The sequence below is a fragment of the Hippoglossus hippoglossus genome, chromosome 7 (genome assembly GCF_009819705.1).
Source record: "Hippoglossus hippoglossus isolate fHipHip1 chromosome 7, fHipHip1.pri, whole genome shotgun sequence".
Taxonomy (NCBI): Eukaryota; Metazoa; Chordata; class Actinopteri; order Pleuronectiformes; family Pleuronectidae; genus Hippoglossus; species Hippoglossus hippoglossus.
Genome location: NC_047157.1, coordinates 4960436 through 5021383, shown reverse-complemented (window position 1 = coordinate 5021383; position 60948 = coordinate 4960436). Strand labels below are relative to the sequence as shown.

At 42.2% G+C, this 60948-nt stretch overlaps 2 long non-coding RNA genes across 2 annotated transcripts; both read left to right on the top strand.

The window, feature by feature from the left end:
- Positions 1 to 1748: 1748 nt before the first annotated feature.
- On the top strand, positions 1749 to 21990 carry LOC117764680. Its single transcript, XR_004614424.1, has 3 exons — positions 1749 to 1991; positions 7568 to 7646; positions 21881 to 21990. It is a non-coding gene; the product is annotated as an uncharacterized LOC117764680 (long non-coding RNA).
- Positions 21991 to 22031: 41 nt separating this feature from the next.
- LOC117764679 lies at positions 22032 to 27345 on the top strand. The gene is made up of 3 exons (XR_004614423.1): positions 22032 to 22639; positions 22758 to 22929; positions 26999 to 27345. It is a non-coding gene; the product is annotated as an uncharacterized LOC117764679 (long non-coding RNA).
- Positions 27346 to 60948: the final 33603 nt, after the last annotated feature.

Genomic DNA, 60948 nt, shown 5'->3' with positions numbered 1-60948 from the left:
TGGCCCTGGCGACCTGGAGGGTCACCGTGGGAGTTAATGCAGGAGGAAGCACATGGTGACGTGCAAATTGTTGGGGCAATCCAATGAGCATACAGCAGCTGGCTGGCCAGATGAATGATGGGAGCGGCTGGCACTTAAAACTTAGTTTGTTTAAAGCTGCACGAGATTAGGGAGACATCACAACATTTTAGCCAGAAATGTAATTGAAACAATTGCAAAAATGCATCTCATAAAAGCTATGTCTTAGCATAGCACACAGACGTCCGCAAATATTCAGATATTTTTTTGAAATACAGTGTACAAATACTCCATTATACTAGAAGAAGTCCTGCATTCAAGTGCAGTGCCTCTTCTCAACCTGCCTGTTTAAAATGTTCTGTTTTCTTGTCCTGTGTTAATGCTCTGGAGCTAGTTCAGAATTATTCCTTGTCATTAGTGAGAACAGAGCTTTTTATAAACAGTCAATGGTGCAGAGAGAAGTTAGAAAACTTTGTGTTCATCCTATCTGGTTTATCTGCAGTGAAGATTTCATAGCCTTGTTTTTCATAAAATGAAACTGAATTCGCGTGTGTGGTTTTTATATATAAGCTCTTATGCTGTTATTTTTTCATACATTGCATGTCGACTATTTCAAAGGTCTGTATAAATTATTACCACAACAAGCAAGTTTCCCCACCACTGCTGTAGTTTATCAGAGGACGTAGTAAAAGACATGTTCAACGCAGTCCACAGACTGACCACCCCTTCTAACTGATACACAGCGCTGTTTGTCAGTTTATTAAATTTATATCCATATCGAATGTATTGCATGTCCAAATTGCACCAAATTTGAGACTGCACTGCCAAGTCTGAAGCAGATAGGATGAACAGTTCGCGAGATATTCGTTCCACAGACAGACGTTTGTGGAATTAAAAGACAGATTTAATAATATTTATATTATTAGTACTTGAAGCGATTGCTTTATATTATATTTCTGGAACTGTTACTGATGTATTAATATATCATATTTTACTGTTGGCTGTGCTCTAGTGCAACTATTTTAAATACTTAATACTAAGCTGTCACACACTTAAATATATAACAACGTGCGTACTTTATTATTATTATTTTATGTCAAAGATGTCCTTTGTTTTACGTCAGAGCAGTTATTTACTTTTGCTCCTCTCCCACAAATGATCGCCTGCCAAACTCACAGTGCTTCAGAATGTGGACAGTTCAAACAAAAGCTATGCAAAACCACGAGTCCCGTCACAGCACTCTCTGGCCGCCGGGTGAGTTTGAACAACACACACGGATGTGGCACTTTCCTCTCAAGCTGCTCACACGCCATCCTGGCCACTTGTGAGCTGGGAGACCGAATATAAACACTGGCCAATGATGTGAGTGGTACGTGGGATAGGCACGGACTGGAGTCCCAGCCTTTGTTTACATTCTCTGGCCCTGACGTCAGCAGCAAGCAGAGGGCTTGGTGGATCAACACTGGCCATACAGGAGAGTCCTGTTTACTTACCTGGGAGAATTACTGTACAGCTCTACTACATCCTTAGCAAACAAGAGATAAGGGGTGGGTGGTGCAGAGCGAGAGAGAGTTTACACCAAAAAGAGAGAGGGGGGGGGGGGGTAACCTGAGACCCAGGCAGACGTCAGCTGCTGACACAAGAGATTTCCATGTTGGTTAATCACCCCTCACTCCTCTTTGTTCTCACCTCTCACCTGTGTCCTATTTATCTCTGTCATATGCCTTTTTTGTTACACCTGCACACATTTTTCGGCGTCTCCTTTGGATCTTTTATTCTGAGTTAGGGGCGTGGGAGCAGCAGAAGAATCTCATGACAGAGACCCATCTTATGCAATAAATGCTGACAGCTGCGACCCACCCATTAACACACTGGTGTGCATTTAACTTTTACTGCAGGTGAGCTGCTCAGGAATGAATACACTTCAGTCCTGCAGACGAGCCCAGGCACTCCGCTGCTCTGCCTTCTCAAAGGTATAACTCAGTCAGATTCCATACATTTCACTGTGTGCTTCCTTGTGATGTTAGTCATGCATTGTCATGTCAGTAGTTGAAGAAGGAATCCTGTGCAGGCAGGTGGGGACGGTTGCAATAGCTTGAAGCCAATTGAATCAACCTCAGCCTGCTTTCATAACATTAGGCCCCAGAGCTGATCATCTGTCTGGTTGTGAAACTTCAGTCAGGTCAAGCAGAAGAATATCTGAGTGACAGCTTCTGCAACAGCAAAGTGCAGAGTGAAAAGTAAAAGTACGTAACTATTATCAGGAAAAAAGTACCTAAAGTACTCCTCGCGGTTCAGAATGACCCATCGTGGAGTTACGACAAATGCAATCGAACACTTGTGACAAATTGATGATTAGAAGTATTGTTTTAATTGATTAGTTATATTACTCGCTACATTCGTTTCATCACTCCAGCCAGATCTGTCAAAGGTGTCCTCAAGCAAGAGCACAACCTCCGCACCCACATGTCACATCCTCTGTAGTTGATGAGTAGAAACTGAGAACGAGGTGTTATTGTTCAGCAAGCAGCCGATCAACCCAGTGAAGAGTTCACTGATCATCAACAGCTGGCTCACTGTTAGCATTAGCCCTGCTGACAGTTCTTCAGAAGCCCTGTCCTCACGCTCACACACACCCTCCAACACGTCCTGAATGGAGGCTTATACTGTGTGTGTGTGTGTGTGTGTGTGTGTGTGTGTGTGTACTGTTGGGTGGTTTAATTCATTAAACTACTGCAGTGTCTGTTCTAAACCTGCCTGTTTGGAATGGTCTGTTTTCTTGTCCCGTGTTAAAGCTCTGGAGCTACATCAGAATTATTCCTTGTCATTCGTGAGTGTAATGGAAATTTACTTAATAACTTCTTAGTTAATGCTTACAGCAGACATTTCAATCTAGGGTGCAGCTCAACATAAACTTCATGGTGCACCCACTGTCTAGCATGTGAGCCCCTTGTCTATTCATGTCTTGCAGAAGTTTATCCTGAGATCACCTGAATTCTATGGTGACCTTTTTCTCTACTGTGGTTTAACTGTGTTTGTCGTTTGTTCCAAGAACTGAGCTGACTGACACAACACCTTCACCATACATGATACTATTTCCTCTCCAACACATATAGGATGCAGCCTATAAGTCAAACCTTTGCAGACGATACGTTGCGTGTGTTTTTGTGTCATGAGGTAACCCAGACACTTAAATATGACCACAGAAACTTCACCTTTCATCTCACTTGCAACCTCCACCTTGCCTGTGTGATCCTTTCTGCAGGAAGCTTTTACAAATAAACTTACAAAGGCAACTTGTCTCAGAACCTCGTTTGTTGACCAAATTTCCACCACGAGTCCTCCTCAAACTGTTTGTTATTTAGATTTTGTAGTCAATGTTTTTCATTTGCTTCATTACTGTTATCACATGGCTCATACATAAATTTGAATGATTTACTTAACTGGAGATATTTTTTCTTACGTTTTCAATCTACTGTAGAAAGTTAATGAACTGTAAAATGCTGGCTTCTCTATGAGCAAAAACTGGAGCTATTGGACTAGTTAAGTTATTTATTACAATGTTGGCTATTTCCAAGGTCTGTTAAACAACCTTCAGGCCCAAGTTCTCAACTTTTCAAAATAAAAGCTCTTTAATTCATCTTGACATGAAGCATTGCAGCAACAAAGAGAACGTTGTGTTTGAACTTGAAGACAAATTGCCAAAAAGATAGTGATTCTGTGAATGTTGTTGCTATGACAGAGATCAACACCTGCAACTTCTGTGACTGTCTTTGGTCCTGTCCCAATTTCTCTCCCCCTCTAGATATGAAGTCCCCTTCGCTGGTAGTGTCCCTCTTCAAACAGAGCCACAGGGGACTGGGACAGAAAATCTTCCCCTAGGAACCACTCGCTACATCATCAGCAGCCAATCAATATTATTACAGTGACATATCAACTGACATTATTACATTAGCAACCGTTATCAACCAACATTATAATACGATAATAAAATAATATAACCTGACAGCTACAGGACAGATGGGACAGATTGATCTATTGATCAATACAGAGTCGGGAGCATGTTTAAATCGGTAAAACCAATGTAACGTTAGTCCTTCTGCCCCCCAATGAAAACATTATAACATGAACGGGAAAGTTTGCAAAATTTGCTGCTTAAAATGTTACTCTCCCTCAGAGGGACTTCCCTGAATCATTGACACTAAGATATTCCGCTGGGTTTTAAAAAAAATTTTCATGGTTATTTTGTAAGATTTCATACTTACATTTATGGATATTTTACCCTCAGTGGTCACCATGTTGATACACTTCGTCCGTTTGTAAACTATTTAGGAATTTCAGTCTACCCCTTTGTTTTTAGGGGGGTCCTGAATACATTGCGGTTGAAGGGGTGTTTGAAGGGCTAGATCGCCACTACCCCGACGTTACATAAGTTGCTTTCAGACATGCAATGGACTCCGCAGTTCCTCCGTATTTTCTCCGCTCTCTGTTCATTTCCAATATCAAAGACAAAGGTGTAATCAACAGCAACCATTATTTTTTTCCCCTGATACCTTCAACATTTTCAGCTAAATAAGTTACACAGTTTGGTGTTCTCACAAAGAGCTACACACATTCGGTCCCTGATTATTCTTCCCATTTAATATGTGATACAGGAGTATAACACATTGTCCATTTCTCCTCAACCTTGACGAGGGTCTGTTTTTTTCTTGAATCTAGTTCTTCTAAATAACAGTGAAAATCTTCATACACAGACACTGTGCAGGACAGTGTGTCCATTTCACACTGTGAAAGCAATGAAACAGAGACACATACAGTAGCTGGATAAGATTGGCAGGTGGATGGAAGAACATGATCCCTGTTGGCGAGCAGAGTGTTCCGGACAGGAATTTCAGAGTATTACATTTAATGGATACGATGACTTGCAATATTAGTGAGCTGAGATGAGCCAAACTGTTGGCGGGGATGGCCTAGTTAACATTTAGTGCAGTTTCTAGATCTCTGTGCCCAGCAGGGAAGAAAGAAGTCAAATATTTGACTCAAGTGCTGCTGGTTTAGTAACATTTTTACTTTAGCTGAGGCATAAATAGTGGTGCACGAGGTAATCCTGATACGACTTGTAGCTACAAACTAAACCAGGTCAGATAGCTGCACATAAAGAGCTTTGCAAGTGGAAATACTTATTATTTTCCCCTCTACTCTTGGTGGCAAAGCAATAATGTTTGGTTCCAGGTGAGCGTTACACCTGTAAGGTTACAGCTGCCTGTCATTTTCTTTTTGCTGGACCACAACAGTGAGGCTCGTTCTACAAGCATGAATGTCCACGACACATAGTGTAGGAACTTCATCATTGGCCCTTGGTCCTTTAAAAATTAATTGAGGCAAAAAGAGCGTCTTTTACATCATCTGGGGAGTGATTATCATTAGCATCTTAATTAGCATCTTTGTTACTAGATTTACAGACAATACATGTCCGTTTGGAATTGCTGTTTATTTGACCTTCATATTTTCTGGTTACAGCTTTCTTTCTTTCAACCGTTCTTGAGATATGCGTTTCACATACAATCAGACAGTGATCATTTTACATGTAAATATAGGCCAACTCACAGCAACATGACAGACAATATTACGTCCTTTGGGTCTTAAAGAAAGGTGAAAATCAGGTGTTTGTGCTTAAGGGAAAAAATAATTCTGAAATCAATCAGCACAATTCTTTGAGTCATTCAAGAGGTGAAAGTCAGCAGCGCTCCACCTTCAGAGCAGGGTCATCCTGTTGTCTTGCATGGTTTGCTTATAGACAAAAATTGTTTTGTGTGGTGCATGTCAGCGTGAGCAGGTGAAACTCATAACAACGTTTTCAGGAATCCCTCATGAATGAATCATCACCTTCACACAGCCTTTCACATCAGCGATGTCTGCGTCTTCAGTCTTCTCTGAGCATAAGGCTACACACAACAAACACCCAAGTGTTATCTCAGAGCCATATTATTGCAATGCTTGTCAAATTAAAAGAGCTGTCACTGGCAGCCACTGGAAATTCCGCCGTGTTGAAATACTGGTTTTCACATGTGCATGGCTGAGGAGGAACTAAGCCGGGAACGCAGACATTAGCATGTAGAGGACAGTCTCAGGGCTGTAGCTGCACCAGTGGTATAAATAAAAACAAAGGGAAGTCAGTTTTTCCACATGCCTTCACAGACACAATCAAATGTGCAGCATCAGTTTAATTAACAGAAAGCGAAAGCATCAATGAGAACAGTGAGATGTTTGTTTTTACCTATGGTAGTGGAGGGGTGTGACTGTGGGAGCAGGGAGCCTGCTCTTAACTTGGACCGTCACTGAGGCAGCGAGCAGCCACGGCTGGAGCGTCCCTCACTGAACACTGAACCTCTGTAGTGCTGAGCCTCACCTCTGACCTCCCTGTGAACAAGCATCTCTCCTTCAGGGACCAATAGAACATCCACCGCCCCACCAAAAACAAAAGTAAGTGAAATAAATAAATAAATAAGAGGGGCTGTTTCTTCACGGAAATTAAGCATTTCACTGGGGAAATTCCTTTTAGCCTCCTGTGGGTCGGATATCTCTAAATAGGTTGTGGTCCTATTACTGATAGATCCCCTCATGGTAGGATGATTTAATGAGCATGGCTCCCAGGGCAAGAGACTCAATTTTAGATGAGTCTTAAAATTGAAGAGCCTAACGGGCAATTAGCCAATCTGTGACCTTTTTTTACTCCTATTGTACACTACATTTTGAAGATCAGGAAATCATGGTGCCTTAACTGTCAGTCTGCATAGCAAGTGTCTTTTTCTACATCTTCAGATAAACTAAAGCTGTGGTCAGTAACTAGGTCAAACCCAAGGTCCAAATCGACGCCAGATCAGACTGAGACACAGGCATTCTCAACTGAATCACTTCCCATCCGGCAATTAGTCTTCAAAGTAAAAGCACATTGTTTGTTTTATTGCTGCAATGCCAACTATCAAGCTGAATTACAGAACTTTTATTTTGAACAGTTGTGAAAGTTGCTTAACTGAAAAAGCTGAGATGAAATAAATAGACAAATAACATCAGTCAATAAATCATTCACACTTATATATATGATCCACACATGAACAATAATAAAGCAAATTCAGTTTCATTTTATGACTAACATTGGCTAATATCTTCATTGCAGATAAAACAGGTATGAAAAACACAAAGTTTTCTAACTCTGCACCATAGACTGTCTATAAAAAGCTCTGCAGACAAGTAATCATCAGAACACAGGACAGTATATTGTAGAACTGTTTGAGGAGGACCCACTAATGACAAGGAATAATTCTGAAGTAGCTCCACAGCATTAACACAGGACAAGATGTGTCCTGTGTTTCCACAGAGATTCCACAGGTTTAGAACGGGCACTGCACTAGTTATAAAGATATTATATACGTCATTCTGCTTTTGAGGTTGTTGAAGTTGTTTGTGAATTGCAGCCTTCTCTTTCTTAGTACCACTTAGCTATTTTCCCTGTAATTTGTCTCATTCTTTTCTCTCTCTGTCATCTAAGTGGGCGGTCGATGGAGGCCAACGTGCATGGAAGCAGATGAAGGGGCGACCCAGCGTGGAGCCATACAGTGTCATCGAGGGTGAGTTCAACCATGTGAAACTCTGAGAAGCTCCTCTAGTGACAGTGTGGTCACCGCACAGTCAGACCACACACAGACTAACATACACAATGCAGGCAGGCAGGCAGGCAGGCAGGCAGGCAGGCAGGCAGGCAGGCAGGCAGGCAGGCAGGCAGGCAGGCAGGCACACAAGACCCCGTGCATTTGCCTAAAATAAAAAAATAAAATAAAAAATATGTATGTGCACGTGCATAAACACATACACAGTCAGTCGCACCTCTCATCCAACCACTGAGATACAGCCGCAGGGGCGGCAGGACCCGGCAGAGATGGAATGTGACCTATTGTTGCAGCGGCCATTTATTAACAATAGAGGATCACAGACAGTTAGCACCACAATGCCTCCATGCTGATCTGTGCAGAAGCCTCAGTGCTACTGGCTGCCGCTGCGCCCTGCTGAGCTCATTTAACAACTTGGGAATCAGGTCGCTTCTGCAACTCATCAATTCATAAAGCTTTTCCAACAATTACTTTAATGTCAATCATGTAATGAGAGCGCCGCTATATAAACTATATAATTCACATGTATAACATATCATCATATAATACACACAGACAAAACACATAATACGTCCAAAATCAGGAGATAGCTTAATCACATTTTGTCTGCCATAAAGATGAATGCACACACAATAAAATGAAGCACTTTCCTCTGGCTTCAGATCAGTTTAAGCTGCGTTCTAAACTAGATAAATGAAGGATAACATTTTTTTTACTCCCAGATGAAAATTACATCTTTATAATATTATTATTGGGGCGGCTGTGTCTCAGGAGGTAAAGGGAGTTGTTGACCAACCAGAAGGATGGCGGGATGCATTTTACAATGATACAACGGGTAACTGTATGTATGACAAAGGGGCGAAAACAAAGTGGTATGAATGTAGCCTAATCAATAAGAAAGTGTTTTAGTACACAGTGATTTATTAAATATAAAAGAAAAAAGAGATTCTTTAAGAATCTGGAGTTTTGGTTCCATGTGCATCACTTAAGGGAAGAAGTTGAGGTGACACGGGTTAAATATTGCGGAACAGCTGCCTTCCAGTCAACACCCTCGCTGATGGGTCAGTCTCCTCCCAGAAGGCCCAGCATGAGGAACTGACTCTAAATTTGTATGAAGGGAACTGGAAAGATGTTGTCAATGGGGATTTCTTTCAAACTACATTCCACTTGTTCAACAGTCATGTGCAGTGTGCGGTTAAAGGAAGTTTTATCATCAGACGTGAGGTCAGGTCTGCATCAGAACGCACGTGTATAAACAACTGGTATAATTCAACCCCATCGGGCCAAGGTTGGTAATACACACAGATTGGTGTTTCAGCTCTTGAAAAAGTGCAGACAAATAACACAAGCTTGGTGCTGTGAGAACAACGTGTTCATTGGCAAAAAATGTTCCTATCATTTCCACTTTGCCTGGAAGGGTGCAAATATAAAAGGTGGCTCATTATGTGGCACAGAGAGAACTGCTGTGTCCTTTTACCATCCTTAATAAAAGACACAGATACACAATAGAGAAGAACACAATATCCAATGTCTTTGTAAAGAGATGTTGAAACCAGGAAACTGAAGAACCCGCTGAATGAAAATAGTCTTCAGTGGAAAACAGGCCTGGGGGGTTTCGTTTTATTCCAACAAACATAAACAGAGGTGAAGAAGGGGAGGCAGGTGGAGAGAGAGAGAGAGAGAGAGAGAGAGAGAGAGAGAGAGAGAGAGAGCGAGAGAGAGAGAGAGAGAGAGAAGGACAGATGGAGGAACAGAAAGAGAGAAAGAGACAGAGAGGACTTAGGGAAAGCAGGTGCCTCAACAGGTGCTTTAAATTCATGCTTTTACACCCACAGCTACACTGGAGCGTCCACTTAAAGAAGAGGATGTGACTCATTCACAACCACCAGTATGAAAACAGCAACAGCTACACACACACACACACACACACACACACACACACACACACACACACACACACACACACACACACACACACACACACTTGTCTCTCTAGAGTTGTGAGGACACTCATTGGCATAATGCATTCCCTATAGCCCCTCACCCTTCACCTTAACCATCACAACTAAATGTCTAATCCTAAAACCAAGTCTTAACCCTCAAACAGCCCTTTGTGAGGACCAGCCGCAATGTCCTCACAATGATGGTATTGAACCAAAACTGGCCCTCATAACTATAGATAGACATGCACGCATACACACACACACACACGCCTACACTTACACAAATACACACACACCTTTCAGTTTATGAGTCACAGAGCAACGGTGAAAGTAAAACACCAGTTAACCATGTGAAAAGGACTCAAAGTGCATGAGTTACACAAGTGGATAACTTACCTTTTGTTTGTGTGTGTGTGTGTGATGGGTGAGGTGTAGGAGTCAGAGGAGAGAGAGGGTGCGTCACAGTTTTTAGGCAATTTGGATAAGCACTGGGCTTTAAGCCACTTTAAGGACAACACACGCACACACACACACACACACACACACACAGACTTGTGCATGCTGCTCTCAGGACAAACTAGATTCCTCTGCACTATGATGATCTCGAAGTGTTTCATTGAATTTTATTTTTGCATTTCTTGGTTTCTCTGGGCAGAAAGTCTGGGAAAACCTCAGTGACCCTATATTTTCCTTGTGTTTTGGTTGTGTGCTCTTTGTTTCAGGAAATTGATGGGGGCAGCTGAGTCCGGGAAATGTGACTGATGTCCTTAGTTGCTATTTTGTGTATCACACTCTATACTGCACTGCACATTACTGAATTAAAACATTTAATATTATTTAGAGACTATGTGTAGTCTCCTTCTTTAGTCAAGTTACATGGTATTGCAATCCCAATAGTTTGGACATGCTCATACGTGTGTATTTGGAAAGATTGTCTCATTCTAATGTTTTTTTTAAATTGCTGACTGTGAGTCAAACACAAGAAAATAATTTTTTTAATTAATCATTGTTATTAATAATGCATGTTGGAATAACCAGAGCATGCACAAGAATACCTCTGTGTGTGTGGGTTGCACAGTGCGGCAGGGTTTAATTTGCAATGGGGGGCCGCCCATGCCAAACATGTGTGCAGTGGTGATAGCGTGAGAGCGCCTTAGACACAGCTGTCTACTAACTGACATGTTGGACACCTCAGGTGATATTAGCTCTGGTACAACTCAGGGTTTTAATGATTGCAGTAGATGCACAGCAAACTATTACATCCACAGTGTCATATCCCCCCAGTCTGCAGGTTATTTTCCTGCATTCTAACCAGAGGTCCTAGGGTAATCCCTCCCCATTTACTGCCAACCAAATGACGAGGACAAGCCTATTTATATTGTATGAACCCAGTAACCTAAATGAAAGGTTATCAGTGTAATACCATAGTAACTGGCAGCTGCAGTAGAGTTCTGGGGATGACTCCAGAAGCAATAAACGGATAGGCTGTTGGCAGAACACTGGTGTGTGTGTGTGCCACAGATGGCATGCTGACATTACCACAGCCTGCAGTGGTGGAATGTGAACACTTTTACTTGTACTGATGTACCACAGTGGGAGTTCATGATATATACTATATAGCCTCTTTGTATATGCATGTGTAAAACACAAATTCATTTGCATATGATTTTGAAACTTGCCCCTGAAAAAAGAAAAGCATGAGCAATAACTGGAGCACATGAAAATTCAGTATTGTACAGGCAATACAATTAAAGCAACAAATACTGTTACATTACAACAACAGAATGGGAAACTAGCTCCAAGTTATGAACATATTTGTAATAACAACATATTACAGTAAGATCCATAATGCTATAGATAGTATTGAATAATAGTTTTCTTTCATTTAAAGTTTTTTTCCGTTGGACTGAACTGTTCATTCCCCACAGTCTGCAGTTTTTACATCAACTTAAGCACTTAAGCCCCAACTGCAGTGAAACGGAAACAATCTTGCTGCAATTAAATATTTCTCATGCATGACAGCTCATAGGATATATGTTTTGTGGTGTTTTACAGCGTGGGTCTTAGTTTTATAGTTTTAGTCATTATTTCACCTTTCTGTTGGACTCCATTAGTGATGTCACCATGTCCCTATATCATAGCAATAAAGTTGGTGAGTAAAAGGTGATCATAGGAGTAATGGCTAAAAATGAGACCATAGTTGTATATAAAGAGATTTGTCCTTCCTGAACGTTGGTACTCCATGCATCAACCTGTCAAATGTCAAAATGATAAGATGATAAAATGATAAAAATGACAAGGCTAAGCTGCTCATATTTAGCAGGTATAATGCATACCATGAACGCTATCATAATTTTGGCTATTAGCAAGTTCTTAGCATTTACTAATTAGCAGTAAATAGCTGAGGCTGATGGGCATGCCATTAGTTTAGTCAGACTTTAGTCAGAAGACATAGTATTGGGAAAAAATGTACCTGTTTGTGACACCAAAGGAAAAATTCAGAGAATGTTTTTTGTCTGGTAATCATGAATTGGTCTGCAGAGGTTTTCTAGTAGAGATAATATTGTGTGGCTCCAAACTGTCAAGTACATGTTGAGTAACTGTATTTCATAGGCCGTACGAAAGCTAGTGTGTTAGCGGTAGGGTTGGGGAATCACCAATGTCAAGCAGGTTTCATCCTCTGGGAACCACGGACAAAAGTCCATGCTAGAGATGAAATATTTCAGTGTGGGCAAGAAGGCCAACCAACCAACATACTGATATAAATGTTTGCTAATCCCTGAGCCATACCTTTAATATGGCTAAGAAGATATTTAAATATGCATTTTATGACATTTATATTTTCTGGCAAAATAATGATTGATAGAGAAGGGCACTGTTAAGCTGTTGGTTACCTTTAAACTAATCGCTTACAACAATAAAAACATCTGCCTAACATTGTGCAGTTTCCCCTCAAGCTGCCAACAGCTCTGACCGATCAAGACATGAACTTCACAAGACCTGTGAAGGTGTCCAGTGGTATCACCGAGACGTTAGCAGCAGATCCTTCTGTAATTTGTGAGGTGGTGTTTTCAAGAGACTTGTTTTTCCATGGCCCCTGTTAACGTTGTTTAATTTTGTGATTCATAATTGATTGATTTAATTGCTTATTCCCTTTTAAGGGTTGTAAGTAGTTTCTCATCAACCTAGTTGAGGATTAAGAACAGAGGATGTCCCACCATGTACACATTGTGAAGCCCTATGAGGAAAACTGCAATTTGTGAATATGGGCTGTACATATAAAATTAGATTGGATTGTGTAGGTGTGTGTGTGAGAAAATGAAGCATGCAGACAATTGACCCAAGTGCTGAAGGCAGAGTGTACTTAGCTTTTATGTTCAGTAAAGCACCTAAGTGCAGATACAAGCTGTATCATGACACAGTTATTTTAAAACAAGCTGTTCCATCTATTATTGATTTTCAGTGACAATGGTAATGATGGTGGCAGTGCAGACTGTGGTAGAACGTGCATTGTTCAAAGCAACTTAATGAGTGATTGATGTTGGAAAAGACGACACCATTCAGTAGCACTATTAACGACAGTATGTGTCTGAACAGCATGATTGGTAGGTAAAGTCTACTGATCAGTTCAGCTCAGGGTTATTCACATTCAATTTTGTGACTGTAAACTGTGAATGTAACTAATAATGGAGACAGAGAGCATTTTAAACAAACCACGAGGAAGCTCCAGTGAACATGCTGGCAAACACTTCGGCCTCATCAGAGGGTGTTTGCTGTATGTGCTCAGCAAACAGTGTAGAATCTTTCCAGAAAACCACTCACCACTGTCACCACGAACAGCTCCTGGAGGTGATTTTTACATCCAAGCCCTTCATGTGACCGCATCATAATAGTTCCAAGGAAGCCCCAGCCCATTCTTATCTCCCCCTCCCTCTTCCTCAGAAACCAGCTATCCACAGAGGGTGTGTGTTTGTTCCTGTGTGAGGATGTCGACATGCTCCGCTGCATACATGTTTCTGTGTGTATTTAAGAGCCTGCACATGTGTGTATTTGTTGACACAGAGAAGGAGGGGCGGTAATAGATGTGCACATCTTTCTTATTCAGAATATCTCGGCTTCTGTTCTGGAGGCCTGCAGTCGGTTTACTTTTCCTGGAAGACTGTGGCAGCGCCTGTGTAACTGGCGTGTTCCTGCCCCTGGCGTGTTCACCAAATTGAAAGAGATGAGCACCTCTGAGTGCTGGTGCCAATTGTTTTGATTAAGCAATCGCACAGGCAGCATCTATAATGCATAATGCATTTAGATCCAGAATATTAACAACAGCAAGAAAAAAGCTTTTTTCTTTGCTGCAGAACAAAAGAAGCAAAGAGAGGGGTGATTTTGGTTCATGACTTATGAACCATATAATTCCTTTTCTCATTGGAAATAACTGTGAAAAACATCTACAGGAAGTTATTTGTAAGCAAAGACAAATTTCTGCCTACAAAGGTAAACAATAAACTATTTTCTATTTCTATCTCTATTTGTACATGACAGCAGGGCTCATACAGGGATGATCTTGATTTAAGAGTAGAAGAAAAAACATTTACTTTCTTCGTTATTCTTTTTTTAAACCATCTAATAATACCTTCCACGGCCAGTAAACTAAACTCAGCAGTTCAAACCTCCAGTCTAATGGTAAATGCTTTTCCAAGGTAAGCGTCGTCACTCTATGCTCATATATCAGCCCTGTGTAGTGCCAAAGAAAACATGTGTGAATGCCATAATGTAGCATGGGGAGGACACTGAGGAGATTCAGTCAGCCTTTTTACATCAAGCTACTCCCAACCCCTCAGCCCTGGCAAAATGCTAAACAATGATGTCAGTGCATTCCTCAGGCTTCAGAGACATTCTCCAGGCAGCACCAGTGAGCCTAAAAGGATTTCTCACAGAATTAAAGCCAAAATCCACACAAACATCCAAGTTCACGTTTCTTTTTCTTGTTGTTATCTACTGTATGACAAGTGAAAGAAGACTGACAACAGTAAAACCCTTTGAGGCAAAGCAAAGACTAAGGCTACTTCCATATTAATATGTTTTTGTTTGAAAACTAAAACTATCTTTGTTCACACAAGCATTTTACTTCGCATCACTTTTCATCCATGTCCATACCAACATGCCTAAAAATGCATATCACGTGACCATACACGTCTACTGGGCATGAACGTGCTTCCCGGAAGGAGATCATGTGATAGGAGCCTGACGAATCAGCGAAGGCTAGCTTGTGACTGAAAGGACCCAATCAGCATGCAGTGTTGCGTGTCTACGTCGTCGTTTCCATACATCTCTGTTTCTGCCCGTCTAGACTAAAAAGCAGCCCCAGATTATTCAAACTAAAACGGGGCCAGCAGCGTTTCCAAAGGGCTCCATTTCAGTGTGGTGTGGACGCCAGGCGCATCCGTAGCAGTTGACACATTCTCAAATGAAAACATAGTAGTGTGGATGTAGCCAAATATGGTCTGGAATCCAGTGCAGGTTTGAATGAAAGTGAGGGCGAAGAGGATGGAGTCCAGTGTTTTGGCTGATCTGTCACAAACAATAGAACGCAGGCATGTTTTCATTGTGTAGCCTCTTTTGTGTTCCAAAAGGCTATGATCAGTTTAAAGTTGTGTAGTAATACGAGCGTATTCTCTGTGTGATGTTGGGACGTTTCAGCTTCTTCCTCAGGGAAAGTGAAAACAGTTTGCATCATAAGGACCTCTGAGCGTCGAGTGGGGGAGGGTGAGCGTGTTTTGTCAAGTTGTGTCAGGGAACTGTGGTGAATAACATCCTGATTAGGTTGGTGCTATCATGGCGTCACCATGTGTCAGCAATGCATCTAATATTAGGACTCTGTTGGTTGTTGTGTATTTTTAAGGCTTGGTATAAATTAAGCTCACCCTGTGATAGCCTGAGCAGGTGGTAAGTTCCAATTGGGGGTTTGTTTATTTTTCTTTACCTCTGTTTCATTTATGCACCCAACAACTTTGGGTGCTATAGAAGCTAGGGGGGGTTAAGGTTCAGACCATGAACTGGCCTTGGTTTGTATCCAGCAGTAGGACCTTGGTTACTTGTCAGTCTCCATCTCCCGCCACCATTACTTTCTGTCGTCCTTCTGCTCTCAAGATTAAAATCTTCAATCAACATTCTATTCTTTTCCTTTTCAATTCTGTTATAAAAAATAAAAAATATTATTGTAGTAAAATATATTATAAAACTTAGGTTTTGGGGTTTTTCTTGTGACTCTACAGTATGAAGTCATGCATTTTCCGGTGCTGCAACTATTTCACAACAAAAAACCTTGTTAAAACAAATGAATGGATCAAGTCAACAGAAAAGCTGGAGCGCTTTTGATGTTGTATCTTTTACAATGTTCCAGTTTCTTTTAATGAATATGTTTGGTCAGACATTTACACAGAAACAACAGTTATATTGTGGCAATTACAAGAAGGACACATGTCGTCTTTAATGGTCTGTCCGTTCTTTTTCCAAAAGAAAAGATCACAACAAAATGGATACTAAAAATCTCCTGACCACCCTATTGGAAGTCTAATTAACACATACATCAAGTACCTGGTCTGAATACACATTATACTCAGGTAAAAAGCATCAAACCTTTGTATTAAGCAGCAAGGAATAGACTGAATGCTTCATAAAACAGGTCCTCCCTCACAACCCCTCTATAAATAACCTGCCTACAAACTACCACTCTACCAGTATCTAGTCTTAACTGTGAGGGGAAATTCTTAGAAAATGTCATATTTCTAACATTCCTCTCTGAGATTCATCCCTCGAGCAGCTCTTTGTACCAGGGAGCTATATGAACATGGCCCCAAGTGCTTGGCACAGGAAGGACGGTCAGAGGCATTTTGCTACAGGTCACATTCTTTCCAGGAAGATGCAGCATCCCAGAAGCAGCGGGTCTGCTTCATTGCCATGTCTGGTTAATACTGCAGTTCTGCTCTGTCTCACCCTCGCTTCAGGCCTCAGTGACTCCTTACACAGCTGATTCGAACACACACACACACACACACACACACACACACACACACACACACACACACACACACACACACACACACACACACACACAATTACAAGCAGGAGTACAGGGCGGTCTGCCTCTTCCCTTCCACACCAACTCAGTGACCTCCTTTTCACTGTACAGCTCTCTCTTTCTCTCTCGCTCTCTCACACACACACACACACACACACACACACACACACACACACACACACACACACACACACACACACACACACACACACACACCCATGCACACACTCAGTGACCCCTGGCAGCTGATTCCCCTTGTCCCTTCCCAGAATTTAGTGAGGTGATGAAAACAGCTGTTGCGCCGAGCTCAGTCCAGACTCAAGTCTGGAGCAAAATTCCTCCTACCACAGTTGAGATGTTGTGACTCCATGGAAACCCCATTATATCATTTTCCCGTTAATGATGACAGTAGATAAAGACAAGTGATTAAATACATACTGCCGACGCTGAGTGTACTTGTCTTCCTCTTGGAGCAGACAGTAATGTGATCGAAAGCCCCTGCTAAGCAAAAGCTGCTCAGATAAAGACAACTTCCCAGCAAAGGCTCGCTGCTTGTCTCTTCTCAGTCATAGTGAAACTCAAGCTACAAAACCCAAATGATTCACCTCTTACTTTCACATCAACTGTGCTTCCCCCCCGATACATAAGATAACCCAAGCTATGCTATTCACACACAATCTCCCAGACGTGCACTCAAATGCCTTAGACTCATGCAAAAGCAACAAATGGGTCAATGGAAAGCAAACGCATCTAGTTACACTAAAGGCAGGACACATTTCAAACGTCTCCATCGTTCATCTGTGCTGCATTAGGGCTGCAGCTTTGTTTTTTTTTCTCCAGGCCATTTCTTCTGGTGATGGAGATAGAAGAGCATGGAAAAACTGTCTGTGATGAATTCAAGTCTGCAACTTTGCCTTTATAATAACTGAGCCCAAAATATCAGCCAGATTCTCTTTCTTAGGCTAGTAAGTGTGTGTAGCTGTTTTTTTGGACTCCGTGAAATGTCCACAAGATTGGGTCCGGACATGTACCAGAGGTTTCCTTTCACATAGCAGGAGATTGTCCCAGTTAAAACAACAGGAAAAATGTCAGGAGCCTTCAGGTGAGGGGTCGCAGGAGGCACGACATAACTTATAAATTCTGCTGTGGAAAACACATTTTTGTTTATAGCACATTGCCAACAGCGTCAGCCCTTATCATCAAAACCTCTCTAATCTGGTTATCATTTCAAGTTGACATCTTTGTTGGTGTCTTCTACATGTATGGCTACAATTGTTTCATCCTTAAATATTTGTACTATTTTTTTGTTTCGCTTTTTTCTGTTTTGCGTCCGTCGTGTGTTAGAAACTTCATCATCACGACCATTCACTCGCTGTAAAGACATTTTCTGACATTTAACTCGGGGGCTGACAGGAAAAGTTTCAGAAAATGTTAGGTGTAACTGACATTACCGTTCTCACACGCGGCCCCTTCGGAACATTTCAGGAAAAGGTTTGTTTGAAAGCAGCTTGTACATATGAGAGAGAGAGAGTTTCTAAAGCAAAGTAGGCAGCTGGAAGGCTCCTGCAGCTTTATGATAAACTGAAAACACCTGGTTGAAGTTCTGCTGCTCACTATGTACATTCATCTTGTTCTAATGGATCATACTGTGCGTGGATTCAAAGTGCATTTCATGTTATGACTAAACCACTTTCAGCTACACCATCTTATGTTATAACCTAACTAGGCATTCAAATGATGTGATGCATCATCGTTTTTGCCACCTGTCACACAAAGAAAAAGAGAAACAATAGACTGCAACTGCACTTCATCTCTGGTTTGTAGAGGCAAATTCATGGCTGCCGTGTACACTAGTGTGCTCGTAACATTAATGTCATCATCCACCCTTGTCCGCTAGGGTATGCACTAACCTTTATGTAGATGAGCATGTAAAGGCCAACATTTTCAACCTTCTTGATCCTCACCAGTCTGGTTTCAAGGCAGGCCACTCAACTGAGACGGCCCTCCTTGCTGTCTCTGAGCAACTTCACACTGCTAGAGCAGCCTCTCTCTCCTCTGTCCTCATCCTTCTAGACCTCTCTGCTGCATTTCACACTGTGAACCACCAGATCCTCATTTCCTCCCTTCAGGATCTGGGTGTCTCAGGCTCTGCTCTCTCCCTGCTCTCATCCTACCTCAATTCACTCACACGTTCACTCCACTCTGCATCTGCCAATCGGCTCTCTGCTCCCTCACTGCGAGGGACAGCTAGTTGAATGCACTTATTGTAAGTCGCTTTGGATAAAAGGGTCAGCTAAATGAAATGTAATAGTGTAAGATAATCATCTGTTCGTGCTCCAGATATAATGCATTTTGGTGTTCAACACTATCCAGTCCAGTTGGTGGCGTGCTTTTGGTTTGGTTACAAAGACAAGAAGAAATAGAAGGAAGATCTTGGACCCTTGAGTCTGTGCAAGGAGATTCGGCGATAACCCAAATTTGTAGAACCCATCTTTGAAGGAATATAAGGACAAATGGGGGAGAACTCGAAATCGTAGCTTAAGCTTAAATCTTCTTGATTTGAATGGCTGTTGACAAACAACCTTATTGCACATTACCACCACTTACTGGAATGGAGTGGAATGGGATCAGGCACGCATGCGTGAACACCTGACCAACGTGGACCCTCATTTTCATAAGAATTAAACCGTGGGCTTGTACATGTGATCGGAACCTTTAGCAGACATGGATCACTGAAAGTATGATCAACTCTTAAGGATGTGGTTTTACTTGCTGAGAGTCAGAAGAGGAGCCTGATATTAATCTGATAACTAACCACAATCAAACAATCTCCCCATTGCCGTGTCTTCTTACTCTCGTCTGTGTGGATGAACACAGTAGCAGTTACCTTAGATGAACCTTGCTGTGGTTTATTTTCTCAAGCTGTCTAAAGCGACTGAGTGGTTTTCTAACACACTCATCTGCTCACTCACTCTCTGCTTCTCTGCATCTCCTTCTGCTCCTTTGCGCCGTCCCTAAATGACTCTGTCTTTCTCTCTTCTGTCTCCATCTGCTACCACGTAGTATTGTTTATTCCTCTTCCTCTCTTCTTTTGCCATCACCATCTGCTGGCCTTCCTTTTTTTTCTCCTTCATTTTGCTAGCAGTTCTCCCTCATGCTCCCCGCCGTCTCTGCCGTGTCGTGTTCAGGATTTTACCACGATACTTCAGTGCATATGCATTCCTCAGTGATACCAACATCTAAGTGACAAGTATGTAAACACGGATGCTTTCAGAAAGCTACAAGCATATTGGCTTACTTATTGATGGGGCGGGATGCCCAGGCCATGGAGTTTGGATGAAGTTAATAGTAGACGGCTGGAGACATTTTACAGATGCAATGCATTCCAAGACCTGGATAATTGATGAGTACATGATGACTGACTCCACCTCTGAGGATCACACAGATTAACCCCTTTGACTATGAAACCACACGGGAACCAAGCTATCGAAGCAACAATACTATCAAAAACAAATATCGCCCTTCCATTGTAACCAGACACTTATAAAACAGCACTGCTGGCTCTACTATGTTTATTTCTGTAGTTTGCACACAAAAGGTTAAAAGGTGTTAAGTGAAGTCAAAACATGGAGTGTTGAGGTTTTTTATTTTTGTCATAGATGCAGATGGTTGTCTGCACAGACGGTGACCAAAGGACTGTGGCCGGTTGTGAACAACTTGAATGTTTCCTCAGTCGCAAATGAGCTCTGGGCTTTGGGGCCCTGTGATTATGATTCTGTGTGGCTCTGTCTGATCTCTGACACACAGCTTCTCTTACACACACCTACACACACACAATGCTGCACAAATATTACAAAATATGTTTTCTCTATCTTCATCATCAGACTAAAGGCTAAACGTTACGTACAATTGCAGAGTAGACGTGATCTCATAATAATAAGGACGATGCCAAATACGAGAACTGATCTGATGCATCGCCGTTGCCATGGCGCCCAACGCTTCCCTGACGGTTCCTGGAGGAGGAGAGGGTAGTAGTGGGACCAGAGCCAGCATGGCAGCATTACAGCATCAGGAACCACGGCAACAGATTCCCTGAACAGATTTGGATCTCTGTTTAGAGCCAGAGCCATTGAAGTAAAGAGTTTGGCTCAGATCCAAGTAATAGCTGCAAATACCCCAATTTTTCCAGCACTTGGTTTTCATCTCTCTGTTCTCCTGGGAGATTTTCACATTTTAAATGCTCAAAGTTACTACTAAGTTTCCACTTAAAGGATCCTATGGAGAATCTATCTAACATAACAGTTCAACATGAATCATGACGATGACTCCAGGTGTCTGTATTTTAACTGTCAAATATGTAACAAAACACATATTTAAGATTTCATTTTAAAAGATGACAACAAGCTCAGAGAGACAAGACCAGCAGGATGCCACCCTGTAAAACCTAACCATCATCCCTTTCAGTAAAAAGGTCAAATTATTAACCATAATAATCAGAAAATGCTGCTTGCATCCAGTAACCAGAAGGTTTGGTTGTTTGATTCCTCCAGTCTGAATGCCAAAGTGTCCTTGTAGCATAACACTGAACCCTAAATCTCCCCTGATGGCTGTGCCAGCAGTGTACGAATGGTGTGTGATAGGAAATGTGCTGCGTATAGATGTATGACAGTGTGGGTGAATGGGATAATGTGAATTGTAGTGTAAAGCGCTCTGAAAAAGTGGTATAATGTCCATTTACCATATGAAAAATGACAAGAATGTTTGATGCATGACTTGTCTGCCACTGCCATGGTTGAGGCTTGGTTAGGTTGACATGGTTGAAGTTAACAGGAAAGATCACAGTGGTTTAGTCAGTATTGACTGTAGGCAGGAAACAGGGTTAAAGAGTTTCCTCAAACGTCAAAGTCAAACAAGTTCCTTCTTCCTTAGAGGCCTCCCCCACTACAGAAAACTAACTATTTGTAATGCAGGGTGTAGCCATTGTGACAGGTTCAGCCTTTGTTACCACTGTACTTCCCCCACTTTGGGGTCATGTTCTTAAGAACAACATTTTGACGTGGGTGATGTGTGTCAAAATACATTTCCTCACTCAGAAAGTCTGATGTGTGTTTTCCATTATGAACAGGGTAGCAGCCAAAGCTTGGATTACTGCTTTTTATCTCCTCTACATCCTACAGGTCTCCCTACACATGATGCTCCGACTGGATCAATGAGGGAACCTCAGCTGGTCAGCTGTGTGATAGCTGGTCTGGTACCGGTCACATTCATTCAATGCTCCTGTGTGTCTCCTGTGTGAACATGAAAGCACTGATTCCATACAAATGCATGTGACAAATACACAACAACACTTAAAATGGTGACATCTGTCCCAGTATGACTTTTTTAATGGTACTGTATGCAACATACTGGTGTGCTTTTGTAGAGGTCTGTTGAAAAATAAGGCAGAGCCAAAGTCCTAAAGGTTCTTAAAGGTTCAGGTTCTGGGTTGTCATGTTACCACAAGGAAATAGACAATGAAAACGAAATCCTGCTCAGCTATGTAAACATAATGCTTTTTTTCTTATCCAGTTGATCATAACATCTGCTTCATCTACTAACTTTACTCATCCAAACAGGGCTGTCCACAGCTCTGGGCTGAGTGATTAATCATAATTCATACGCTCTGCTGAGAAATGATGCACAGTGGTCATCTACACTGCAGGATTCCCACAAACCCTCCTGACGAGTCAAAGAGTTTCTGGATAAAGAGAGGGGATGTTATGTTAATCAGAGCATTGCTCAGGCCAAGTGTTTAGCAGATGCTGCAAAAAATGATCAGACATAATGAGAGAAAGGCTTACAGAGCCACTTCAGTTCATCTGGGGTCAACATCAAAGTTGTAACTCTACCCATAATCCCACCAGATCTACGCTGAGACTCAGAGCTGGCTTCAAAAGGTAATCACTCCTAATAGCAACAATACTGAATTCTCAGAACTTGATCCTCTTTCCCGCTCACTTGTTCACCTCATTTGTCTTCCTCTTCTCACCCTCCTCAACCCCCACCTGCTTCAAGTCCCCTCTCTCCCTCCTGTTGTTCTTTTCTCTTGTTTTCAGGCTCCTTGCTGAGTGCAGACGCCTCAGTCCAGCTCTGACCTATGATCGATTTGTCTCAGCATTTCAGTCAGTCAGCCAACAAATCTGTTATTCAATCGGTCATGATACAAACACGCAGCCCAGCACAACCAGTAAGTCATCCAACTGTACAATAAGCCATTTATAATGCGGGTAAAAAAGATTTTTTTTAATCTGACTTGCCATGTGATTTTATGTAAACACTCTAGAATAAATGTGAAAAATATAATGTTACATCGTAGGTAAAGAGTAAACCTCGGAAAATGTAGCCCTACTGGGACCAGCCAAGTGAGCCCAGTCCTGGAACAGAAACACAACACGCTGAAGGACAGGCATTGAGTGACTGAAAGGACCTTAAAAACTAAATTTGTTCACCGACAGGAAATTGTTGGCAAGCTACTTTTCAATATTACTGGGTGTTTTACTTTGTCTGTGTGAAGGTTTCTTGTTCAAACTGAGATTCTTATGGTTGTTTCTCATTTTAGAGAATAGTCGGACAGTCGCCAGTAGCCATGTTGCTAGGCTTTTGGTACTTTTAGCAATCAAAGCTGTCTTCAGCTAAATCAACAGTTTTCATGCTCGTTTAAATTTGCATATTAAAAAACTGAGCGGAAATGCAGGGAATTCCCCTCAAAAATATTCAGATTTGAAATATTGCTTACGCTGGATGGCTGAAGTGGGGAATTTGTGTAAAACAAAGTGTATTTTTCAGAAAGCTAATAAATAAATCAGGACATCCATTAAGCATATTATTATATGTTGGCCACAACATCATGGAAAGCATCTGATGTTATTGGACTGGTGAAGAGACTGTAACCTTCCTCACATTAATACACAAAACAAACGAGCGCGGGCTCGTATCAGCATAGGTGTTAGTAGCCAGTGAAAAGGTCAATCAGTCACTCAGTCTGCCATCAGTTAACTATTAATACAGTCAGACCATCAGTCCTCAGAGACATCAGCAGAGCTGCAGCAGTCTGTCCCACCCTGCAGGAGGACATCAGCATGGGCCACCTGACAGCAGGCTACCAGAGACCTGTCACAACACCACAGGCCGATCGGCTGATTCACAGACGCACACTCACACACAGCTGTTTGTTTTGGAGAGATGAGGAGAGGAGCAGAGATTGAGATGTTTTCCACCTCCCCTCAGTGTGTGATTCAGATAGAGGGTTGGAGAGGAAGGGTGAGGTATTGTCTCGTGGTTTTTGGAGAATGAACTCATTCCTCCGCATGAAAATACTTTGAGACAGAGAGGTAGTGGAAGGGGAGTAGAAACAGAGGAGAGATGGATGTAGGTCAGGATGATGTGACACGCAGGGCCAGACATGGTTTTTCAGACAGACTTTGAAAAAACCACCAGCGGTGATGGAAACGATGTGTTGCGACTCGGTCTCTAAGCCACAAAAATCCTGCCTACAAAGCCTCGGCACACAGGGGCCGTCGGTGACTCTGCCTGAGAAATATGCCGGGGCGGGAGTGGCTGTAAACAGCTGTGCCACTTGTTATTCTCCATTTGCTACAGTGTTAAGACACCCTTTCCGTGGCAGCTCACTTTTAATGTTTTTTAAAGAGAGCACTGATTCTTCCCAGCACTTGTAGCGTGTTTTTTTTAAGATGAACCAAAACTGCCATCTGAAATGAGGAGAGCTTGTTCTTGAAACACTTTAGCTCCAATCCTCAGTGTACTCGCACATGTGAAAGGACAGAACACAACACTTAGGACGATGAACAGTCTGTGTTGAACATTTTAAACAGGGTACAGAGGAGGAGAAACCGATGAAATCAGCTACACAAAAAGACTACAGTTGCAAATTTAGCCATTTACTGCAACAACATAAAACTGTTTCTTAGCTGAAATGTGAAATCAGCAGCTATGCAGCCGTTGTGTCCTATGCTGCTCTCGCTTCTTCCTGTTGCCCGTTTAGGCTCTTAGAGGAAGAGGAATGATCGCAGTGGACGCTGTCCAGGACCACATGGCATGTTGGGTGACCTTCCGTGAGATTAAAAAAGCCTAGACGGCAAATTTGAGTCGTTTTTGATCCTGTTTTACTGTGGTGTTGTCAGTGCTGTCTGCACGAAAGCAACTGCTCTCACAACACTGCACTGGTAAACCCAACAGCCAATTTGTATACTTTTGTATACTTCAATGCCTTGATTTAACCTTCATGAATGGCAGCATATTTAGGACATGTTGAAGAAAATTTGGAGATTTTGAGAATACGGTAAATTTCAAGAAAAAAATCTATCTATCTATCTATCTAGTTTATATGGAGGATTCACCACGAATGAGGGGACATATCTAAGTCTTTCCAAACACCCAACAGACGCCGAACTGAAAAAAGGATAGAAATATCTCCGGATGAAAAAGGGGTGTCATAGATGTCAACTTTGGAAGACATTGGGCCTCATTTCCGAACATTGCGTACGCACAACTCTGTGCTTAAACCGTTTGACGCACAAATCTGGGATTCATCAATATGTTAATTTGCTCACTTTAACCCTGATGTCCTGACTGTGCGTGTCACATCTCGTGTTGTGTAGCAGGTTTAAACATGTGTCTCATAAACTTGAATCAAACAAACACAAAGTAAAAGTCAGTCCTGTACGTGTCCTAATAACTTGTGATCAGTAATGGTGTTAATTGTTAAAGTGTAAAGTGAGCGCAGGTCAGAGGAGTGAGGAGGAAGCAGACTCCGACAGAGACACAGGACGACCGGAGCTTTAATGTGCGTCTGATCCTGAAGCAGCGGTGTTCTAATTATTCAGCGGAGTCCACGTCCACGTCGCGATGCATCTAAGAGAAATGTCCACAGCTCTAGTGCTCAGCTCTGTGCAGGACACAGCATTCACCGCCTCAGTTATTGCAGCCCAGGTTTAACTTCTTTTAAACATCGTCACTTCGGAGGACACGCTACAGAGAAGTGTGTGTTTCATGTCTTCCACCTCCGACGCCTTCAATTTCTGCTGTTGTGTGATTCTTGTGTTTTTTACCTTTAGAGGCGTCTCTTATAACTTCAACTGTTCAGCACACCGCTCTCCTCATGACAAACGGATGTCAGAGCGCATTTCCTAAAAACAGCTTTATAGATTCAGTTTAAGTCATTTTGTCCAGAGCCCTTGTATCCACCCATTTGTTTTCTTGCATAGAATAACATGAGAAAACTGAGACCACACTCTATATCTATAGGTAACTACAGCCATAGGCCAGTTAGCTTAGCTTAGCATACAGACTCGGAAACAGGACTAACGTCATTAATTAACATGTTGATTCTGTAACCTAGGGCAACAGAGGGCTGTGTGTGTAGTCATGTTGGTTTGTGACGTGATGGTAAACACGGGTGACTTGATCTGGCTTCGTCACAGAATGTTTGGTTTGTGGGCTGAGAATACTAACGGCTAACAATGTGAATCGTATGCTGACAGTTACATTTTAAACTCAATTTCCAATGATGCACCCTTTGCATTTTGTTATGTGTTATTAAACATGCATTCATTTAAAATCCGGGTTATACTGTTGTCACTTAATATGTTTTTATGCAAACATCTTAATTAGTAAAGTAACTACCAACTATAGCTAAATAGAAAATAACAGTGGAGTAAAAAGTACAATATTTGCTTCTGTGATCTAATGGAGTAGATGTATAAAGTAACATGAAATTGCAACACCCAAGTAAAGTAGTCCCTCAAAGTTGTATACAGTAATTGAGTAAATGTACAAGTTACATTCCATCATTGTTTACCCCACACAAGTACAAATAAACAACAACAATAATAATAAAATGCTAATTTATTGGTCTATATGATTCAATTTCAGTTGTTCTAGTCTCCTAGGCTATGTATAGTCTCCCATCCACCTTCTTAATAATTTCTTTTAACACTGCAGCACTGGACAAGATATGTGCCAGACTAGTTCTCGTCCAGGCGTAGGCAGCTTCTTGAAGTGTCCACTGGTCTGGCAACCTTGTGATGAGTGACGAACACACTCCAGGACGTCACTGCGGCCACCAGGAAATGGTTTGGCTCAATTTAGCTTCAAATGTAAAGTGCAGATATAAAATGCTTATATAGCATTACATATAGCAAAGATATTTGTATAGGATATATATAGGCTTTTCACAACAAGGACCCAATTGAGAATTATTTACATCCCTTGTGTTAACTGTTGGATTTTCACATCAGGATGACCCTCCACCCTTTTACCCACTGGGCCAGCACCTAATAAACTACATGAAAAATAATACCGTCATTAATGAGCTTCTATACAAATGAGACACACATGCTCTCAGGGATGAATAAATGAAAAATGGATTTGATTCATTAGTATGTAACTTGGATTAGGGCTTAAATGCTATTTATACTCACTGACGGGGGCCGAGAGAGGAAACCCCTGGCCCTCATTAGCTGGCTGGTGGTAGTCTGTGTTAATCCAAGGTAATCCTGTCTCCGTCTGGCCCTGACCTTCATCTCACTGCTGAAATAGAAACACATTCGTATATTTGATTCAAACGTCGTCTTATTTCACTTGACAAAAAAATACATGGATGCTTTTGAATAAAAAATAAAAAAAAAGGTATGAATGACTTGCTCTGCTTTGGCTCATTTAGTTTATGCTTTATGGATGTGTGCATATGTTTTTTTAGTAATTTTGGTATTTAATAACTACATGTAAAAAGCTGACTGCAGCTCATAACAGCAGCGGGGATTTGAAAACTGTTACATCACGACTGAGAAATGAATGAGACACAGTGACCTTTAGATAATCCGATAACAATATCAAATCCGTTGTGATCATATTATCATCAATGTAGGAGCCAGATGGATGGGATGAAGACAGTGAAGCTGGGGCCTGCTGTGCGCCTGTGTTCGACACGCTGTGTGGGGTCAGAGGTCACCCTCCAGGGGCGTTGGTGTGGATACTGTTTGGGTGGCCGGATTAGTCAATGCTGCTTTCCAGGAAGTTACACCGTGGAAGTAGTGCATTCTGGTAATTTGCAAAGATAGAAATCACACAAATGTATTCACACACACACACACGTTCAAGCATGCAGACACATAAACACACACACACACCCGTACATCACTCAGCTCAGTGGGGAAAAGATGAAGGTGGGGGTGGGATAAGTGTTACATTTCGATACTCTGCATCCATCATGTGAATCACTTTAACTGGAAATTGTGAAGAAACGCAGTGTGCTTCACTTTGGATTCCTGGATGCACAGTTAGCACACATATCAGGCTGGAGATAAAACTCAGTACATTGATTACTTCCTTTTATCACGTCCATGACAGCTCCCCAGGGTTTCATTTTCCTCTTGGTGGACTCATTTATTTACTCAAACATTTATTCAGTTGGTAAATGCACGGTTCAAATACTATTTTGCTTTTCATTTAATATTAATTGAATGATAAAAATGAAACATATTAACATATAGCATTAATATCAATCGCATGTGACTGCCTCCATCTAAGGCTACATCCATATTAGTACGTTTTTGTTTGAAAATGCATCTCTACTATGGATACGTCTGCTGTCCAAACTACTGTTCAGTTTAAGAGCTGCAAAAATATAGATGTTTGGAAACGCTGCTGGCCCCGTTTTAGTTTGAAAACTCCACGGCTGCGTTTTAGTCTGGACGGACAGAAACAGAGACGTTTGGAAACGATGAAGTAGACAATCACTTGCTATTTGGGTCATTTCAGTCATGACTTAACCTTCACCGATTCGTCAGGCTCATTTCACATGACCCCCTTTTGGAAGAAAACACCCAGCATCAGCCTTGGCGCTCAGTGTAGAACACAACGTGGATAATCGAGCGTTGCTAACCCTGTTATCTTCGCTAACAGCATAAATTAAAATTTGTATCAATAATACAACTGCTTCCAGTTTACACCAGCACGTGCATGCCTATTGTCTGTGAGTGGTCATGTGAGATGGACAGGGATTAAAACGGATACAGAGCCAAAACACGTGTGGCCAGCGATCCATTTTAGATCAAATACCTTGCGTAGTATGGGTGTAGCCTAAGGAAGCATCCCTCCAGTTTGTGTTGTTTCTCTCTCTATCTGAAGATGCACAGACTTTGATCAGTGCTTCAGGGTGTGGTTCATGTCAGCTCTAGGTTGCACCACGTTAACATGCAGTGTCTCAGAGGCCTACGAGGTCGGCAATCCACCGCAAAAAGGGCGGTCTCACTCTTTACATGCATTCCTTATGAAAACATACGTATGTGGAATTAATAAGCCTGATGATTTACTATGCACAGATAATGAGAAGCCGTGGTAGGGAATATGAAGGTGCCGAGACATTTACATTTTTAACAGGTGCGGTAGGCAGTCAGGCTCACCGCACATGCATGTGGAATGACATATGCATGCACACATATACTGTAAGTATAGAGCAATAATACAGATGCATACTGTGAAATCACAAGCGAATGACTCAATGTGTTGGATACACCTCCCCCATCATGGACACATGCTTCGCCTACCATGAACATAAAGGATGTTCAACATGCATTTTCAACATCAAAAGCTGGGCTGCTCCATCATAATTGCTTTCCCTTTATGAGTGGAGTGCACTGTGAATAATGAAATCCCACTGGTAACAGCAGGGACTAGTATATATACAGTATGTGTGTGTGTGTTTGTCTCTTATACATGCACACAAATCTGTACACCTCACTATATATGCCCCCCCCATCCCCACAGTATACTGGCACAAGCCATATTCACAGCATGGTACACTTGCATATTAATGCCCCATTCTGCAACTCCTTCACTCTCATTATGCTTCTCTAGTGTCATTACAATTCCCTTTACACAGCTCATTGCAGAGGGAAATATACTTGAACAATACATTTGTAAAGAAGAAAATATGAAAATAAGTTCTAACTTCGTCATTCATCAGAATTTTGCAGAGGTTCAGAAGAAGTCGGTGAATATGTCTACATCCATACTAATACATTTTCATTTCAATGGAATTTTCCAAATAAAACGATCTCTGTCCACACAAGCGTTTTTGCTCTTTTCAGTTTGAATCCCCATCTATAGTAACACACCTGAAAATGCATATCCCATGACATAAATGTGCTGGACACAGGAATTGTCTCAGATTGCTTGAATAATAGCTTGTTTCCTATACATGTAAACAGTTGTATCGTTGAAAAATATCTGTAGCAGAGTTGATGCGTTTTCAAACGAAAACCTAGTGATGTGGATGTAGCCTTAGTCACAATCATCCCTAAAATTATATCCAATATTTTGTTGTCTTTGACCTACAGATGTGTGTATACGTTTATTTAATCAAATCACACTCTTAAATTCACACTAACACAACATGATAGAAAACACATTTTCTTTAAAGTGACCTATTACATTGAACATATGTTGCAGCCACTTTAAGATAAGATGTACCTTTGTAATATAACATTCTCGCTCCTGCTTCTTGTTAAACTGTCTGCCTTCAGTCTGCTCTTCAGGAAGCGAAACGCAGTTCAGGCGGATTGAGACTGACTTGGCCTGTTGAGGATGTTCCACCTCTTCACCCTGAAAAGTTCTCTCATCATATGTTTCAGGGATTGTTGTCCAACTGAATCATGAAATGTGATCCATCAGACAATAAACAAACTTGTCTGATGTCTGAGACCCCCTGTATACAGTACAGCCTGCTCTTACCAACCCTATAGCTTTAACTTGCTGTGTACTCATACATCAAAGGTGAAATATGTTACTTTTATCATTTTTTTGAGGAGTGGAAAATCAACAATAATAGCTACTGTGTCACTACAGTTTATGTTTAAAAAAATGATTTTGACTGAAATAATGGTATTGTACACCAATGAGTCAATGTCTGTGAAGTGTAGACTAAAAGCCCTGAACCACGGCATCCTGTGTTGAAAAATCAATGCCACAACCCATGTTAGATATTTAACCTTTGAACCCTCATCATGATGCTCCTTCTCTTTGTGTCTCACACACACACACACACACACACACACACACACACACACACACACACACAGAGTAAATTAATGTCAACCCTTGTCGACCGGCCCTGAGTGCATTGTGCTGATGTGCTCTACCTCATCGTAATATCAGGGAGCATGTCAGGTCTGGGGCTTAAGAGACTGAGAATAATCCTCCTTTAACCTTTTGATGGAAATGACAGAGGTAGACAACAGGGTGCAGCAAGGTAGAGAGGAGGAGGGGGGGGGGGACTGAACCAGAGATTGAGGACAAAAGGGCTTTTTCATTCGAAGCTAACTCTTGGAAATTCATGACCACATAAAAAAGATATTTTTAAATGTTAAATGTAAAAAAAAAACTGAGGTTACTCCAATTCTTTGATTTAACTTCAGATCACAAGAATTCTGTGAGGTGATGTTAATAAACCACATACAACAGGTTTAAATACCAAGCCTGCAATGATTGGTTCTTATAGACAGTGGAGATATAAGCGAAGACACAGAGAAGGCTCTTAACTGCTTGGTTTGATTTAGGACACAGACTGGATTTAAATTTAATGCACTGGGTCAGTTTATCCACAATGAGAAGTTCCATTGAAAACAGTTGTTCTTGTCTTCTGTGTCTCTGGAGGAGCTTCTGTAAAGTTTGAGAATCTAACCCTACTGATGTCATCAGGGCCACCTTGACTTTTAACAGAAAACCTGCATTGGAAATTGGCAGCCCACATGGCGAAAATTTGTTGGCCCACATCCGGCTCACATCCTGGATTCATGGTACTTGAGCAGTCCGATCCTGTTTGCCAGATCTGGGCCACAAATAAACCATAGTAATACTGAAAAAGAAGCCAAGCTGGTCCGAACTGGTTTTGTGCTATTTGGGCCTGATTCACCAATTAACACATGAACCACTGCTGGTTCAAATCCAGATTACACCTTGTCGAGAGCACTGCATGTTTGCCAAAAAAGGCCCACATTTGTTTTGGGATAGTTGGGCCACATTTGATTTTTTTGTTTATTTAAAGTGGTCCACCGCAAGAAGGCCAGAAGTGCTGCAGTATTGCGTGAAGTGGCCGTATGCTATCTGGGAGTGAGGAGTTAACACTAGTAGCATTTTTTGCATTATGGGAAATGAACGATCCAGCATTTTAAGATAAACTTTGTCTCAACAGGAACAAAGTAAAAGCAGCAGCTTAGCAGCATCTCGACTTCAGTGCAGTTTGCATCTCCACAAGATGCATTCAGTCACAGTATTAAGAACTGTATGAACCCAGGCACTAACCCCCCAAAAGGCCTTTGAAGAAGTGAGAACTGGCCAAAATGTTCTTACTTCTCACTAAGATAGTGCAAGAGCACACACAAACACACAAAAAACAGACACAACATGACGATTCTTAAAACAGAAATTGTAACCACAGGAGCCGTGGCCGGAGAAACTAAGCTGTAGACTGTGACAAGCTCAAGCTATCATGCTTGCTACAGCTAATGAAAGCTGAACCCTGAGAAACAGCAAACATACCAACATAAATCAGTCACACTGGATATAAATCCCTCACAGGAACACATCGTGAAATGGCTGACCGATGCTGCAGTTATATGAGGACGCTGGCGTTTTAACACCTTTTTAGTTCAGGCTTTTATGAACCGTCCATCTGTTCCAGTGGCATACATATTATATACACGGATTACCATTATTTACATATTATACATATTTGCACGTACTGTATATAAATGTGTGTATCTGCAAACAGAGGCTACTCACACAGTTTGAGGTCAGTTGAGGGCAGAGTATCCTCAGGGCAAGCTTCTTCCCCTGTTTGATGTATCTTACATAAATAATGCACTAAGAAAGGAAGTTGATGCTAAATGATCCAGACTTAATATATATACTTTATGTGCACTAGATAAACTGCCTTTGTATGTTTTTTCAACTGACTGCATGTCTCAGACGTGACAGTATGTGACAGTTCTCTGCAGTCTGAAACAATGCAGACCTCACTCTGGCTCTAATCTTAACAGGAATCACACTAAGAAGCATAAAAAAGAAACATCACCGTTTGCCAGCTTTTACATTTGAGTTCTTCTTCCTTGCAGCTACTGTTAAAGCAGCGCTAAGGGTCTATCGCACCTTGTTGCCTTGATTGAGGAAATAGTTTTCTGGTGACTGGCTCATAAATATTTATTTGTTGTCTCTGAAGTTAGAGACAGAGTTCATGAACAAATAGAATATAAACTGTTATTCATTTAGACTGCAAGTCAGGCTCATTTACAACTAAAGAGATCCAGGTGTTGAATAGACGTCTTTTCGCTGTGGTTGCTACACCATGTTTGTGTTTGTGTATTACTGGATGGATTGCCATGACAGGTTTTCATGGTCCCAAGGAGATTCATTCTGATGACTTTTTTTGTATTTCCTCTAATGCCATTCGGAGGTGGAAGTTTTCTCTTGTCTTGTGGAATATATCGAAATCAAACAGATGGACTGGCATCAACGGTAGAAACATCCATGGTCCACAGAGGATCAATCCTTATACCATTGTTGTTCTGCTGACATTTCTCACGAGGCACAATGACGTTCTATCAGTTATAGGACGTACACCGATTTGAATACAAAGACTTACTCATTTTCACCATTTGATTGGTCAGGGAAAGATCCCTGAACTGAGGTGCTGATAAAGTTTAACACCTTATCAACTGGTCTCCATCTGATTGTTTGGTCCACACCACCGTTTAGTTGACAGCTTCCACGCCCCAAACGAACTAAACGAGCAAACACAGTGAACAGAAAACAACAGGTAAAGGTGTAAAAGTACACTTAAGCTGATGTCAAACATATTGTTTGTCTTTAACTCATGAAGAACGCAGCAGGGTATTCTTTGGTCAGACGGATTTACAACAACAGAACAATCTCAGGTTAGGGGTGGCGCAGCAGGTTAGAGGCAGGACATAATGTAGGATTCCGCTGTGGAGATCATGTCAATTTGTTTCCAGCACATCAACACCGCGGTCGGCCCTTGCAGCAAAACTTCTGTATCTTCTATGTGTAAGGCTTCTCTTTTCATCTATTCATGTCTGTCGGTTTTGCGTCTGTCCATGTTAAAAACATCATAGACGCAACCACTCGCTTGCTGTGGGCTCACTCTGCTATTATTCAGAGTTTTTACTTGGGGGCTCACAGGAAAAAACTTGGGAGAATGTCTGGAACCTTTGACATGGACATTTGCGTTCTCTCCTACAGCCCCTCCGGATAATTTCAGGCGATTATCTAGAGCTCAGTGTATGTCTGAAAGCAGTTTATGGTAGATATAGAGTTCAGCCCAGGCCTCGAATGTGGGGTTGATAAATACATTTGCCAGAGAGACTGGTGGTGTTTACCTTGTTTCATTTCAGTTATGGGTTGGAGTTGGTGTTAGTATTTCAGTCGCTACATTTCACTGAACTTCAGTGAATGAAAGGAAAAAATGAAAAGAGACTTTTGTGAATAAGCTGAAAGTTGAATGAACCTGGAGTTATTCAACACTGTGCTGCTTCCTGAATAACTCTTTTTTTCAGAATCAAGGATGCCTTCCTCACATTGCCTCCGTGATTGTGTGAGATGCTTTTGCTAAGAATATGTGCAGAATCTTTGTGTGTGTGTTTAAAGTCTCAAGGTCTGATGTCACATAGAGTGAAGCAATTCATACTTTGATCAACAGTGCTTTTGAATAAATGTATTTCCAACAGCAGCAGAAGAGGGTTACTGATGTAACTGGCCTCAAGGTTTTTACATTTTCTTTAAGAGCCATTGTAATTATCCATCTTTACAGGTATTGATTCATTTAATTGTTCTAGTATGTTACTTGCAGAAAGCATTCTGTGGAGTGACAAGACTGTGTGCAGGGGTCACAACTAAATCTTTAAGATGGGGGTTGTTTGCAGCTACTGGGATCACAGAGAGCAAGAACAGGGGTTAGCAATCGGTCAGACAGAGAAGGGTCCCATTTTACTAGAAGGGTGATGAACTATCATCTCACTGGTATTCCCATACCCTGCCTGTATATCCAGGATACGGCAGGGATATAAGAAGACTTGTTTTAAATAAGAGAGCTATGACTTTAAAGGCTCATCAGACACAAGAACACTACCCAGGGGCTTATACTCAAAGACAGGATTTCTATTGGACAAATGAACATTTTTGTCCATTGAAAATAAAACTAAAATGATGGTGGCACAAAAGGAAAAGTCACACCAATGTTTTCGGGTTCATGAGTAACCATGAATTTATGAACCAAATTGTGTGGGAATTATTAACTCAATATAACATTCAAGGAATCACTCAATTTATAAGGAATCCATCCTCTGTGGACCAAGAATGCCTGTACTAAATCCATCCATCCATCCATCCATCCATCCATCCATCCATCCATCCATCCATCCATCCCCTGTATTTTACCATCAAGCTGCATTGCCACTATGTCTTAAAACATCAGAAACCTTAAAAATAAAAATATCCACTTCTAGACCTGGAAAATCCATCTGTCGAAGTAGATCTCAGGAGATGAGGGAACACGATCATTCGGTACAAACGAACAGCAACACACACTTTCTATCACACCAGCCTACCCACGAGGTGTTTACACACTACCCACAGGGAGCAACAGAACATCAGAGCAACTGGGGACACCAGGAGGAAGACAAGATGAACCAGTGACATTCATCCGAAACATTTAGATATGGGACCCATTTGGGGATTCAACATTAATGCTGTGTAGATGCAGTGTTAGCAGAACAGGAACCACAGATAAAACACCCCTTATTCTGAACCAGGAGTGTGCAAGCATCCAAGGTGGTTAGCCCTAGTGCTAATTTTATAGTCACACCAGACAAACAGCCTAACACTACATAAGCTACTTTCGATGTGTTACAGGGAAACAGCGCATGGCTTCTATGCAATTAGCTAAATCGATTGTATCAGTGTTGATAATGGGTTTATATTGACATAACTGCCAATAGTGGTGCATCTAGAGCCATCCTGCCTACCATCTGTTGACATGTCAATAGCACTAGTGGGAGATATTGTCAGTGTCACAAAATCCCAATCTGTCCAACTCAGAAGTAAAATCAGTGGGTGATGGAATGGTTTGTCCCACTTGGCTGCTTCTTGCTTTCTCTGTCAGTCAATGGGTCTATGAGTGTTTCTGTTCCTAGACCGTGGTCTTTCAGTTTGAGAGCAGGACTTACTGGTATCATGTTCAGATTTTGTGACGCTCGCACTCAAATATACCCTGCTTTTGCTTTTGCTTGTGCTGTGCTCTTACACTCAGACATTTTTGTTTCTTGGACAGATTCACCGCGCTCCAGCTTCAGCTCTTCTCCTCGTGCACACGCTGCATCTGTGCATTTCTCCTCTGTGCTTTGATTTTGAGGCGTATTGATGACAAAATACATAGTCTTGCCCTTGTGGTGGATGGTTTAGCTATACTCTTTTAATTTAATCTACACCGGCTTCCTGTCAGTCTGCTTGAAAGAAACAATGCCACATTTGTAGACCAGGAGACCAGCAGATCACTGGTCAATATGGAGCAGCAAAAATCAAAGATCTTAATTTAATATTTTTTATAATAACGAAACTCTATTGCTAGCAGCCGCACCCGCAATTCATCACTACACCTGGCATTCTATTAGTTGGGGAATATTCTCTGACAAATCCAAGCGCAGAAAAAAGAATCCAAGAGCAGAGAAATCCGAGAGCAGGTGCAGGCACGTAGAGAAGTGGTGAGATAGAGCACAAGCAGATCAAATCTGTGCAGAAGCAGGGTTTATTTAAATGGGAGTGCAGGGTTTTGAGTGAGAGCATTACAAAAACTGAATGTGAAATCAATAAGTCCTGCTCTCAAAGGGAAAGAGAAGACTTTGAATAAAGATAGAAAAACAAATCATTGAATCAGTCATTCGTAGGGTCCAGAATCTCTCCTCTCCCTCTCCTCTCCTTGTAAAGTGGCTCGAAGCCGAGCGGCTTGCAGCGTTGACTCGACTAGTTTTTATGTTTTCCATGGAGACCGAATCAAAGTGCTGCTACTTAAACGTGAGGAAAATTCATCTTCTAACCCTCTTGCGCAAATCTGACCCGATACCATCTGCAGTCCTCAGAGATCAAAGGTTGATCCTGCATCGATGAATTATACATGGTCAGACATGTGGCGTGTCAGGGGTTATTCATGTATGTAAGCAATGGAGATCCACTGGGTTAGCACAGGCATCCCGAATGCAAAGCTCTGCAGCATTTGCAGTTCAGTATGTTTACGCGGAGATTTCTATCAGATGAGCTTGTTTAACGTCAGACACACTGAAGATTGATAAAACACTGCCTTATGCACAGATTGAATTGAATCTATATGTCATTAATAAACTCAAAGGAAAGTGTTGTATGTCATTCAATAAGAGACAAATACAACACAAGCAGCAAGGTTGAATGTCAAGTGCAACGGTTTTCAGTTTGTACTGAAAAGGAATATTCGTCAACATTCATTTCATTTTTTCTTTTAACCAAAATGTTTTGTTTTTGTTCTTGCCTCAGGAATTTGAAGGTTTTCTTCTTTTCTCTTTTACAGCAGTTGAATATCTTTGGTTGTGTGTGTTGGTATGAAAAAATATACATTTGAAAACATCATTGGTTCTGGAAAACAGTGATGAGCATTTTTTCATTATTGTTTCACATGTTACAGACCATCTATTAGATCTATTGTATGAGGTGCTAATGAAAATAATCATTAGTTGCAATCCTACCTTTGATCCACCCCTGTTTAGCGGCATCTAGTAACAATATCTCATAGATGTAAAGTCCTGACTGATTTATGCTCTGAGTCAGATAGACTATATAGAAATCATCAACTTGAAGATACTTAAATATTTATGTGGAGTAGACTTTTATGCAACACTCAAAAAGCAAGAGGTTGAGAATGAGTCTTTAAATGGATGAACGGCTTCAAAATACGGACAATTCCAAAGTTTTGTATTTGTTTTCTACATATAATCAAATTAAAATCTTGAAGCAAGATTTCTGGATCTAAATAATATATAATGAAAGTCTTCCCTCCAACCATCTTCTCTTCAAAAACCACCAGACGCCAGGAAGAAGAAGCAAGAATAATGATGAGGAACAGGTTAGAAGAAAAAAAAGATGCCACCTGCTTTGTGTAAGGAAATCCATCTGACATCTATGTAAATCCATTTACACACTGCAGGATTAATTGCTTTGAGCAATACATGTGACCGTCACCTGCACAAGAGGAAGACGAGGAAGTGCTGGCACTTTTCCTCAGTGCCTGACTCTCCATGCAGGGCTTTCTCCTACAAAATACTGTGCTTGGGAATGAAAGTATTGACCATGAAGCGTTTTCACCTGAGGCCACTCTGAAAGATTTAAGCGCTGGATGCTGCACATAATGAGAATTGCATGTAGATATTCACACACATATCGACAAACACACTTGGCACAGGCAATTAATCTGCATGGCCCAGAGCGAAGCCTGCGGAAGCCGCCCCAAGTCAAACCTTTGCCCGCTGCACGCTGCTGATGCTGTGACGAGATTAAAGCTTCTCACATGTGCAAAAGGCAAAAAATAAAATGCAGACGCTAATATAGCTCTGTAGCTCAAAGGCTACGCACGCTAGAAGCTATGGAAGCTACGCCAAATGTGTGGGCATGTGTTTTCAAGTAAGTGTTGTGTGTGAGCATATCGGAGTGTGTGTGGGCGAGAGAGGTGGAGGAAAAGAGCGAGAGAGAGCAGTGATAAAGAGAGGTAGAGGCTGAGGGGGGGGATCTGACAGCAGAGTTTAAACAGAGGCTCACACGCTGTGCCTCCGGTGGGCAAGAGGAGTCTCTGTGAGCATGCATGGATGTGTGTGTGTGTGTGTGTGTGTGTGTGTGTGTGTGTGTGTGTGTGTGTGTGTGTGTGTGTGTGTGTGTGTGTGTGTGTGTGTGTGTAAAGCTTGAGTGGTGTTCTTTTTCTGTGTGTCAGCTCCATGGGGGGAAAGCCACATGCTAACTGCTCATGCACTGACCACTGACACGCTTTATTCATGTGTGTGTTTGTGCTTCATATGTGCAATTCAGCTTTTCTGCTTGTCTTCATCCTGCACGACAACACGGGGCATCTAAATGAGCAGTCTTCAGTATGAGAAGAGGGAGACGTGATGAAATGGAAAGCACAGGTTTCCTGCAGATAAATTCATGCCTTTTTTTCATCAAACAACAGGATGTTAACTTTTCCAAAAATATATGTTTTTTCTTTTATTTCCTTCAGGTCGGAGCGATATGTTTGATTCATGTCTTCAGACGTTTTATCATCCTGTTTCCAATGTGACAGGACTGTCAGGATAAAATGAACCTGGGTGCTCATCCATCATAACTGATGACACAGGAGTATCTGGTCTGTTTGCTGACAATAGCCCATTTTTCACGACAGCACACTTCATTGTGCAGGAACCTAGAGAATGTAATTTATCTGCATCCCCCCCCCCCCCCCCCCCCCCCCCCAAAAAAAGCAATCTTTCTTATGCACCAACACAGAATGTATTTGTCCCTTTAAGCTCTTCTTGCGTTCATAAAGAAACATGAAAAGTGTCAGCTCCATTCCTTACAGCTGTTCCTGTTGCTCAAAACATGGCACATTTCAGCACTGTGCCTAAATACAACAAATGACGACCTTCTGCATGAGCACCGGGCTCTCTTGAGTGACCACAACTTGTAATTTGATTGGATAGAAATTCTATCCGAAAAGCTGACCGACACTCAAAGGACGCCCCCCCCTGCTCTCGACGACGCAAATCATGCTGAAGTAGTCAGATGGGATTGATACAAGTGCTGGTGAAGGATGATCGTGGGGGGGGGGGGGGGGGGGGGGGGGGGGTGGGGGGGGGGGGGGGGGGGGGGGGGGGGGTTGTAAAGACTAGTGGCAGAGAGCAATGATGGCGAACGAAGGGGGGGAGGGGTAGAAATGATCAATTGAGGAGGGTGTTTGTATGGAACCAATGGGGGGGTGTGTATGTGTGTGTGTGGTGTGCATGTATGTGAGTGTATATGAGTGCTTGTGTATGTGTGGTGGGGGTTGGGTTGTGTGTAACAGAGGGGGGGTTGGGACGATCAGTGGAATTGGTTAGTGGGTGCGTGTGAGATAAATGGGCAGGGAGGCGTTATTGATGATAATTAATAGAAGACGAAAGCGATTTATGACCAGTCATTTAGAAACACTCCGAAGGCCGATGTCAGCAGCGCTTCTCCTCGTCCCAGTGAAGCATCTTCACAGACGAGACAGAGGCCAGTGACAGGGTTTTTTAAAACAAACACATCTAAATTGGCCTTTTTAAAGTGTGTTTCTTTTCTCAGTGCAGTCGTCCTGACAGCTCAGGATTTCATGGACACACTAAACACTTGCAAGGTCATTGACTGAAATCCACTCATTCGTTGTGATTGTGATATGGTCTGCTGCTTTCTTTTCACCTTCTCATTTCCTCTGTGGCAGTTATCTAAATAGTTTAAATATCAATCAATCAATCAATCAAATTTTATTTGTAAAGCCCATATTCACAAATCACAATTTGTCTCATAAGGTGTGACATCCTCTGTCCTTAACCCTCAACAAGAGAGAGGACAAACTACTAAAAGAAATAAATAGCAAGCGAGTCATTCAGATAACTTTCTCTTTTACAATTTCACTTGTTTCAGTGGAGTCATTATTTTTTACAAAGCTTCTTCTGAATGTTGTTTAAAAATCATGCTCCTTCAGAACAGATTTTAAATACAAGGTTTACTAAGTCTTTACGTTCAAACTTCAGATGGACGCTGATCATTGTGGGCATGGAGGTGACTCAGAGAGCACCTCCACCTGTACCAGGGGAGTAATCTGAGGGCTGTCAGCTGATTACCCCTCAGGTTTAAAAGGCAGCAGCCGAGCTGCCACAGGGAGACACACACGGAGTGAGACGCACGAGAGACACCCCGAAAGAAAGAGACTAAAGAGACTGTACAGAGCTGAGCTGTCACGCCAGCAGAAAGTGCTGAAGTTCGGTTGGTTGAATTTATGTTTGTTCCTGATAAAGTAAAAATAAAGATGCTGACAAGCAACTGGTTTGTCTCTGGCTGTTGTTGGGAGACCTCGGTGGCATCGTCAATAATCATCACACACAATCATCGTCAACCCTTAGTGACAGTGCAAATCTTTTTTTATCCAACAAAGCAATACTCGTCTTTCCATTAAAGGCTGGATTATTCTGACGAACGACTTTGTACGATGTTGTCTGTGTTGATATGCAAGTCAAATGGTAAATGGTCTGTATTTATGTAGATATGCTTTTCTAGCCTTGCTTTTTACAGTTTAAAAGTTGTTACCATTGATCCATTCACACACACACGTCTATGTGCAGCATTTCTCTAGCATACATCCCTCACACAGTAATCAGGGGTAATTTGTGGTTCAGTATCTTGCCCAAGGTCGCTTCGGCACGCAGAATGGTGGAGCCTCGGCTCAAATCACTGACCTTCTGGTTAGTGGACAACCCCCTCTCCCTCCTGAGCCACAGCTGGGGGGGGCGCCCATTCTCAGAACTATTCTTCTTGAGGCATCCATCATGTAGTGCATATGAAAAGTGCCAGAAGTCGTTTGTGTGTAGAATAGCAACAAAAGTTCAAGTCCTTGTCAGACTGTGCGACGGTTTCACACTGGAAACGTGTGTGTGTGTGTGTGTGGGGGGGGGGGGGGTTGTGCTCAGATGCTCTTCAAGAAGCACTTGGGTGCAAAGCACAGCGATCCCCTCACACATTTACACCTGGTAGGTGCCCAGCACAGGCACAGTCTGATCTGCTGCCCACTGAGCGGCTTCATTGCTGCTCAGTGCAGTTTGTAATTATAGACCTTACTCAAAAAAGGCACTTCAGCTTGTGTTAATGTGGAAGAGCCAAGCACTGCTTTTTCACTTTCAACACCCATATTCATGTCCTGACCTGGAATCTAAGTGGCAGCTAACAATCTGTAGAGGTACGGCTGTCGTACCAGGTTTAACCACAGCGTTCCGAGTTGACTGTTGTGGCTCAGGATGTATAGTGGGTCGTCCACTCACCAGAAGGTCGGTGGTTTGATCCTGTCTGTGTTCCAAAGTCTCCTTGAGCAAATTGAGCCCCTGACAGCTATGTCAACAATGTATGAATGTGTGACAGGGAAAGTGCGGCACATGGACCTGTATGAATGTGACTTGTACTGTAACACACATATAAACCGTTTTAACTGAATAGATGTTTAGTTCAAGATGAAGTCTTTTCAGCTAGTGACGTGTGTTGAATACAGTATTTCTTCTTTACGGATATGAGCCCTTGATAGACCTTCTCCCCATCTCAGCACACTGAGCTGAACAAAGACGGAAACCCTCTAATGTGTTTGTCACAACCCACTGATTTTAATGTGTTTGAAATCAATAAGTTGTGTAGGAATGCATGTGTGAGTACATTAGAAGTGTTTATAGCAGTGATGAACAGCTACACTGTAGCGCTGCAACAGTGGATCAATCCATTGATTTGTGAATCAACATAAAATTAAATGGCAACTGCTTCGATTGATTCATCGTCTCAAACCTATTCTCGGGTTCCAGCTTCAATATTTTCACATTCTTTCAGTTAAATCTCGCTGTGGGATGTGGATTGTGAACAAGATATTTGAAGTCCATGGACTTTTCACCATTTTCAGAAATTTTCTAAAAACAAATTGACAGATTATTTGAGGATGATGATAATTGCTGGTTACTGGCCGGCTGCATTAATTGCAGGATGAAAAGACGGCCGTCACACAGACACAGAGAAGTGTGCGATATGATAGTCGCTTAAATGGAGTTGAAGACACACACTTTCCTTTCTCTCCTCGAGACGTCATTGGACTGTGCTCAAGGGAATCCAGAGGAATGAGAGCTTCTTTGTTCAAACCCTTTATTCTTTATTATTGCCGCACATCTGGCCAGTTGCTGCATGAAATAGGCGATTTTGTCGGATTTTGAAAGTTTTTATTTTATTGAAATTGTTGAACACACTTCCAAATATGGTTTCCTTATCACCTGAAGGCTCCTTTTCTCTTTGCCACATTAGTCGGTCTTAGAGCTTCAGAGGTTTGCTGTGAGATGAACAGTAACATCAGTGAGGAACAGAGTGTACTGTCAGTTTTCCTCCTGAAACAAAATAACAGAAAATGAACTCACTGTGTCTCTGCTGGCACTAAATGTCCAGACCTCGGTTACTTTGACCTCAATGCACAAACATTTTGATTCTTATCTTTTTATATTATGTTCTGTGTTTAGAAAAAAACATTTTTTCATGCAATGCTCTCATATGAGACTGATATGAGATTTCTGAGTGGTGCAAAGTGGACGGTTGTGACAGAAGCAGACAGACAGCTCCTTATAAAGAGGAACTCTCTTGGTTTCCATTCACTACGTTTTGATGTTGAGTGATATTCTAATGACATTAAAGTTATTGAGTGTGGTTGCCTCCAATTTTATGTTTAAAGTCATGGAGAAATTGTGGCTTTAAGATCTGGCCCATGAAATCACGACTAAGCGGTATGGAAAGTGAAGCGTAACTGCTCCGAGTGTTTGTGCTTCTCCTATCAGCATGTACAGTTTCACAGCCAGGTTGAGTGTATTTTCTGCGCGCGCATGTGATTCATGTGCTTGAGCGGCGTCACTGTAATTGAGATCTTTTAGCCACGAATGACATTTTATGAGGGTGGGGTGGGGGTGGGGGGTTGGGGGCTGGGGGCTGGTAAAACATAGGGGATGTATCTGCATCAGGGAGATTGTGAGGACTTGGCATTACATCAATATGTGCCACCTGATCTACATCGTAACACCTGTCAGTGCCATCGCCAGGCGGCAGACACCAGCTTCACTCGTTTTCAGTTGTGCATGATCACTCAGAGGAGAATGGTAAGGTTGGATTGAATTTGTGGAGCTGTCAGACTGGGGGAGACCATATATAAAGCTCATTTGCCTGGGGTGTGGCAAACTGCACTGATGATTCCTGTGTGTGTGTGTGTGTGTGTGTGTGTGTGTGTGTGTGTGTGTGTGTGTGTGTGTGTGCGTGCGTGCGTGTACAATGATGCATGCATCCACGGTCAGCGGTTTGCTCTCCAAACTCCCCTGTCCCCATACATATAAATCTTCAGGCGTGGCGGGATGACAGAGAAAGACTCTGTTGGCTGTGGAAAGATGGCCTTTCATGAATATATATGGAAAGAGCGTGCGTGTGTCTTTGCCAACTCACCATCACAAGTCTTCTCTCGCTGACATGATTGAGGAGTGGGTGCTTATGTGATGCTGGTAGCGGCCCATCTGCTGTGGACAGGCACACACACGTGAAGAGACACACACTCGACATGCATAAATCGTAGACAGGGTGCGTGCACGGGGAGACAACGGAGGGAGAGGCTGAAACACGAGAGAGATCGGACTCGAGTCCCACACTCAGCGGTTCTCACACACCCACATTTGCGATCACACTCGCATTACAGCTGCCGTCTAGCAGCATCGGCATCATCCATCTTCCACCAGATCAGGGAGAGTGACAGATTGCTCTTCGGGCTGCTGGTCGCAGGGGCCGCCGCTCCCAGTTAGCCGATCACAGCAGGAGAGGATCGAGCCAAATAGCTGACCCCTCAAGACCACGACACACACACCCTGCACCCAGGTTCAACCCCCCTGTCCTTTATAGCCAAAGCAGCATCTGGGGTCAAGTGCTGGGGAACTTAAGAGTCTGGTTTTCAGCAGCCGGTGCATGAAAATGCTGTAGTCAGTTAAGTAGCCCAGATTTTGAGATCACTGAGGTTTGTTTCTGCAGACAGAGGAAGCTTTGAATAATAAGCAGTGATGTTGCTTCGCTACAGACAGACAGAAAAAGTGAAATTGACTTTGAAGCAAATTTACTCCTGCCTGATGAAAAGGCTGAGAAGCTCTGAATATGTAAATATTGTTCATTTTCAATGTTTGGAGGTGGAGTTAGGGAAAATGGGAAACAACTGTTTCTATTTGAAAACAAAGACACCACTCCCTTTTGTCATTTCGTTTTTTCGTCTTGGGTGAGCTGCAGTTTGTGGTGTGTCAGCACTTAGCATTCACTCTGAGACAGTAGTGTCTGTGTTCGCTATATGACGCCATGTATCCAGGTCGTTCTCACATCCCTCGATAGAAAAAGAGGAATGATCAAATTAAACAAACTTTAAAAACACAGATGCAAGCAAACAAATATAAGAAATCGATGGTGATGATATTTGGAAAATGAAAAGCACATGTTGAAAGCAATGACGTTCTTCTGGGAAATCTGATTCAGAAGCTGTGTTCTTGTTGTTTCTCGGAGACAGGCTTGCTCACACAGAGAAAAATGAGGGAAGCGAGATAACAAACTTCCGTCAGTGTCATCTCTCCATCCCCCCTCATCTCCCCCTGCACACTGATCACTGCCACATTAAAAGCAGTCGCTGGTGTCGGTGTTGTGGCTGATCCATGTATGTATTCACTCTTTCATCCTCAATCAGCCCATCTTCCTGTAATCGAGCCCTCGAGCAGTTCACTTGCATCGAGTGGATTCTCCAACTATTCACCTCTTCTTCTCCTCCTCCCTCTTAACTTCTGCTTCTTCTCATCGTTTCCATTTCAAATCAATCTTTCCATTATTTCCATCCAATTTTGGCCTTTTTCATTTTGCCGTATCTCCTCATTCTTCTTTTTTCCATTTTGCTCGCCTATTTCCCTCGATTGATTCCCCCTTTACCATCTCTTTCCTCCCCTCTTCCTGCCACCTCTCCTCTCTCCATTCCTCTACCCACCCTCTTTTCTATCTATTATACTCTTTTCTAGCTCTTCTATCTTTCCCTGTGCTGGCTCTTTATAATGGCTTTCATCATTATCAATCAAGTAATAATCACCCCATCCCTCATTCACTCCTTTAACCATTTTTACAGCACAGTGATCCTTTCTCACTTCTCCATCACCTTCCTTTTCTCTTTTCCCTCTATCCCACCACTACAAAGCCATCATCATCATCAGACTCCTCCTCATCTATCACTCCGAGCAGCCATCTTTCCTGCGTCGTCTCTCCATCTTTGCTCTTTGATGCAGTGCACTCTTTCAACCATCGTCGCTCTCTTACTTCAACCCTTCACCTCCGAGCCATCATCGCCATCATCCGCTCCCCCACTCTTTCACTTCGCCCCTTGGGGAAGACGCTGCTTTCAGGTCGCCACGGCAACGACTCAAACACTGTTGCCGTGGCAGCCCTATCAGCTAATTGAGGCAATTATAACCATAAGCAGCAGCTGCTGTACCGTTCCATCCCCTCCCCCCTCCTCCCTGGTTCCTCCTCTCTCTCCATCCCCTTCCCCCTCCACTTCCCATCCCTCCATCTTCATCTCCTTCTTTTTCCACCCTCCCCCACTCTGCCTTGGCTCTCCAGTTCCAATTCGCCCAGCTCATCATCAAATGTTTCCTCTTCCACCTCTTCTTTTTGAACTCCCTCTCTATCCTTCATCCTCTCTTTTCATTTTCACCTTTCAGAAACCAGTCTTCATATCCAGTCAGGTAACTTCCAGGAAACATAGTGTTATGATTCAGTGTGAGCTAATAGGGAATCGACACGAGGCGTTTCTTAACGACTCGGCTCAAGCTGTCACTGCTGGTTTATGGCTGTTAAATGAATTCTGCAAACGTTTTTTTTTTCAGGATCAATGCCTCGGTGATGGTGTCACCTGATGGCCAGAAAGGCTCTGTTGGGTGGTGTGTGTAGTATGCCAGCAGTTAGTGTTAATATAAATAGTTAACTCAGTAAGTTCTCCCTCTCGCCTCAGCCAGGTCACTATGTTTCACCATTTCCTGTATCTGTCTTTTTCAAACCAAAAGCCCATTTCAGGACATTTTGGGCAGTCTGCCACTGCAGAAAGTATGATGTTTTGTCCCATGCAAGGGCAAAAAACAACATTTTTAAACATGTTTTAATGACATTGGAGTTATGTCAGTTCTAGATAATACAATCCAGTCCATGCTGAAAACAAGTATGAATTGTGCTGAGTATGAGCTGGATTATTATTTATATTGAATTTATCTTGTTTCCTAAGAAATCTATTTTTTTGGACTGCGTCACAATATTCATGTTCATCATCAGTTCATGCACCTTCACCTGTTCCTCCTCTCATTCACTGAGGAAGCACCCACCAGGGACCACAGGCACTGGTGTCACGGGAATGGGGGGCCGGTGCAGAGCAAAGGGTGGAGCACACACATCAGCACAGATGCACACTCAAATTAAACAGTGTACATGAACACACACACACACACACACACACACACACACACACACACACACACACACACATGCACACACCGAATTCCCTGGTGTGTGATAGCTGTGTAGCGTGTGATTCAGTGTGATTGCTGAGGGGCGACCGCTGGGCCCTCGGCTGAGAGGAAGAGCATTGACGCTTTCAAGATGTTTTATGTTCTAAGGATATTTGCCTATGCAAATGTTCAGGTTTATTAAAATAAGCTGTCTCACATCCCAATGAGGGGCGCTTGTAATAAATATCGGCCAGTGTGAATAGTGCATGCTGAAAAAAAGCCATGGAAAAATCCACACCATTGGAAAAAAACAAATGTCTGCATATTCACATTAAGACAGATTGACTCTGCAGATAAACACTGTTTTGTAACCTTATAAATCAATATATATATATATATATATATATAGTGTATATTTTTTCTTTCTTATGATCTATCTATCTATCTATCTATCCATCTATCCATCTATCCATCTATCTATCTATCTATCTATCTATCAGCTAATATTTAAGTTATAGCAAAACATAATTTTTGCCTTTTTGCTCAGTTTTTTTCACACAAACCAGCTTTTAGCTTTTTCTGCTTCATCTTCACTCTCAGGATTAAAGTGCTCTTTTAAAAGTCAGCCTCTTGATTGCATTCCCATTTAACCAGGCTGATGATTTACATGTTCCTCTAGAGATTTTGATCTACATGTGTGCGTGCGTGCGTGTACAAGATCACAAGGCATCGCTGAAGCAAATCAAAGAACTCAAAAGGGCAGAAAAATCTCTGAGCTTGTTTGTGAAACTACTGCTTCTATAAAATCAAAAAGAAAGTTGTGGGCGGGGTGGAGGAACATGAGGCACACATGTTTGGGTTGTTTGCACATAATTGTTCTCTTAATTAATATATGCATATTTACTCAGATGCCCAACTGTGTGTGCATGTCTTTGTCGGCAACTGCATATGTTTCAGTTTGTGTTTTTCTGCACACGCAGCAGAATAAGGGAACTCTGATGCGTGAGCAAATGTATGCCAAACTTCTCATGTTAAGGAGCTGCTTGCATGCACACTCAAGTGACTCTCCAGGCCAATTACTGGGTTCCTGCGATGCGTGTTGAGGAGGGTACCCATGCCAGTGTGTGGTAAATACATTGGCATGCAACACAAATGGACGGCTAAATGTGCAGCGCTCTCTCTCTCTGTCTCTCTCTGAGGGTTGAGTGCCACAGGGGAGCTTTAAAAAGCTCAGGGAGGAAGTGTCACATCAACAGGGATTCTCTTCAGTGAAGGGCGCTTGGCTAAAATGAATTAAGGGAAAAAGATCAAACATAAATGTGAGGTCAAAGGGAAAAATCTAGTGTCAACACGCAAGGGTAAAAGAAACAGTTGATTTCTTATGTAATTTCGACATAATTCACATACTGTAAATTCTGATGTGGTTTTATCCACAGTTCCACTGAGCGTGATTGACAACGCTCCCAAAAACCAAATGTGCATTCTTGTTCGAACATTAAAGAATGCCTGGAAGAGGAACATCAGCAGGAGACCTTTGAGTAACTGAGATTGATGAAGCTAGAAATCTCAGTAGGAGCGGTGTGCATGTGTGCGAAGCGTGACAGGGCGGGTAATGTGTGTTTGAAAGTGAAAAGAGAGAGAGACAGGGGGAAAGTGTGCATACGAGTGGCTCTTGATCAGCAGTGGTCTTATCTACCTTGCACAGATGTACTTCTCTGCCTCTCTCTGTGTCTCCATTCAAGCTGCTGTCCGTGCGTGAGAGCGTGCGCGCATATGCATGTGCATGAGCCGGGCTTATATCTTTGGCCTCTCAGCTGGAAGGCACCCTATCACACGCAGAACACAATGCGGGCGAAAACGGCAGATCGGCTGCCTGTAGCGTTTCTGCTTTACGCTAGGATGATCTGAATTCAGCCAGATGTTACGGTAAAGGAGGCGCGCAGAATATGATATCACGACTTACTGTGCAAACATGCTGAGCTCGAGAAGAGATACCCACATGCTGCTTTTCGGTGAACAGTGAAATGAGCACTACATGTCGGAGGGAATTGTGTTTTCTAGAATTACTTTCTGGTTCTTTATCATATTACTTCCGACTCAGAGGAGGCCCTTTTAAAATCGCTTCTATTAGCAGATGATCCAAGCAAGTTTGTTGCTGTGTGAGGAATTTCATTACTTTACGTAAACCGGTGAAGATCCTGGTCATGGTGTCTTCAGGAGTTGTTCAAGTGCACATAGGTAACTGGACTTGTTTGCTTGTGTTTCTTGACACTGTACTTCAGAACTCTTTGATGCGAGGTGAAACGTTTTACGTAGATTGCAAGATTTTGACATGAACTCCAGAGAATGTCCAGACAATAGTTGACCTTTCACATATGAAGAATCTAGATTCTCCGCTCAGACATGTTCACAACAAGAAAATCTCTGGAGTGTTGAGGCGACCGGAGAGCATGAGGCATGGTGTAATGTATGAAATCATCTTTGTATTATCCTTGTTTTGTTTTTTCCAGGTTTGCATCCTTCGCATGTTAGAAACGTCAACAGCCAACTAGCTTGTGACAAATTCGCTGGATAATCTCCTGCTGTGTTCTGCCATGAGCTCACCCGGACATCATCTGGAGTTTGTGCAAGGGGGCTGGCAGGAGAAACTCAGAAGGTTGAACTGCTGAACTGCTGTTGGTTGATGAGGATAGAAGAAGAGGAATCCTTTACTAAATCAATCAATCAATCAAATTTTATTTGTATAGCCCATATTCACAAATCACAATTTGTCTCATAGGGCTTTAACATGGTGTGACATCCTCTGTCCTTAACCCTCAACTAAACATCTATGCTTTCTACACACAGGAATTTTAACCTGTATTCAACCCATTCATGAGAAGAAAACACACACACACACACACACACACACACACACACACACACACACACACACACACACACACACACACACACACATTTAAACTCTGTATAATTGATTACATGGAAGTCCTTATAACACATGAGTTGACGATTAACGACATTGAATATAAATGTGGATCGTTGTGTGTGTCCTATAACGAGACCACTTGTGAAGGTGAACATCTTTAACATATATTGTTTATATTTGCAAAATGTATTCATAGGGACACAGTCACACACAAAGACACACACACACACACACAAGCAGTGTTACTCCTGGTCATGAATAAGTAATGAGGCGTGTGATAATGCAGAGGGATGAGACCTTTGGAGCTCATGCAAAAAGGCCAGGGTCAGAAGGGCAGTTATTTGATATTCAACCATGGCATTTTCTCTACTGCGCACACACACACAAATACACACACACAAATACACGCACACACACACAGAGGCCATTTGCTAAATGATTAATGCTCAAGTCTCTACCTACAGTGGAAAGTGTGTGTCGTAAAACAGGAGGAGAGCTTGACATTAAACTCTTTGCAAATATTCTGTCCCTGCAGAGTCTCGTTCATGCCTCCTATCTGATTCGTGTACATTTAAATGGAGACCTTCACTAGTTAACATTTTCATCACACACTGACCGTGTGTTTGTGAACTGTGCCCGTGCTGTGTTTGTGTGGCAGCTCAGCCACTCACTGGTCTCACGACTCACCAGCCGCTCCAGCTCTTTATGATACTTCCTGTTTTGTCTACCGTATGTTTGTGAATGACATTCATTGATGCTATCTTGTTGTGAAAGTTAAAACATTGAAACTCGTGTCTTTTCCATCACGAAAGATAAGGGCCATGTTGAAGGACAAACATTTAGAGAATTTGACAACAATAAAGTCATAACATTGGAAGAATAAAGACATAATTTGACAAAAATAAAGTTGTAATTAGGCAGAAACTCGTGATATTATGATCATAAATTTGAAATATTAGGAGAAAAAATTATTAATTTAGAAATAAGCAAGAAGTAATGAGGTTTCAAGCCTCTGCGGGTCATGTCAACCCCCGTTCTGTCTCTGACCCTTTCAAACTTTGTCTTGTCCCCCCAAATATATACACAAAGACTTTCCACTTTGTGTGCAAGTGGATACAATCTGCCATGTTTACTACAAATTACATGACCGCTTCTCAGTAATAACTGTAGTATGATAGAAATGAATGAGTGACCTACATCAACAATGTTAGTTTAACAGACGGCAAACATCTGCATTTGTGTACAAAAGGAGCAGCTTCCTAAGAACTGTCCGTCCCCTTGACATCAGAGCACCAAGGATAGTGATGATGACACAGTCATTGCTCACATCACAATGTTCTGTCCTTGATCTGCTTTGTGTGTGTGTGTGTGTGTGTCTGTGCGTGTGCGTGTGTGAGAGTGGGGGAGATTACACTTGCAGCTGAGCTAATACAACATGAGCTGCCTGTGATGTTTCCAGACAAATGTTAGGCTGTCCCTTCATGCTCTCATCGTCTGTCCGTCAAAACACCTGAAACAACACATGACCACAGCAGCAGCTGCACTGTGGCCGTAACCCCCACAGCTCCTTGTGCATGTGGAAACGACATGCGCACATTCACACACACACACCTGCCAATTGTGTCATTGCTGTAAAAGCAGCAATAGACCTCACAAACACATTTAGCAGCGATGTGAGTGAACCGGCTTAGATTCCCATCTGGTTACGCAAACCCCAGAACTGTATCTTGTAGAAGAAGAGGAACAATGGGTGGAGAGTGTAACTAAAGCTTTGTAACGTAAATGTTAGTTGATTAATTAGTTTAGTTTAATGCAGTTGGAGTTTCAGCATTGCATTCCTCCAGGTTCCAAAAAGGTAACATGACACTGTGGTTTGTTGTGATGCGCTGAGTGAATGGATTAAACACGATAAGCTGGGGACCATCAGCATGATCATCACTAGTGTGTGTGTGTGTGTGTGTGTGTGTGTGTGTGTGTGTGTGTGTGTGTGTGTGTGTGTGTGTGTGTGTGTGTGTGTGTGTGTGAGATTTGGGAGTATCCCGGTTACAGCTGGAGAAGCACACTGTCACAGTCACCCTGGATGGCTTCTCGATTCACATACACACTCGCACACACACGTTACCCGAGCTACCTCTACCGCACTATATTTAGACCTGCCCTATCAGGCTGCCTGAGTAAGTTAAAAATAGCTCTGCTCCATGCTGCTTTCACACTGTGTGTGTCCTTTTTCCCTTTCTCTCTCCAACACACAAAATTACACTCCCAACCATCTCTATCCCCGTCTTCCTCTTCTCTCCACAAGCTTTAAATGTCAGCATTTTCCCCCCTTACACACACACACACACACACACACACACACACACACACACACACACACACACACACACACACACACACACACACACACACACACACACACACCAGCCCCTCCCTATATCTCCCTCACTCATGTGCTGTCCACTGAGCATACAGTTTTAGGTGTGAGTTAGGGGAGAGAGGGGGGGAGAAAGTGGTGCAGGGGTGTGAGGTGAGGCAGAGGAGAACATAAAGGTTAAAATCTGTTTTACACGTTATGCAGTGACGCAGGCAACAGACTGCACCTGCTTAAAATGACATAAACGCAAGTGCTGACGGTCAAATGTGAGTTCACACACATGACCCTGCGGAGGGCTGATGAGAGCTTCTTAATGGGCATTATTGAACCTGTGATCTTGAAGATGTATAATGGAAGACTGACGAGGAGATGGAAGTACAGTCACTTTCTGTGGCATTTAATAAGACAACCAGTTAAAGGTAACAATATGAAATCATTTCAAAAGCTGCAAGTCTAAATTGCAAAACACACTGGCAGCACGTAATACACAACTATCAGTGTGTATGTAATCAGACTCATCAGTGTGGGTGAGATACAGCACTCTGCAGCCGAGTGAGCCACTGTCCCATTAAGACCCCAGAAGGATGGATGGTGATGACAATTTGTCATCACCATGACAAAAAACTGCGTTTCAGGACGTTATGACTTTTATTATATTATGTTACAATTGCATTATGTTTTGGGTATGTGCTTTTATTTTAATGTGTAACACTACTGAGAAGTGTTGTAGTAATCTCTGATCTTTGTGGATGTTTTGATGTTGTTATCAGTGTTTAACTTTGAACATTTATATTGTAGCGAGGACTTGCTAGTCTTAGAAGTGGAAGTTTCAGGACGTAGTAATCTTTGATCTTTGTGGAAGTCTAATATTTTTTCTGTTTTTCTGGTTGAAGTAATAAAAGTCTATGTTTTAGAGTTTTAAGATTTAAGTCAGTTAGCTTTCTCACTTAACTTACCTGACAAAGCTGAACCCCCAATAAAATGTTGAAAAATTAAGTAATTCTTGTGTATATCACTCAACACTACTGATATCATGGGGGTATAATCTGGCCTGAGGGGTATGAACTGGCCTAGGCCAATTTATACCCCGGAGTATAAATTGGCCTAGGCCATAATATACCCGGGGTATAATCTAGCCTAGGCCCCTTTAACCCCAGGTATAGTCCAGACTGGGGGTATACTATGGCCTGTTACACCGGGATTGAAAGCTGGTTAAATCCATTCCCCTTGCAGACAATAGTCAGATGTTAGCAGGTGGTGGGTGGTTTTTCTGACCAGTGGTAAAGGGGATTAAGTGTGCAGTATCACTTTAAACAGCAATAAACCTGCAAAACTAATCACATTCCCTTCGTAGTTAGTGCTAAAAAGTCGGTTACCATTGACACTGTGGGCATACTGACATTTGCCTGTAGCTTAGAGCCGGTAACACGGCTTTCAACTCTTCTTTCAGACTTGCTTCCTCACTTGACTTCTTCTTCAGGTGATAACGTCGTCTTCTGAGATCTTCTGAGTGTCACTGCGGATGATGAAAAATATACCTTTATAGCTTCTTGCATTATGTAATGCTTGACATGCTCTGCATTCTTGGCAACAAGCAGAGGTGCAGATGTGTGTTACAGGTGACACCTCATGATTAACATCTCCAGACATGTTTTTAATGGCAGGAAATCGGAAGTGGCACATTGATTCCCTGACACAATAATGCATTTAATAATGGAGCCAGCAGGCATCTAAACTGGTTCTCTATTATATCTGAGGCTAACCCATATATTACAACTGGGTTAGACTTTTGCATGGACATTATAATGAGCCTTCATATTAAACTGTTTTGGAAAGCACGGCCGCTACAGTGCATGTGTGCATCAAAGTGTATAGTTCAACTGATTCGGTCTGTTCTCACACACAGTGACAGAAGAGTTCAGGGTTTAGGTGCAGGTCTGAAAGAAGCTGCTTCATCTCTCATCCAACACTGAGCAGAGTAGCTGCAGAGAAAGGTGGGACCTCGCTCACACAACAGTACATGCAGCCCTAGATCCATATTTGTAACGTAAACCCCTGCAGGACAGGATTCTGGTTTATGAAAGACCCCAATGATACTCTGATACTGTAGCCTATACTTTCTCTCATATCACTGCAAAAGAAGTGATTTTTTCTTATACATAATGGAAAAAGGACAAGGTAGGCTTGGTCCTGCAGTTCAGATCAGACAGGTCGTGTTACTGTGATGGACGATGCAGCACACTGGGCCGGTTGACACTCCTGTCTGTGGTCCAAGCTTAAGTGCAGGTCTAAATCCCACCTCTGGAAACACATATATGAGCCGGAGCCATTTAGCCTCCATGTGCCACAATTAAACCAAGAGTGCCGACACTTCAAAGGGTCACTGCATGTGTATCCCCCAGGGTAAAGGTTTGAGCAATTCCTCCCACATCTGTATTGCCCCTTACAGACATGGAACACAGCACACTAATATATCTGTTAAAGCAGTGACTGTTTCATATGGAAACATATGTGTCGATTTAGTAAATGCTATATTATGGATGACTTCATTCAGAACACGAAAGCACTGGATTGGTGGGCCTACTGAAGAACAGCAGTGATCAAAGTCAGGATATGAAGGAGGAAGACGTACAGGCTGCATTTGTTATGTGTTTTAATTTAAACTTAAATTAATATCCATGCAGAACGAAAGGGACACTCTTCCCAATAAGGTAAATAAGGTTTTCGATTTGCCTTCATTTCAGTTCTACAACACAAACACTTATTACAATACCACAAGGCAACAATGTGTGATTGTTGTGGTATTTAAATAGTGCAGTGTGAACTCCGTAACCCTGCAGCATCATCTGTTTGTCTGACAGAGGAAGTGCTGCAGAAGGCATGACTTATATTTGCTCTAACAATCCATCCTGTTAGTCGTGTAGAGCTGATGTGTTTTTTATGAACGTGGCTCAGAGGTTAATGGCTACTCGTGCTGACATTGTCCGTCCACAGGAAAACAGTCGATCGATGTCACATCCTGAGTGGAAGCTGGAGAGGAACTTGACTGTTTTTCTTCTTCTTTCTTTTTGTCAGCAACACCGAAGTCACCAACAACTTGTTGACTCAGTAGGAAGGAAGGTGTGCATATTTGAAGGAGTGCGAACATCTGTGTGTCTGCGTGGGTGTACGCCCACCTGTTCATTTGTGATACAGATCCTTACATATCCTCTGGTTTGTTTCCATGTATATGCATGGGTGTGTGTGTGTGTGTGTGTGTGTGTGTGTGTGTGTGTGTGTGTGTGTGTGTGTGTGTGTGTGTGTGTGTGTGTGTGTGTGTGTGTGTGTGTGTGTGTGTGTTTACATACGCTTACACCAGATCAGGAAAAGCTCCACTGGGAACTCCTAACTGGCAAAAAGCAAATCCTGTTTCCTTGTTTTTCCTGCCAGTGTGTGAGTGTGTATATCATTACATAAGCAGGCGAGAGAGGCAAACACTGCTGAACAAAGCGCTCACTCGCTCGCTCCGCAGAGCACAGCAACATAACCATCTTCCTTGTTCCTTACAGGAAGCATCTATGACTACAGTGTGAGCTCAGTGGGAAAGAACACTTGAGCTTCACCCACACACAATGCTCTCTTTGAAACCACTCCGTGCACAGACAAATGCTTTGATCGAAGACAAATATATACGCCTATTAACTCACATGATCACAAACTCCTTGGAAAAACTGATATAAATGTCAACATTTATCTGAGACGTCTTTTGTCTTATTTTGTGGAAGCAGGTTTTACCAAAACAATAAAAAAAAACGGAATTTTTAAAATACTAGTTTTTCTCCCCAGACCTGCCATTCTTCATCCACGCCTCCTGATCTCCTCAGTGTTTCATATTCTGTCTGACAAATAGCAGCATTCAGATTTCATGTTTAGCGTGTAGATATTGCTGTTTTATGATTTTATATGATCATTTAAAACCTGGCATAAACGTGGTGCCACATACCAAACACTAGCCACAAACTCAAATGTATGGCACATTTTAACCGAATGTTCAGAAATTGGCAAATGAAAATTGTTCATTTGCTCATTTGAGGTTCAGTTCTGCTCATTAGATACATATGTGGAAACGGTTGGTGCCTTCTGTCCACGCTCTGCGTTCCTTTCCTTCATATTTGTGCCCCTCTTCTGAAAGCTAACAGATACCAATCTAACAGACGAAATGGTTTTTTCGTTATAATTAGTGTGTGGAGCTAATTCCCCAGTCAATGCCATTATATCAACGAAGAAGAGGAGCACGCAACGAGATGTTTACATTGAAGGAAAAACATAAACGAGAGAGAGAGAGAGATATGTTTGGCTCTTGTATTAATTCAAAGGCGTCTCCTCATTGGTCAGCATGCTGGATGTTTCTTTTTTTTTGGTCTCTCCTGGATCAGACGCTTGAGTGACATTATTGTCATGTAATTTCTGTACTTCATCATTTATTGGCTGAACCTGTGGAGTTAAAAGTACTAACGTATTATCCATCCACCAACTTTTGCAATTCTACCAACTGTAAGAGGTGTTTTGCAGCATATAAAGATTGTTTTAAACTCAGGTTTTATCATGTGCAGATACAAAATGTGCATACAAACAGACACACCTATACACACACTTAGGAAAACTGATTTAATGTTCACGCTTCTCTCGGATTACCTTTTAAATGTTAATATGATAAATGACTGTGTATTTTTCCACACTTATTATAAGATTATTCAGTGTTTAGTATAAAATGCCAGAGAGAATCTGAAGTAAACTCTTGTGAACCACGCAAAATGTTTGGGGTTGGCATGTTGATCACGGGCAGTAAATCAAATTTTAGTTTGGCTGCACTCTATATTTACATAACTGCTCTGCCATCACATATTCAACATCATAAAATTCCATGTGCTTACAACTAAACCCTTCCTGTGACAAACTGCCTCTGACTCTTTGATGAAGAATGTTTGTCAAACTGCGTTTTAACCTTCAAGCTCAATAACACAATCATCTCTGGAAATGGAAACAAGACATTCTGCGCCCAGCTCAAAATAACAGATGCAGTCAATATCCCCATCATTATGTGACGCATCACAACAAGGCTGTTTGAAATGCATTTATTTCACCCTTGATACCCCTGCATCTGTCTCTTGTACTGACGAGATACACTTTTTAAATCAACACAAGCAGTGTGAATTGCTAATCTGCTGTTTACTATATTACAGTGTCAAGCTGTGCCTCAGGGCAGGAAGCTATTGGATATTGAGCTTTACAACAGGATGTGTGTGGGTAGAGAGGACCTGCATGGAGCAGAGAGAAGTTCATAGTCATTAGTGGTAAGGAAAATAGATCACAAAAAAAGATCACAACATGGTGCAGCTCCTTCGTTATTTGCTGCTGCATCTTTTGTGCTTCAGAAAAAGTGGGGAGTTGTAGGGCAGTGGGCTACGAGCGACAGAGAGAGACAGAGAAAGATGCAGCTCTGTGGGTGCAGTTACTGCAAGATGTCAGCCGGAGGGGAGGACTGTGCTGCAGCCAAGGCACATCCCTGAGACAGCCGGGATGCTCTGCATTCACACACATGTACACATGCACTCTGCGCACACTCTCCTAATGCAGCTTAAATGGTGGACAAGGAAAAGCTTTTTGAAAGCATATCTATAAAGATAGGAAATAGTTTATGAATAATTTGTCGCCTCGCGGGACTCACTCCGGGGGAGGGGGGAGGTGATCAGGGCGGCCTCTTGTCAGAATATATGGAAAAGAGCAGCGGGAGCAGACACACACACACACACACACACACACACACACACACACACACACACACACACACACACACACAGACACATATACACCAGGAGCAGGGAATGTACAGCAAAGAATGAAAAAGTCACACAATCACATGAGAACAATGCAGAGAATATAAAGTGCGCGTTCTACACTGTGTAAAGTATGAGAGGCCCAGCATGAGGCACACAGAGAGGGGCAATTTTAGTGTGTAGCATCAGTGCAGTCGTGTCTTTGTATATGCGTGTGTGAGTGTGTGTGTGTGTGTTTGTGTGTGAGAGAGACAGAGAGTGGGTGAAAGATAAAGAGAGAGAGAGACAGGCACATAGACAAAAGACACACAGTTGTGTTTCATCACCTGTCCTTTTGTCCCTGAGAGTAGAGTAATACAAATGCACGTACACACATGCACATGGGATATGTTCTAGTCTGTCAGTCAGTCAGCAAAGCAGGAAGGGGGTCAATTATGGTACTAATGATCCCGCTATGAATAAACCAGTTGGAGGAAGTAGAGCTCCCATTAGGCTTCCCTCCTCAGACTATTAATAACCAGGGATCTAATGCCTCTTCCACAATCAATACACTCACCCGCTAGGACATGGTTAAAGACACACATTAGAGGAGGGGAATGAGATGGCTCTCGTGATTCTTACACATTTTTAAATATGTATCAAATATCAGGAAGTGAAGTTTGTCTTGTTGTACGAGGCCTGACAGAGGTTCAAGATGTAGTTTTGTTTGTCATCTTTGATGTTGGATTAGGGCAAATAATAACAATTCAGGCTTCAAAGAGTTTTATATATTTATTATAATTTTTGAGTGAACAGCGTTTCAAAGTAACTGAATAGAGAGAGCCAAGATGGCATTGTCCATGGGTTTAATCTCCTATTCGGCATCAAAATAAAACAAGATTAATCCTGCATGAGGCCCCACCATAATTCTAAGGAAATTAGCCGGGAAATTATCATGTCATATTTACTTTAAATCAGGGAATGAAACAGCTGTGGGTATCCAACACTGTCTTTGGTCAGGCAGCATCATGTGTCATGTGTGTCATGTGTGCTCTGTAATGTTTTATCTGATTGAAAACTATGTCTTCCTCACTTCACTGAAGAATTGTAACGAGAGAAGTGCCAGATAATTGTCTGTCACCAGGGTTCATATTCTCTCATGAGGATATACAGTCCTTTAAAATGATGTCTCCAAATAGCAGATGTGACTATCGCCCCTACAGGAGAGTGGAGGTTAAAGGAAACATCGTGTGAGCGGAAAGAGACCGGTGACCACAAATGGACAGTGAAATCCGTCGAGCTGACCCGCAGAGGTTCGGTTCACGGCCCTGTCTCACTCAGCTGAAATCAAGAAGGCTCCCTTAATGGGTTAGGGTTAGGGTTAGACAAAAAGCAAGAGTGACAGATGTGTGGATCAATAAAATGGTGAGACGCGACAAATTGAATTTATTTTTTCAATAAGGGAATGAGAGTATCTTTCAATATGTGTGTACAGTAGATACGGAGTGGCTGCTGTGCGGCGTCCCTGAGCCTCAGGAGGAGGATACATCTTGAATTGTGAAAATTGTGTTATTGTTAACTGGTTAACTCAATAATCTCCAACAAGAAGGACTCTCATCTCTGTGGACATGCAGTGTTTATTATAAGAAAGCAGCAAGCACATGGTGGGCCTGACTTTGTGAGTGGACCCGTAAGCCTACTGAAGTGGGATTGGTTTCCAGAGAGGGAGAGAAAGGCCATCCATCCATCCTTCCATCCATCCATACATCTGTCCGTCCGTCCGTCCATCCATACGTCTGTCCGTCCGTCCATCCATACGTCTGTCCGTCCATCCATACGTCTGTCCGTCCGTCCGTCCATCCATCCATTCGTCTGGCCGTCCGTCCACCATCTGTCCATCCATTCATCCAGCACTACTCCCTTACTGCTTGGCATATATGTGTCACACTATCCTTTAGTTCCTCATACTCCAAAGCTACAAAGGTTTTTTTTTTTTTAAAGAAAAGAGGATCTGTCTCCGTCTTTGATCAGTACACTTGAAACTATGTCATGTAAGATGCAGCCACACCCTCTGCCGTTTGTTTATTCTGACAAAGGAAACTACTCATAAAGGTGTGTTTCATTGGTTTTCCAGCCTTTAGAGGATATTCAGTCAGTTTTCAAAGCTTCTTGATAATGAGACAGTGACAGTCGCTCTCTGTATTGTGTCCTTTTAAGTGTGTGTGTGTGTGTGTGTGTGTGTGTGTGTGTGTGTGTGTGTGTGTGTGGGGAGTTTGTCTATTATCCGCCTGTAGCTGAAGAACATTGGTGAGATGAGGAACAGAAATAAGAGATGATAAGGCTTGTGAAGTTAAAGACAAACACTGTGCAACTGTCATCTGCTGAGAATGGACACACACACACACACACACACACACACACACACACACACACACACACACACACACACCTGCTCACATGTGTGCGCACACACACACCCACCCACAATGAAACAAAGAAACAATGGTTCCATTAAAATATGACTATTGACTTCATTTTATTCTAAGAATAATTTCTGCAGAACCTTATCATTAGCTGACAAACACACACATTTAACTATCGCCTTACTCACTCCTCTCCCAGCATCACATATATTTAAACTACAGTACTAAGTTGTAAATCAGGTGATGGATTATGGACTTATTTATGGATCAAGAATAACTACTTACACTGAACTTGATCTTGC